The following is a 71,887-nucleotide window of genomic DNA, read 5'->3' as shown; positions in this document are numbered from 1 at the left end:
TTTAGCACCTTGCAGGACGAAGCCCTCTGTGGATGGATTTTCAGAGATACTGAGCACACAGACTACCCAAAGAAGTTGATGGAGTGTGCAGGTGCTGAGCATCTCTGAAAAATCATTTACCTAAATTGGGTTTAGGTGCTGGACTCAAGACACCCAAGTTTCAAAATTGTTACACTGTGGTTTGCACAGAAACACACATGAATTATTCAGACAGCCAGGCCCCACCCATATGGTTTAACAGTTAGCAATGTTTTGTCACTTTTGTTATATCCAAACGATCACAGGAAAAGGAAATTTCATCTGACCTTATTAAAAGAGGAGGAATACTTGTCTTTAGGGTTTTATTTCAGCTTTTAAAGCTCTACTTCCCATTACTGACACACAAAGATGATGTGTGATTTGTAACTAGAAGTTTGGATGTTTACTGAGGCCCCGGTCCTATGTACATTGACATCAATGGCAAAACTCTCGCTGATTCCCAGGATGCAGGATCAGGTGCTCTATGGACTTCAAAATCAACCCTGGAATTTTGTAGGCACCTATTATTGTTGCATAAGCAGGATACGTCGTCCGGCAGATATGGATAACTGGCCACATTTTCTGAAGTGACCACTGAGTATAGATGCCCTGAGTCTCTAGGCACCAAACTTGAGACACCCAGGGTCTGATTTTCAGAAGGGCTGAGCACCTGCAGCTCCCACTGAAGAGCTAAAGGTGGAAACCCAAAAATGTAGTGCATGAAATCACAAGCCGCTTTTGAAAAAATAGGCGTTAGCCTCCCAGAAAAGGAAAATACAGCTTGTTACATGCAGTCTGACCCTGCGGCAGAGCTTGATTCACTGCCACCAATCGGCCCCGAGACATAGATCACACCCACGCCGTGAGGAACTCTCAGGGGAGGCTTCCACTCGTTTTGCGCCACCTGAGCTGTGCAAAGCAGGCAGAGAGCCCACCCTGCCACGTGGAGGGTGCGTTTGGATTTGTAAGATTTGACGGCTGCACAGCGTGCTGCCTCATTTCAATGCTGTGTGTCTGTCACAGTGGATTGGACAAGAATTTTTTTTTTAAAACAAAGCATTCAGGCAGAACATCCTCCCTCTCCCCTCCCACCCAAACCCCCAGAAAGCTTGTCGTACTCTGAATCAGCCATGAAGTTCCACAGTGGAGGGAGAGCTCATTATCCTGGGACTTTCTGTGCCTACTGACAAGGGGACTTTCTTCCACGTACAGTACTCTGCAGAGCAAGCAACATGTTCCTGGAATTGACAGCTCTTGCTCAAAAAATTGCCCTTGTATGGGCTGCTCTTCTCAGCCCAGGCTCCCCAGAGATCTACCAAAAAAAAAGAACAAACTAGACCACCACATCCTGGCTAATATAAATAAGTGGTGAGAATTTAGTGATTGTGCAAATAGCCAAGTTGACCTGATGGCTGATTTTTCTGATGTGGAATAAATCAGAGTCAAATTAGGGTGCAGAGTTAAGATCCCTGATTTTGAGTGGCTTTTTGTCCATTGTCATACCTTCAATGTGGTCTCAACCCCAGTACTTTTACTTGTAAGCAAATGACCATAGTGCTTCTCAAGAACCAAAATCTGCCCCTCTTACACAATGGAGCTAATTGCACAGCAAGCTATTGAGTCTGAGTAAGAATAGCAGACATGTCCATAGGCAACAAACACAGGAAAAACGAAATTCTCCTTGCCTGGGACTGCTCAGGTGAGACTAGCAAGCAGGGTTTGGCCCACAGTCTCTTGAAACTAAAGAGAATACTTTCAATTACGCAAAGATCACAGCTAAGATGGTTGTTTCCCAAATACGCCTGCAAGATGAATAGCGGCTTGAAATACAGTTCATATAGTCATTTCCTGCAACTTCCTCCAAATAGAACTTCTTCTTTCTTTGACATTTGTAGCACTGAATGGCTAGAAAATGATTGTTCTCCACTGCTGACATGGTAGAACCCACAAAATTTCACTTCTATCCTACCAAATTTAAAGATACAGGGCCACGTACTCAGCTGGTGTAAACCAGCACTGAAATCAATGGGGCCATGCCAGCTTACATACAACCCACAACAGTATTGACAGCTGATAGCAAGGAGTGAGGTGAGGAGCCTAAGGGAGGATAAGTTGAACACACCCTCCATTTAGTTGTGGATGTGAATGACACACCTGTGCCTTTGGGAGGACAGACATTTGCTCTCGCTTTTCAGGAAAGCATTATTGAAAAGCCACAACTGAAAAGGATCATAGAGGGGAGTCCGAGATGAAACAGGTGCTTGCTGTCCCAAAGTTAAATCAGGAATGAACCAGTGCTATGATTTCTCTGGCTGCAGGTCCTCTGTCATGGGATGCACAGTAGATCCCTCACCGGTTGTCTTTAGGATACAGCACAAGTCCTACTGATTTCAACTGCCTTCTCCTTGAGGCCCAGCTCCGCCTCTCCAGCACAATGGTATTACCCACCCCCAGCATGAAGCATGAAGCTCCCTTATGCAAGCAGAAGTACCGCTTCTGTCTTCCACTTGGAGAGGGCAGCTAAACTCTTCACCTGTGGAAACTCCTTGGGAGTTCTATGGAATCAGCACATTTCCCAGGTGCCCGGCTCCCACCCCTTCCCCAGCTGGCCCCACCTGTTTAGTTGCTGCATTGGCCAGCTCCAAGCCCTCCTGTCGCCATAGTAGCTTCTGAAGGAAAGCAGGGAGGTTTGAGGTAGTGGGGAAGGAGTTACTGTGCTGGAGCAGCCCCGGAGAATGCTCTGTCTCCTGCATAAGGGAGCTCCATGCTGGGGGTGGGTAACACCATTGTGCTGGAGAGGCAGCCATCAAGGAGAAGGCAGTTGAAATCAGTAGGATTACGGGCAGCTCAGTCTACACTTTGTGCCAAGGGGATGGCAGGCTGGTCCTGCCAGTAATGAACCTGGCCCCCTGCCTCCTTAGGATTTCAGCAATGCCACTTCAAGGTTGCTTTATGTATTTCCTTTCTTACATTTACAGCATAAATGAAAGAGCCGGGGTGGGAGATAGAGAAGAAGCACTCTGGCAGCTCAGTTCACCAGGAGCAGAGCTCTGGTCCCACAGAGATGAGGGGCTCTGGACCCTCCTTCTTCTCCTGGGTTGAAGCTCCAGACCTGTGGTGCCGAGATGCTCCAAAGGGCAGAGATCCTCGGGCCAGCATTTCTCAGGGGGTCACAGTTGCTTAACTAAATTGCTTTACACTAGACTGATCTCAAGAGGGCACTTCAACAGAGGTGTGCTCTTATGATGTGCATCCTGGAGCCAAGAATCCCTGCTCCGAGGTGCAGCAGCTGCTATTTCAGACCAGTTGCTGTCCCTTCGGCCCCACACCCTGCCTGCAGGCTGGGGTGGGGAGTGGGTCCTGTCCCACCAGCTTCCCACAAAGCCTCCCACATGAAGCCCATTTACTTGGGCTCAGTGAGGTGTGTCCATTTCACTACATTTTTTTCTTTGTAACAAAGGAGCCCACTTTCCCTGAAAAACATTTAACCTTAGGGTGCACCAGGAATACACAGAAAATATGTTTGCCTTACTTTACAGTAGACTAAGAAGATACAATTGCTACTCAGTGTATAGCTACAAGTAAGTAAAGCTGTATTAATTTTAATGCCCTGCTTGGAGAACTGGTTGATCACTTATTTGCATTTTTCATTAAAAATAATACAGAAAACATTAAACAAATAAAAAGCAAAATTAAGCGTCCCAATCTGCTCGATAGGTGTCAGCCCTAACACTCGCCCATTGCCTGTTTAGAATTGCCAACCTACCTTCTTAACCAAGTAGCCTTCTCTTAGTCGCTGTGGTTCTCGCTCCATGTTCAAGCCAATTACTTTTTCAATACCGACAGCGCTGGCAGTTACAACTTGTTTGACAATAAAGGCTCTTGTGGGTTGTCCTTTCAACAGCTGTGTCGCTTTTTGTAAGTTCCTCTGCCTGTTAGTCACATGAAAACAAGCCTATTTCCTCTTACGGACAAAGATTAGAACAGGGAAATGCAGAAGTGTGTGTTTATTTATAGGTTTTCTTTGCAATACTGTAGAAAGCAGATCTATCAAAAGCCCAAATGCAGTAAAATGCTGCCAAGCAGAAAAAAATTCCTTTAAATTAAACACTGATCCAAAGAAATTTGACTGCATGTTCATATTCAAGTTGAGGGCGTATGACTCTACTACAACAATGAACTAGACAGTGTACCATGTCACTGTTTAATGTTGGGCAAAAGGATCCTACGAACAACTTTCCCTGTTATTAGCTCTGTTATAGTGCTGATTCATTGGGTTTTACCAAGACTGACTTACAGTAAGTTTGTATCTGTACATTTTTGGCAGTAAGCACAACTTGTCTAGTTTAATGAGAAAGCACCCTCTCCTGATGTCAGAAGCGATCTGATTTTTAAAATAAGTAGTTGTTATTGTTGATGGAAGAGGGCTATAATTTGCCTTTGGGATTGGTTATCACACACGTTTTTAAAGGCACACAGTTAAAAAAAAAAAAAAAGCACCACACACATTATCTGAAACTTCATTAGCGACTGTTACACCCGATGACTACACCTGACTAGGATTAGAAGAAACCATCATTTTCCTGTTCTTTGCATCATGCCCTTCATGGCACTTAGTGCATAGCCAGTTTCCCAATTTCCTATATTGAGTCAATTAGTCAGTTTTTCCGGATGTCCATCCGGTCTTTCACCAGCAACAGGGAAGAGAAAAACGTAAAAAAACGGGCAGGGAAGGGATTGTGAAGGCACAGTCGTTGAAAGCCCATGATGTGGGCAAATATAGTAGCTGAAAATACATTAACCTCATTTATTTTAAATTTCCTAGATTTCAAATGACAGCAATGTCCCTTCAGGTTTCAGTGAATGTAAGCGTAAGCAGTTGCACCACCCCCACAAAACACTTACTACAGCTGGAGTTAGCTGCTGCTGCCTTCTGCCCGACTTACACAATGTGACGGGACTTCTGGATCTGCATTTAGGCCCCAGCCCTGGTTCACCCCGATGGGTGCCTTCTGCCCTGAACCAAAGACCACCGCCATGGAATGCCCTTTCACTGAGAAGCACTGTAGTTTAGTGGGTTCTCTTCCTGCTCCATGAGCTTCGGCCAGTCACTTCTGCTCCTGGTGCCTTTGTTTCCCCCACCCACCCTTTGTCTATTTAAATTGTAAGCACTAAGGGCCAGGGCTCCACTTGCTTTTAAATACTAATTGAAATGGCCAATGAGTGGCCACTGAGTCTGTAGCTCTCCCCTGCTCCGTGCAATCAAAGGCTTACATATTGCCGAAGTCCCTTCTCAACACAGAGGAATTTCATCCAATACAAAGGCTTTGGCCTCTAGGGCTCTCTAGCTGGCTCAGATGTCACTCAAATTTTTACAAAGATCTGACTAAATTTGTGACACATGAACCTTGGGCCTTAGCTCGGTTACAGTTCGTAATAAGTAGCAGAAAGACTTGCTCTATTATGGCTCGAGACCTCTTGGAATGTTCTGTTCATATTGTTTTCACCCCTTTAATATGAATGGGTTAACAACTTCATAATAAATAGCTAATAATGCTTTAGCTTTCTATGGTACCTTCCATCCAAGGGTCTCAAAGTGCTGGGATATGTTTGTTAATAAAGGTGTTTAAAAACAGTCAGCAGGGAGAAACATAGTTTAGACAAGGTCCAGGTATAAAACCATTAAGTATTCTGGCAGTTTTGCTATAATGATTGGGTCTACAAATTTACTCTAATTTTGAGTTCAACTGTATAAAGTAAGTAAGTCCATAAGATGTCACAATAACTTATAACAACAAATGTTAATGGAAAAAAGTACAAAAAGAAGATAGAAAGACTGACTTAGTTCAAACAAAAAAGCCTCCTAAAACAATTCAGGGCAGGTCTACACTGATGCTCATGTGAATATAACTTATGTCACTCAGGGTGTGAAAAAGCCACCTCAAGTGATGCAAGTTACACCAAACTAAGTGCCGGTGTGGACAGCTCTATGTCGGCGGGAGATGCTCTCCCACCAGTATAGGTAACGCCTCTCACTGAGGTGGAGTAATTATGCTGACAGAAGAGCTCTCTCCAGTTGGCATAGAGCGTCTTCATCAGATGTGCTAGAGTGGCAATTGCACAGCTGTAATTCTTCTAGTGTAGACTAGCCCTCAGGGACTATTAAGATTATGCTTGGTAAATGAGAATAGTGTGGAACCATAAATTAGTGAACTAAAATTGCTGTATCGGAAACTACGCCCCATTTGGTGGAAAAAAATAATGAGGGGATGGGCTATTCCACCCGCCACTCCCTTCATGGGTCCTTATACAAAAAGACTTTGGAGAAAAAAATTGGCTACTAGAGCAAGCTTCACCCTCATGGCTACCACCCCACTGTTTCCTGAAATCCTATTCTGAAAAATGTCCTGCCCCACCTGGGCCAGAGAGAAGGAGCCAAATGACATCACCACCTCCAGTGACTAAAACCCAAACACCACCTGGGATTTGAGACTTTGTCTTTTTCTTCCTGTCCTTTTTCTCTCCTACCTTATTTTTTCTCTTTCCTATTTCTTTCTTTTTTCCTTTTGTCTAATAAGAGTCCAGCTTATCCATCCAAGACTTCACATTTTGCAACACAGCTGTAAGCCTGTGACTAGAAAAAGGCAGCTAAAAGCAATGCCATAAGCAGTCCAATGCTGGTATGAGTTTGTCAGCTCTTGGAGTGTGCCATGCCTGTGTTTCTCCAACAATGAGGTTGCAATTAACGGCTCACCTACACTTATAGCACTGCAGTGGCTCAGCTGCACCAGTGCAGCTACTCTGCTGTAGTGCTTAGTGAAGATGCTACCTGCACCAATGGGCGAGCTTCTCCCGGAGAGGCAGTAACTATGTCGATGAAAGAAGCCTTCCTGTTGACAGTGCTTCTGCACCAGGAGCTTGATTGGTATAACTGCATCATTGAGGGGTGGGGATTTTCCACACCCAGTGATGCAGTTATACCAACATGGTTGTAGTATAGACCAAGGCCTTGTCTACACTAGCACTTAATTCCAGCAAAATGTTTGTCATTCATAGGTGTGAAAAAAACCACCTCTCTGAGCAACATAAGTTTTGTCAGCATAAGCACTTCTGTGGACAGACACTCTTCCGCCTACATAGCTACTGCTGCTCATTTAGGTGGTTTTATTATGTCAGCAGGAGAGCTCTCTCCCATCGACATAATGCAGCTACATGAGTGCTTTTACAGAGGCACAGCTGTACCGATACAGCTGTGCCACTGTCAATTTTAAGTGTAGACCAGCCCTGACTCTTTGGGTTAACAACACAGAGAAAAGATGCATTTTCACTCCTTGCTGTTCTTTTCTCTCCCCTTTTGTGTGTTTGTCTTGTTTTTCAGGAAACAGGATTAGACTTTAACAACAGCAACAACAGCTCTACCCCATCTCTACTAACTTCTTTTTTTTTCTCCAAAAGAACAGTTATTACCATGTTTCATACCATCTAAAGTTATTACCATCAGCTGTTCGGCGGCACCCAATTTTTTTAAAATTCGGCGGTGCGGTTCCGCATCTTCATAGAACCCTTGAACTCAGCCCGCGGAACTCTGGGGTTCCGTGGAACACCATTTGAGAAACACTGATCTAAAGGACTGTTAAAAATCTAAAAAGGGATTTTTTTTTCCTTCTAAAGATTCTTTCCAGCTAAAGGGAAAGGGACCAAGGAGGTTGTTAACATTTAAGTCTCACTAAATATTTTACATTTGAAATTCTTTAATTGTTTGTCTATCTTTTCTGTGTCTTTAATAAAGAGGTTAAAATGATGTTTAATGGTGTGTTTGCCATAGTAATAAGCAAGCTAAAATCTCTGTGTATCAAACCTTGAATCTTATTTAACACTGTTTAATGTTGTACAGTAACTGAGTTATGTTAACACCTTTAAGCTGTTAGCCCCTTTATTCCATCCAAATTAATACAACAGTGTATGGTATATATTGATCAGAATCTTTGGTAAAGGTCCGGATGACTCCATTTCCCTTCTAAAGTTATTCATCTACCCAGCAGCCCAATATCCGGCATGCTGGTGTTACTCAAACATACACACTAGATGTTTTTCTTCTGTCTGATTTGATATTTTTCTTAGGCTGCGTTCCTGGGAAGGCTTTCACCCTTTGACTCATAGGGCTTGTCTACACTTACCTCTGAGATTCGGCAGCAGTCAACCGGAGTTACGCAAGCTATGCAAAAAACTGGCGTAACTCCCGTTGACTTCTCTGCTTCTCTTCTGCGTGCCATCTTCACTGCATTGTGCCGACATGAACCGCGTTACCATCGACACAGAGATACGCCACTTGAGAAGGTGGTCTTAGTACGTCGATTTCTGGATCGACTGAGTGGGTCTTCACTGACCGCTCAGTCGATCCAGAGAAATCCATCTGACAGCAGCAAATTTGCCGCCATCAGTGAAGACGTAGCCATGTAAACCCAAAAGGGATCTTACACCCAGCCTCAGCAGGTTGCAGGCTTCTTTATTTCTGCATTCTCTTTTCTTTTTTTTTTTTTTTTGGCCAAGTGATTTTGTTTTCCGCTTCAGGAAGGCACATCATTTCCTTCTCTTTTCAGGTTCACAAAAAGAGGACATGGCCGGAGAGGGACTGGGGAGGAGAGGGAGTTGGTGGGGGGAAGTACTGTTGGGGGATGCTGGAGGGGCATGTGTATTGGGAGGGGGCATTTGGGGGCACTGTAGGAGGTATTTGGGTGGCGCTGGAGGGGTGTGTGTGTATACTGGGAGGGTAGTTGAGAGGTGTTGGAGGGGGTACCTGTGGGCTCATTCTCAGAGTGGGGGGAGTCAGTGTCATTCCCTGTCACAGGGGCAGGGCAGCTGGCACAGGCCGGGGCCAGAATGCCATCCATCCATCAGTGCTTCCCTGCCTCTCCCCCTCCCCAGGCTGGGGTCTGGGGTGGACACGATCCAGCAGCTATGGCTGTAGCAGCGGAACCACTTGGGACACGGCCCCAGCTCTTTCTGAACTACAAGATGTGCTTGGCAAAAATCCCAGACATTTCTTTTCATCTGAAAAATCTGCCCAGACAGAGGGCAGGGGATCAAAAAAAAGAGGAAATGTCCAGGAAAACCCAGACGTAGGGTAACCCTCGTCACAGCCAAAGTCAACTCCAGTTCTGCCTCCTTCACTTTATTTATGGGAAGAGGCAAAAAACAGTGCCAGATTAAACCTTAATTCTTCAAAGAACCTGAATCCATGAGTTAAATCAATCAGTCTCTATACTGGATCGATCAGTAAGTGATCTAGAAGACTAAAGCAGAGAGGCTACCATTATAAGAGAGGACCACCTCCTAAGATCCTTACATGGGACCAGAGTCTTTGCACTTGGATCATATCCATCCCTAAAGGGAGCTGGTTCTCTCCCTGGCATCATCTCCCATTTTCCAAGGACACCTCAGCGGGCAATGTGTGGCGTCAGGATCTGGATCAAGACTTGCATTGAGCCAGGACGCAGTGGTACAGCATGCCTGTATCTATTCCCAAGCTGCCGTTTGCTGGTCCAGAATCTCAGCCTTCATTAGAAAACCCCAATAAGTCTCATTATGGTTGTAAAGAATACCTCGGAAATGTGCGTTGAGCATAACCAATGCAGCAGTGTCAGCCCGAACATAAACAACAGCTCTGAGAGGTGTGGCTTGCCCCATTCATATCAGCAAGATATTACTGACGATGCCAGTTTCATTGGCAACATTGTTAACTATTTCATTGTGTGAAAGCAGGTAGGTTCACAGATCTGCCCGGTCTATTGTCAGTGATTCCTCAGCACAGGTGGGAAGCACAGGTGGGCACAGCTTGGCAGAGTACCACCCTTAGACTTTTTTCCCAGTTTGACCCCTGCCCAGGATTCATGCAGGTGGAGAGGGTGGGAAATAGGGAGGCCATTGCTGAATGGGAACAGGCCAGGGCAGGACCGGTGTCAGGCAGAGAAACAGGAGCAGCAGACAAGAGAGCACCTGCCAGGGCAGCAGTCTTGGAGCCATACCGCCAAGAAGCAGGGATCAAGAGCTGGCATAGAGTCAGAAGGTTTCCTTCCCCCCACATGACTGTTTCCTGGAGCTCCTGGGGTTGGAGGAATGGAGCAACAGCTCAGAGCAATAAACACTTTCTCCCCACTGGAGCCACTTATGGGGAACTTGGAGAGAGGAATCTACCAACGGTTTCCTCCCTGCAAGCAGTCTTCTCACTGGTTCTCTCCTGCCACAGGACAGTTCAGCTGTTAGTGTCTACTCCCCTTGACTCAGGTTATGTCTACATTACAGTGGCTACGGCAGCAGAGCTACACCACTGCAACCGTGCCCCTAATACCATGTAGAGTAGATGCTTCCTTTATCAGCAGAAGGGGCTTTTCCATTGCTGTAGTTATCCACCTCCCGCAGAGGCAGAAGGTAGGTTGGCAGTAGAATCCTTCTCTTCACCTAGCTGTGTGGGGATTAGGTGGCCCTAAGTATGTCACTCGGGGTGTGAAATTTTCCCAGCCCTGAGCAATACAGCTAGGTAGATCTAATATGCAAGTGTAGACCAGGCCTCACAGTTTTAGGGAAGTCAGGAGTAAAGGCCCAGAAGGTTGCTATATTTGTAGAAACAATTCTTCCCCCCCAGACTGCTCCTGAGCTTAGTATTTGTTTATTGACATATGTAAAAGATTTGCAATGAACTGCAGAAGATTTTTGCAGTGGATTACAGCATTTATTTTCTGCTGTGACCTCTAAACCAAGCAATTTCAACCTCATTAATTGCTTAACGAGCCCTCAGAGCCATGGAGGGAGATGTGAACCACTAAGGAAACCCCGCCATCTTTACAGTTAGGGAGACTGTGAAATTAACCAATGTTTCTGGTAAGTCTAGGATTCAGACTTCCATTACTTAAAACAAGAAATATTTAATTGTTTAAGCATCAAATTACATTCCTCTAATTTTAGGAAGAAGTGATCAATTGCTTTCAATTTCTTTTCTCTGCACTGTATGTAGTTCACCCCCAGAAGATCAAATACTTTTCTTCTTCTAGTGTTATTTTCTAGGTTTGTGGGATCTAATTATCTCCCATCACTTAGGAAATAGCACTTCAAGCAAATTATTTTTCTACTGATGCGGGTGGGGGGAAGAAGTGGGCTGACTAATTAAACTGTTCATAGAGAACAGTATTGTCCCCAGCCCTAAGGTGGTCAGGTAGGGATGTAAGGGGAAGCTGTGTTAGGGCTGCCTGGATTGCAGCTCTGAGCATGTTGGGAAAAGCAGGGGCTGCAAACAGTGGAGAATAGAACAGTCGCAGCCATGACTCCACCCCCCTACATGCCAGGCAGCAGAGCCAATCTGGTACAAGGGGAAGTAAACTGCCGCATGAAAATGCTTCCGGAACTTTCACTGTTCTCCCCATCCCCACACCCAGTAATTGGGGAGCAGGTGAGGAACAGGACTTGGGGGTCACAAAGCTCCTCATCAGGTAGCTCAGCTGTGTCAATGCACAGGGTTGAAGCTACAGGCTCAGTCCAGCTCATACTGTGATCTTCTCCACCTGCAAAAGCAAACCTGCTAAAGGATAGCCACTGGAGAATTTAATCAGAAGACTATATTCCTAGTGCCACTTCAGGACTCAATCCTGCAAACACAAGAGCATGTGATTAACCATACTCAAATGAGCAGGTGTTTTCGGATGGGGTGCTGTCACAGGGTGAGCCTCCTTCAGCCAGTTGCTCTCTGCAAACAATCCTCAGATACTTCTGCATAGGATCACCACTGTGCACTTTATTTACAACGTGCTAGCCCATTCCTTGTCCCCCCACATCCTAAGGCTTTTACCTTCTCCCTAGGCACAGGAAAAGATCTCACCTCCTTGAGATCCTGGACTTCTCTGGCCCTCATCCTGTTTACATCCCTTTATGCCTTCTTTCTCCAATAAATCCCGGTCTATTGTTGCCTCCTTTTCTTTCCTACACTATCTTCTCCCAGGTCTTTGGGGTCTTGGCTTGTCTCCTGTCAAGTATATCCCATTTCTTCTTTCTCTAGGCCCCCTTGGCTTCTTGATCTATTCCTTGACACCTCATCCACTCTGCTCCTGCCATTTCTGGCCCTTTGGGTCTCCAGACATACCTTCTCTTCCCTAAAGGAACACAATCTCTGGTGATTTCTTTCTGCAGATTCCCAAGCAAATATTGCTGCTGGTGCTCTGCCAGCCTTGCCAGTTGCAATTGAACATACAACTGTGTCTCCCACTGCCTCTTTTGGTTCTCTAGGATCTGCAGCAGGAGTGCCTGGATCGCCTTTGGCTGCTTCTAACATAGTAGGTTGTTATCTCCACTCCCCAACCCTAGTGACCTTGGGGAGATGTTGTAACAGTTGCTTAAGTATAGAGTACATGATCTCACCAGTTCCTCAATCATCTGGCCTCAGCCACCCTATGGCCCAATCAGATGACGTAGGACCTTTGCCCCAAAATTGTGTCCCCCTCCAACCAGCTTGCCAATCAAAACTGCTGGCTGTCAGGATAACAAGTACTGTGTCTCTCATTGCTGAGTCTGCTGAAACTCTTGCACAATTTTTTGTAATTCCTGTCATTCCATTACCCAGCACACAAATTTCTCCATGCTGCCCAGTCCACCATGCTCTCGCATCAGTTCCTCTCTCCAGCCCTTCTTCTACACCAGCATTGAAATATACCAGGCAACCCCACCTCTGCTGCTGCTTCCCTGGGGTTCTTCCCCATAACTTCTGTAGGTTGACCCTTCTTTCCAGGCTAGGTTCCGAGGACTTATTATCCTCACGGGTTTCCTCTTACCTATCACGCTGTTCTTAGAGAGTCACTATAGCCTTCCTCTCTGCAGTCTTCTTCTGCTCTCAACTTCCTGGCTTTATACTAACCAGACTGCTTCTGCCCAGCTGGGCTTCATGATCAATTAAGTCTGGCTCTCTCTCTCGCTCTCTCACACACACATGCACACACACATGTGCTGCCAAGAATATTAAAGGGTCTCTCAGGGCCACATTAACCCCTACAGGGCCTGTTGAGGTACATACCCAACATGGGCTCCTACATTTCTGCCCACCACCCTACACCCTAGCATTAGAGTCTCTGCACGAGTGCATCATTCCCAAGAAAGCTGCATGTAATCTCTGATTTTGCACCAACAGTGCGGCCAACATTAACTCTTTCACTGCAGCCCACCACTGTGCCTGCCACATCATAAGTGCTATTGTACCTAGTCCATTCGGCAACACAGCTGGTGTGCTCTGTTAGATGCCTACAGCACTCAGGCAAATCAAACTACACTTTAGGGGCGTTACCAATCACAAGCTGTTTATTCAAATTACGGTAGGGACAGAAAAACTATGGCTAAATTGTTTGCCTGGGTGTTAAATAAAAGAAACAAACACTATTACCATTACACAGCAACCTCACTGTCTAAAAGCAGAAGTGAAAGGGCTCCAAAGAACGTACAGCATTAATCAGCATGGTGGCAGCTGCTATTCTCAGCACAACGGACGGCCTGCAGCATAGCACATAGTGCTATTTTTAGAAAGCATGAGATTCTGGCTTTGCTTTCACTGATTCCAATAAAAACAAAACGCCGTCCCAAACCAAGTATTTTTATCTTTTTAAAAAAAATTAGAGCTAAGAAAATGGTTATTACTGGTATTAGCCGCAACGCTGACTGTGGCCTGGGAATTTGCAGTAGTTTGAGTGGTAGGGCAGACAGTGTATAAATTATGTAGTTTCATTCTGACCCCCTGCATGATCGCTATTTTTATTTCTTGGTGATCAGCAGGATTGGTGCCAACAGGCACCGGGCTCTCCAGAAATACAGAACTATATGTGTGGTAATATTGAAATGTTCATGGTTGGCAGGGTGGGGTCAGCAAATCTGCAAGGGGAGTCAAGTGTCTGGAGATTACTGGAGTCCTTGACGCATCATGAGGTTAGGGAGAGGCCACGCTGACATGGCTATGTTGGGAGTGAGGACATGGCCCTCCAAATATGGAGATTTCAGAGTATTCACAGAAGCACAAGTGCTATCATATTATGGTCTCCCCCCTGTCTCTGGGCCAAACTCCCCACTCCAACAGTGCACAGAATGTGATCCCATGGGAGCTAGTACGGACCACATCCACATGTCACGTGAGTTTGCTGTGGGCTGATACTGTGTAGAGAGTCTCCTTTGGTCTTGCCCAGCCATGCCTCCCGCATAACCTGATCCACATATCCACACAGCATTCACCAGGAGGGCTTTTCTGGTTGCAGTGGGATGCCATGTAGGCTTCTCTTTCCCTTAAACAGTTCCCAGCCACTTTTGGTCATTATTTGCATGTATATTAGCCCACTATGCCTAAGAGAGGCCCAAAGGAGTGGTATTCATGAATACTGTGCCCTGAACTTTTGACTTGTCAGCCTGCCCAAGGCCTCTGCACTGGTGACAAGAACTGTAGATGCCTGTTTCTGCAGTTATTTTGCTTTGTTAAGAATTGTGGAGCAGGTTATTAATTAATGGGTGAGGGCCAGATTGTTGTCATAGATTACATTATTTTCTTGTTTATAACAAGAACATCCCTAACATTTGATATTTGGGTAAATCTTGTGAGTGAATGGGTGGCGGGGATGGTAACAGCCACATTAACGTCACAGAGAGCCTTGAAAACGGCAAAATGAAACTTTGACTTACAGATAAAGAGCGATCAGTAGACTGAGCAGAACCAGACGTGTGAACTCTCTGACAGCTTTACTTCCATAAAGGATTGCGAGGTTTCCAAGATAAAATAGATAGATTAGCATGATAATAAGGTAACTTTTAAATTCAGACTGCTCTAACATCACTGGTACTTTTCATTTTATTTTCAAAATGGAAAAATAAAAATGTTGGTTGTTAAACGTGCCCACTATATGGTGTTTTCTTAATACATTCCCATGATTTTTGCCATATTTCCTCAGGACTTTTCCTAAAAAAGAACAGGACAAAAAATCACAGCCTTAGCTACAGCTACAGAAGGATGCTCATTCATACAGAAATAGCATGAAAAACTGTCCTGGGGCTTAACTCATAGATCCGACCTATCATTTAGTAAGGAAACCAGTTCCAATCAATGCTGTCAGTTTCACACAATTTACCACAGAATGATATGGTCCAGTTCTAGAAAGAGTTATAATTGATTCCTGATGGCAGCTATTATTAGATACCCCATTTTGAGGTCACACTCTTTCTGGCTCTCTAACATACGGTTACTATATTTTTCCCCCTATTACATTTAATCCCACAAGAGTGTAACTCTCTACAACCAACATTTTCTGTAATCCTCAAAATGTCTGAGGTCCCATGCAGAGAGCTCCAAAAAGAGAGTGTTGTACGACAATGGGCAAATGAGAAACGTAACTGTTCTACATGGGTCTTTTTTCTGTACAGCTATAAAATATTGGTGTGGGTATATAGCAGAAGGTTTGGTTTTAATAACTAACTGAATTATTATACTGATGTAATCCCTCACCTGAAAAAAAACATGCATTTCATAATAGTTAGGATGGCATTTCTAAGGCTATATCTACACTGCCACAGGAAGTTGACTTTGTTTAATTTGACTTTCAGCAGCCGATTTTTAGAAATCGCAGCAGAGTGTTCACACTATGCTCTTTGCGCTGGTCTCTTGCATTCACACTGACCAGCCTTAATTTGAATTGGAAAGCAGTGCAATGTGGGTAGCTATCCCACAGTGCAACTAGCCATGGTGGCTTTTGGGATGAGTGTCATCGTCCCAAGATGCAGTGCTGCTTCCCCCACCCTTCTCACCACCCTCAAACAAACAGGAAAAGTATTTTTGTGCTGTTTTTTACTCCCCACGATCGCCATTGCTGCAGAGACATGGAGCCAGCTCAACTCTGCACTATAATTGTGAGCGTGACAAATACATTGCGGCTTATCATCGATTATTTTAGAAATAGAGCAAGAAGCCGAAGCAGAGACAACACCAATGCCACCGAGGCTGCCCTGCTAGAAGACATCGAGCAGAACAATTCCCGATTGCTGCAGGCTGTAACGTGTCATCTGCAGTCCATGGAGCACAGGTTCTAGTGTAAGGAAACAAGCACAGACTGGTGGGACTGCATCATTATGCAGCTTTGGGATGATGATCAGGGGCTGCAAAACTTCCGGATGCGAAAGGCAACGTTCCTCGAACTGTGCTCTGAGCTGGCACCGTCCCTGACGTGCATGAACACTCGCTTGAGACAAGCTCTGATGGTGGAGAAGAGAGTCACCATTGCAATCCCCGACTGTTACCGCTCGGTTGGGAATCAATTTGGAGTCAGTAAATGTACAGTGGGAGCTGCCGTGATTCAAGTGTGCAGTGCCATAAATAGACTTCTTCTATGAAGGCTAGTGACTTTGGGAAATGTGCATGACATAGTGGAGGGGTTTGCCACAGTGGGTTTCTCAAACTGTGGGGAGGGGGGCCATTGATGGGACGCACATCCCCATCTTAGCGCCAGCCCACCTAGCAACCAAGTACATAAACTGTAAGGGGTAATTTTCCATGGTCATGCAGGGGCTTGTGGATCACAGGGGTTGTTTCACAGACATCAATGTGGGGTGGTCTGGGAAGGTGCATGACGCTCCTGTATTTCATAACTCAGGGCTGTTCTCGAAGATGCAGGTGGGCATTTTCTTCCCTGTCCAAAAAATTGACATTGGGGGTGTGGAAATGCCCATAGTGATCCTGGGGGATCCTGCTTATCCCTTGCTCCCTTGGCTAATGAAGCCGTACACCGGGCACCTTGACAGTGACAAGGAGTGTTTTAATATGAGGTTAAGCAGTTGCAGAATGGTTGTAGAATGTACCTTTGGGCGTTTAAAGGGTAGATGGAGGAGTCTCCTCACTAGGCTGGACATGACTGAGAAGAACGTCCCTTCTGTGATATCTGCTTGCTGTGTTCTTCATAACGTGTGTGAAGCGAAGGGTGAGAGGTTCCCCCAGGGTTGGGCTGTGGAGGCAGAAAGACTCGCCGCCAGTTACGAGCAGCCAGATGCCAGCACTATGCTGAGAGCTAGCCGCGGAGCGCTTTGCATTAGGGAAGCTTTGAAAACCAGGTTCTGCAATGAGATGCAGGACTGATTTCTGTTCCTATATGTTGTTTGCCTTTGGTGAAGCCCCCCCCCCCTTGCCCCCGCTCCCCAGCCAATGATATCTGTGCCCACCAAATCCCTCCTGAACAAGATATGATTTAATAAAGAAATGTGTTGAAATTATGCAAAACTTTATTTCTGAACATTCAAGTCATGGGGGAAATGGGGGAGGGGGAGTGTTCATTCACTGTCTCAAGGGGTAGGTTGGTAGCTTGCTGGCCAGCTATCAGCGTGGCCACCACTGCTTTCTGCTCGGCTCCCCCAGGGTGGAGGCGAGTATGTACTGCAGCCTGGACAATCTCCTCCGAGTCCCCTTGGGGGCGGACTCTGTCCTCCGCTCCTCTTGAAGCTCCACAAACCGCCGGAGTATGTCTGCCTGGTCCCGCATGATTTGCAGCATTTCCTGCGTGGTACTGCAATCGTGCTCCATCATTTCTCAGCGACTCTCCCTGTCCATGTCCATATTCTGTGACAAGGTCAGCCTTCACACTCTGTGCTCTGTCTCTGTGGCTGCTGAAGTGTTCATGAGCTCCCCAAACATGTCATCTCGGCTTTTTTTTTTTCCTCTTCCTAATCTGAGGCAGTCTGTCCGCAGCATTTCTTAAGTGTCCATCCAGTGCAGAGAAGTCTACAGAATGAAAGAAAAATAACAAGGTAGCCACAGTTAGCATAGTGAAGAAAATAATACAAATGTAACAATTTAGGTAATGATCCCTGATAGAATGTAGACAATGATTCCCTGAAAAAGTGTAGCAAATGATTCCAGTGATACAATGTACACAATGATTCCATGATAAAATGTAGCAAATTATTCCCTTGATACAATGTAGCAAATGATTCACCCACCCTCCCCCGCTTGTATTTTAAACCCTTACGGAGAGGAACTACAGAAGGTGGGGTGGGGGTTGGGAAATCTCTGCTTGTATTTTAAATCCTTAGAGAGAGGAACTGTGCATGGCATGGTGGTGGTGGGGGAAAGTTCTGCTTGTATTTAAAACCCTTACAGAGAGGAACTGCGGATATTGGGGGGGGGGGGGACAGGGAGGCTATGCTTAAAACACAGATATGCTGGATGCAGCGGGGTACCAGCAGTGTTCTGCCATGATGCTGGCTACCTTGATTGCAGAGAAGAATCTTACTGTGGAGAGAGGAACAAGGCAGCCCTCCCCTGAAAAGTTTTTTGAGGGATAACAGATTACACACATTAAATTTTCCATGAGATATCAACTGATGATAAACGTAGCATTTCTCATCACATAAATCAACTGTTCCCTGGTTAAACACATGGTACAGTCACCAAAACACCTGAAATCCACTTCGAACCCCCCTCCCCTGCCCAATGAAAAAGGACAGACATTCTAATAAGAAAAAAAAAACTCAGCAGATGTGCCTTCCCCAGGATCATTAGTGCTGTCCTGTGTGCTGCTGGACTGCTCGGGAGTCAGGAATAAGTCCTGACTTTCTTGGAGAGCAGACACCCCGCTCTCCTGCACCCTGCTCTCCTCAGCTTCCTCCTCCTCCTCCTCATCCACGGAGTCCTCATTGTTGATCATGGACTGTGACCTAGCGGAGGCATTGATGCGGCAGGGAGGCACCGTGGTGGAATCCCCACCGAGAATTGCATGCACCTCATCACAGAACCAGCATTTTTTGGGCAAGGAGCCAGAGTGGCTGTTAGCTTCCCTGGCTTTCTGATACGACTGGCGCAGCTCCTTGATCTTCACGCGGCACTGCTGAGCATCCCTCTGGTGTCCCTTCTCCAGCATGCCCTGGGATATCTTCCCATAAATGTCCAGATTCCTTTTGCTGGCTCTGAGCTGAGCCAGAACAGACTCCTTACCCCACAGCCCGATGAGGTCTAAGACCTCCGGTCAACTCCATGCTGGAGCATGTTTGGGCTTTACAGTAGCCATGCAGAGAACAGTGACAAAGCTCTCTCCACACTGGCAGCACAGGAAATGAAAATTCAAATCTTCCCGGGGCTTGAGGGGAGGGGACTTTTCCTGCTAGCGTGACCATTGAGCAGCACAGCGCAACTGTCCAGAGTGGTCAAAACGGCGCATTGTGGGATACATTCCAGAGATCAATTAATTCGATTTAAGTTCCCTTGTGTCTACACTGACACTAAATTGATTTAACAAATTCGAATTAGGCCCTATGCCACTTGCAGAGGTGGTCTTATTAAGTCAATTTTACAGGCACCTTAATTCGAATTAACAGTGGTGCCAGTGTAGACACGGGTGTAATTAAGTCAACTTAAGTGACTTTAAGTTGACCTAAGTTGCCAGTGTAGACTAGGCCTAAGAGTATTTGGAGTTGGCTAAACTTTGCCCACTGAATGGGAGTTTTACACTGACTTCAAACAGGATGGAGTTAGGCCAGCAATGAGCACTTTTGAAAATCCCACACCCTTAAAGTGCTTTTCTCCCAAGACCTTCCTTTATATCCATAGGAATATCTGCGCCCCCTTACCACATCATACTTACAACAAAACACCATTCTCCCTTTTATTCCCTTGCTCTATAGTCCTCTGCTTGATTGTCCATTGCAAGATACTGTTGTTTCACTGTGTAACAACTTTCCCCTGCTGGAGTTCTTGCTGTCTGTGACAGTCATTTGGGATTACGGTGCTACTAGTGCAACTGAACGTAACAATAAGCACTGAGAAGTGTGAGTTGCACCATTCATCTCTTCTACATGGAAACTCCGAACACACACCTAGAACTGTACATGACATTATGTGATGCAGGCATGTACTGTATGGTGGTCACATGTGACTGTAAAATCTCTGCATCTGCTCAGGTGTTCAGCAATACTCTTTCTTGTTATACTCCAAGAACACTACAATGAAAACAATTTGCTAAATAAATTAGACACACAAAGGGATACAGTTTATTTGGTCTTCTGTTTGCCTTACTTGATGCTACATTGCACTGAAATGTGAGCAGCCTATCCTTAAAAATACAAAGAAAAGACATATTTTAGTGTAGAAAAAAATTGAATTAGCTGTAAAATTCTCACTGCTGTTACTTATGAGCTAGACCATTAATGTACTCTCTGTTTGAAGGACTGGACAGTTATGCAGATGCAAGAATATTTAGGGTCATAACGGTAAATGCTAACAAAAAATTCGGAAGGGATATAAAATCTTCTGCTTCAAGCAATCTAACTAACTATTCTAACTATTCTAATCTAACTAACATCTAACTAGGATGAGAACTTCACAGAGGCAGATTATGCATGTCTGCCTGTTTCTGGGTTTCTTGAATCTTTCTCAAGCATCTGATACTGGCCACTCTTGGAAGCAGGGTATTGGACTAGATAGACTATTGGCCTGAGCTGGTATGGCAGTTCCTAAGTTTCATGTGTTGACAGAACTTTAAAGTATGTATCTATACACACACACACACCTTTCCAAAAGAAATGTTTAGCTAAATCTTGGAGCCATTGACGTCAATGAGCATTTGCCATTGACCTCAATGGAGCAAGAAGTTGGCCCTTTGCACAGAAGTGGGAGTGTACTGGATTACACAATTATTTCCTAAATTCTTGAAGCATGCATAGTGTGGAAAGTGGCAGACAAGTTGTTATGGGCGGTGCTCACTGACGACATTACCTAGTGGTTAGAGCACTAGATCTCTACTTTCCCCGTCCCCAGTGTCTCTCACTGGCCACTGTAATGCACTGCGGCAGTCTGGCTTTTGGTGGGTGTTGACTCAACCCTCCAGTCAGGTCACCAATTAGCCTTCTTTGTCTTTTGGTCCCTGCCTGTGTCCAGTCTCAGCTGCAGAGTTTTCAGAGTCTTTACCCTCCCCTGGCCATCTGGAAGGGAGGATTTTCATGTTTCTCGTAACAAGCGTGGTTGGTAGAAGAATTCAGATCTTCCCACTCCACCGGGCTCCGGCCCAGGGCTCTGTAAGAGGCAGCAATCACCAGCACCTAAGAGTGCCTTAAGGCTGCCTCCTTTGGACATTTCCTACCACGCACACCCCTGCCAATGTCTTACAGCTTGAGACAAAGTAGTAATGAAAAAGAGAGTAACTGAACCTTCGGCCCCTCAGGGCTCAGCAGGCAGGCTCTTGCTCCCTGCTAATAGCTTCTGAAGCACCCTTCTTCGGGAGCTCGTAGAGTAGATATCTCTCCCTGCCCTATCACAGCCCCTTGTAAGTTATCTGGCTCCCTTTTAAGCTCCACATCCAGCTGGGGCGTGCTCTGCAGGTGGAGATGGGCAGGGTCACCTGGTCCCAGAGTTGCTCCCTAACCCCTTCAGTTCCAGTGTGATGTTAACTGTTACCTAGCAGCTCTGTGTTCTTGGGGAACCAGGGCGCAAAACCCCAACTCTCTCTCTCTGGCTCACCTGAATTACCCCCCCACCAGCCCATGCTTGAACCAGAAACCAAAGGCTACTTGAACCAGAAACCAAAGGCTGCTTGAACCAGAAACCAAAGGCATTTCAATATGAAAAGGCAAGGGACACAACTGAAACCCTCCCATCAAAGGTGAGACAACTCCCCATGCCTCATACAAGAGACACAATTGGAACCCTCCCATCAAGGGTGAGACAACTCCCCATGCCTCATAAGCATCTCAGTTAGCACATGAATGAAGAACAGAAGCCTCATCTACATCGAAGATGGAACACGCACTGAACTCTGGGATTGCTGAAGCAGGGAAGCACTGCATTTTGGGAAATCTCTGCTCTCGATGTAACTGAACTCACACCTGTACACACCCAGCTCTGCAGTTATCAGACCATTCTAGTTATTGGTATGCAAAACACTGAAACCTGGTTGCATTGTGAGCCCTCTCTCAAGAAAAGACGCCCTTCCAGGAATGATCAGCTCCTTTTGTCCAGACATTGTTTATCCATAAACAAACCTGGCATCTACAAATCCCCTATCAAAGCTCAAACTTCTGTTCTGATGCTTGGATCCAAACTCTGCATCAGTTCCACCGTAACCTGTCTTCTCTTCCTGACTGATCGTGTTGGGGGCTCTGCCAGACTCAAAGCCCTCCAGCCCTGAACTGACAAGCCTCTTCCTGGGAACCTCTGAACTGCATGGAGTGGTGAGATCAACCCCCACCCCTTCTTCCCCCAACACAACTTCTCTCTCTCTCTCTCCCTCTCTTAGTCCAGGTATAACTTTCTACTTTTGTAATCAAACCTGGGATAGCTTTCTCCAATACCCCCAACTGTAATTGTGTAGTACTGTAAGTGTTTGATTGTTTGTTTTTCTCTCCTGGTATGGTATTACTATTAGTATTGTAAGTTTTATATACCTAGCAATAAAATAACTGTTATAATCAAGCTGGTTGCCACTTTCTCTCTCTCTCTCTCTCAAACTTTATTTTCTTCCTTTGTGTCCTTGGTCCCTATCTTGCTCTGTAGTAACGCTTCTCTTACCTAAGCCAAAGATCTTGGGAGTGCCCAAAAATCCTATGGGGTTTGCTCATCAAGGGGGTTACTGCTAGAACAATTGTGGTGTAAAGGGGCATATGAAGGGGACAGCCAGGAAGTGCTACTCTGCCTAGCCTACGGAGTCCAGGGGCAAATGAGGGTGCAGCTCAAGTGCTGTGACCCAGCCTGATTGAATCCAAGGGGCAATTAAGGGGAGTAGCCAAAAAGGTGCTGTTTGGACCCAGCCTGCTCTATTCTGGTGTGTTGCACAGGGGCATATAAGGGTAGCCACTGAGAGTGTGGTGTCACCCAGCCTGCTGAGTTCAGGGACATATAAGGGGTCAGCTGAGAGTGCTGATAGCCCAGTCTGCTCAGACGCACTAAGTTGAGCTGAACTGTGTATATGTGTGTGTATCTGTGGGGGGTTTATTTGAATCCGGTGCTGGAGGAACCCAGCCCTGAAAACCTTAGGTCCTGCAGGATAACTCCATTGGGAGGGGGCTTGTAGCCCTATAAGCACACAAGTAACACAAGCAGTACATTAGTAGAATCACACCCCCTAGAATTACACCCCCCCCTTCCAGGAAGGTAACCCTAATAAATGAGCATACCCCAAGGTGAAGGGCAAATCTGGTAACATAACACACCCCGCCACACAAGCATGCATCCCACCATCAAGCATCTCGTCTTCCCTCTGCCTGCATTCTGCTTTGAGCCAGTGGCCCTACTGACTGATTGGCTTGGTGTGCTTGCTCAGATGGGATGCTGGAGTGCAAGTCAGCAAGACCCTCTTGACCTGGTACTCCAGCTTAGTGCAAGCCTCGTATAGTGCCTTATTGCCAGCCCACCTGCCTACGGCGCTTTAAAAATGTGAGACAAGGCAGAGCAGCGGAGGCTTTCCTTTATAATGGCTCAGCTACACACCAGTGGTGTCAGAGGCCTCCCACACTATAGTCAGGTGAAAGTTCTCCCACAGCTCACTGGGATGTCCAGTGGTGGCTGGCGACTTTTTTTGACAGGTGAGGCTCAAACCACAAAACAGTTATTTCCACTGCCCATTGTAAAACTGAATAGCTATTAATAGCTTAGCCTTATTCATTGTGAAGATGCAGCAGGCACCACTGCCACCTGGGCAGAGAGCAGAGCATGAGTTGGGCCTGGGCATGGAGCCCTGGGGGACGGTTAGGGGTAGGCCCCATCTCAACCCACTGTAGCTGGAGGTTAACTGTACAATCCTGCCATGGCCTCGCCAAACAGCAGTTACCACAGCAACACCTTTATCAAGTGACTCCTGGGCATGGTAAATTGCCATGGTAACAAGGCCACTTCTTGAGGCACCCTTGGATATACCAGAGGTGAGCCTCACACAGCACTACTACATTCTTCCAACTGTCCGGGGCTGCGTTTTGCCCCTGGAGAGAGAGCATGATGACATTTCTACCCTGACATGATCTGTCCTTCCATCTCTATGTGCTTGTCAATGAAGTAAAAAAGAATATGAAGCATGTACTGTGTGACTTTGGGAGGGTCCTGGTTCTGCCCAGCTTACCTGCTGATGAGCCCCCCTTCCAGAGCCCCTTGGGCGTCAGCTGGAAGGAACCCACATCCCATAGGAGGCTGGTCTGGAAGTCTCATGTAGGGTGGGGATGGGGACAACAGCGAATGCTGGTGCTGGCTTTCTGCAGGGAGTGGGGAATTCAGCTGTTGGAGTCCACGGTGTTGAATGGGTGCCAAGTGGATTGTTCCCAGGCCGGCTCGCACCCGATGCAAATTGCACATGCAGCCACATCTAGACAAGAGCTCCAGGCTCTGTCAAGCAGCTGGAGTTTCAACCGTTCCCCGGATCTGGAGAGGAAACGGAGCTACCCAAACACCTTGCGGGGCCGTGCTTGCAATCCCACTTTGTCTTCTTCCCAGTCTAACCAGACGCAAATCACGGCTCTGCTATAGGCCCATCCTCGGCGTCTTCGATCCGTTCTCACTCAGGAGAGCTTTTAGTGGAGGAAAGCCTAGGACCTCCGGGCCCAGGTCCAGAGGGGTTAACATGTCTAACTCGCTGCGTGGACATGGTGTGTGTGAAATCAACGGCGCCTGCTCAGGTGCAGACCTGCCCCGGGGAACTGTCCGCTCCCACGGTGCTGAAAGCAGGTCCCAGCTCCAGAGCCACCGAGCCCTTGATGCGCTGGTGCCCTAGTAACAACCTGGAGCGTGGAAACCCCCTAGGGCTCTAGTCCTAGGCCTCCTCTGGGACCCCCGACATTGTTAACTAAGCCAGGCACAAATCATGACCAAGGCTTTGTTGACTCTTGTACAAGCGGCCCCCCACCCCGGCACACACACACACACACACACCTAGTTTTAGCGGCGCACTCGAATTGTCTGTTCTGCCAGCAGATGGTTCACCAGGGACTCTTCACCGACCGAGGGGACACACCCACAGGACCGAGGCGTCTACCTGGGGGCGGGCTAGCTGTGGGAGCGGGATCACACGCCTGGCGTTCGCAGCTCCGAATCTCCCATCTGCCGAGGTAGCCAATGCTCAGCTGACTGCGCCGGAGTCGAACTCGCCCGGAAGCGCAGCTGGCACGGATCTAACACTCCGTTAAGGGTGTCGGGGTGGAACTAGATGTAAACGTCTCAGGGATGAAACGAGCTCCCCCTCCTTTGAAAATTAATCCGGTCCCTTAGCCCCCCCACCCATTCCTCCCTTTCTTTTTGTGGTGTGCAGCCTGGTACGTGGTGTCCGGGCTCGATTGTTCCCACCGGGGTAATGCACCGTCCTGCAGGGAGGCTGGAAATGCGTGCGCGTGCCATTCATCCGGATTATCTCCGGAGTCCTTGTAAACACCCAGGGAAACGGAGCACGGGCGCACTCCGGGTGTAGCTATCGTCTGCTCACCCGCTTTGCACGCAGCCTCCCCCTCGGCCTCTGACCAGCATTCCCAGGCATGGTTTGATTTGGATCTGGCTGTTTCCAGGAGACACCGTGATTTTCTTCCCCCCCCCCCCCCCTTGGATTCAAACCCTGCCCGGCTCTGAGCATCACCTAGGCGTCCGCACACACACACCCCCCCGGTTCGGGGAGGGCCTTTGTGCAGTAACTAACCCTGCGCTGCGATGCTCCCTTCGCCTCCCCATTTCCCCGCTGGTTGCACGCTCCCCCCGGGCCACTTCCCAGCCCTGCGCGCCCGGCCCCGCCCTGGCTCAGCACGGATTAGGGCGGCTGTAATCAGGGCCGGCTTCATTCCCTGCAAACCGGCTGCAAATGGCTCCGCGGCTCGCCGCGCCGGGATCCGGCCGGGCGGGGGTGGGGGTGGGGGGCGCCGCGGCGCAGACGCTCCCCCGGGATTAGAAAAATTCGTCAGCTGCTTTTGGGAAGGGCTGGGCCGGCTCGGGGCTGACGCGGCCCCTCCTGCTTCCTCCTCTCCCTCCCTCTGTCTCTCTCCCTCCATCCGTCTCTGGCTCCAGCCCTGAAAGCATGGGAGAGATCCCCCAGCTGGTGAAAATCAACGTCTCCCTCAAAATCCAGCCCAACGATGGGCCTGTCTATTTCAAGGTGGACGGGCAGCGGTTCGACCAGAACAGGACCATCAAATTACTGACCGGCGCTAAGTACAAGATCGAGATGGCGCTGAAGCCAGGGGTCGTACATGCCACGTAAGCGCACCCCACCGCGGGTTTGTGTCTGTTCCCCTGCCTCCCTTGCCCAGCCCTCCCCCGGCTATTTTTAGGCGCCTAATATTTTTTCCTGGCAGGCTGACAGCGCAGGATTTCCATTGTTTTCCTCTCTCTATACTTTGATGACCCTGTGTCTGGGTGGAGCTTTTCTGTCCCTGGTTGCTACATCAGCATCCTCCCTTTATAATGACAGTGCATCGCTGCAAAGCCTCCGTGTGTGTGTAATTACAGTGCATTGCTGCAAAGCCCGTGTGTGTGTGTGTGTGTGTTAAAAAAAATAAATCTTTGCGAACAGATGCATCGGAAGGAGAATTCCTACACCCCACTCTCCCCTCCTCCCATGGTGCAGCTTCTTCAAGATCAGCCCCAGCCCGATTAAGAAACGCCCCAAGCTTGCACCACTTCTCCTGGGTTGATTTTTCTAAGTGTTTGATCTGGAAAGAGAATGGGTGCTATTAGATCTGGACATAAGGTTCTACAGTCCTTCGGCCCACAAAGGGGGAAGGAAGAAGGGGTGTGTGGAGGGGGGTGAGGAAGAGGAGGCTGTGTCTGGCTGAAGATCCTCGAGCTGAAAAGCTCATTAAAAGGGTTAAAGCCCAGCTGCAATAAATCACACCTTCCCCTTTGAATTATACTGGTGTTTCTTCTCTGGGTTACTCCTTAGCCTGCAAAATCCACCATCAGCCAAAATGAATCAGCAGCACAATTTAAAAAAAAAATTTTTTTTCTTTAGAATGCCATAAAACAGGCCTCTGCAGAGGCAGCAAATTACAAACATTTCTGTTCTTTTCTGCATGGAATATAATCTGTGTAAAAACCCACGTGACCCCACTCCTCCCATGCTGTGTGTGTGCAGTTCATGGACACTCCACCTTCATGTTGACTTCATCAGCCTGGGTCAGAATAGCATATGCCCAGGGTTTGTTTGTAATTGTTTTGGGGATAAGGGCTGTTTCAAACTGAATAGTTAAAGGCTTCTGGCCTGGCTATTTCAGGACTATGGGTATCGGAGGAGTGAACGTCCCCCTGGAAGAGAACTCAAGAGATCCCCAGGTCGTTTCTTACACAGGAATCTACGATACAGAAGGAGTGCCTCACACTAAAAGCGGGCAAAGACAGCCTTTACAGGTCAACATACAGGTAACCATCTCTCTGGGCATGGCCAGCACTGCTGGACTCTATAGAGTGCATACAGAGGCAAGGGAGATAATGGAATCAAGAACTAAATGAGATCCATGGAGGGCGAGATATTCTGGCAACTGGGATATTCTGGTAAATGGAAAAACATGGAAAGGATTCATTGTTGTAAATCTCAGTCACTCTTTATTTTAAAGTGTAGACTTTAAGATGTTGCTTATAATATCCTTGCATGCTGTGAAAGAGGCCATTACAGAACTGCACACTGCAATCACTATTACTTTAGTGACAGCAGCAACTGTGACACTGAACCTGCAAGTCTCACTGAGAAGTACTGCAGAGGGAAGGGGGTCAGGTAAGGTCATCCATTGCTCAGTTCTCTGAGCCACTCCTGAGTTAGACAAAGTCACTCGTGATTTAGCAAAACATGTTTCAAATAGCACGCCACACCTTACTTCTGCGTGGACACTGGTATAACAAATACACTCATTTGTTTTTAAGGAAAATCCATTTTATTCCTCTAAGTAATTCTCACAGAGAGGACACAGCCCTGCACCTACTGAGGTTAATGGGAATCTTGCCCTGGGTTTAGGTTCTTAGGTTCCAGTGCTGAAAGCATTTATGCACTGGCTTAACTTTATGCACTGGCTTAACAGAAAAAGAGTAGGGGAATGGCATTACTCCCTCTGAAGCCAATGGAGCTACAAAAAAAGATATAAAATTAAGCCTGTGCTTATGTGACTGCAGGATGGAAGCTTTATTTTGCTATTCTGGGCCCAGTCCTGCTGCCCTTACATTTTGCGTATCTAAGGGCTGCAGGACCGGACTCATAGATGTAAGCAAATTGAATCAAAATAATGTAATCCTTAAGAGGCTTTATATTTCAGGTAATATACTACTAGTATCTAACATACAGAATTCTAGAGTTAATATTTTGCCAATCCTATAAGACAGTAGTTAAAGTTTGGCAAAGTTATGAGGAACTAAACATAGTGTGTAAGAATGGAAAATATTGGACAACCTTTATAATAAGTGGAGCTACCAGCCCCACCAATATTATCCAGGTGCAAGAACATAAAGAGTAAGGGAAGGAGTGCTACTCTGCATGTTATAATTGTTGCAACGCCAAATACAGTTGTGGGACATATTAAGTGAAACAATATTTACACTTCTAATAACCAGATGTGAAGAGTTTGCTATGTTCACATACTAAAATGTTATAGTCTCAGTCATGCAAATTGAAAATCAACATGAACAGCTGTAACTGAATGTGGTAGACCCTTCCATTTCAGACTTCATCTCAGGTTTTTTGGCTCAGACTGAAATTTGCTAAGAAAGTGGGGACAGGATGGGAGGTGATGTCATTTAAAGGTTTTAGGAAACCTTGAGGTCTGACCAGCCTAATTGCTAAATATTTTTGTTTACACTTCTATGGGGATCTGACAATACTCAGTAACTTCCTTCCCTGGCTAGTCACCAGTCCCAAAGTGGCCTTCCTCCTAGCCAATAATTTCCAGATGAAGAATTTGGGGCTGAAGACCATATACATGGCTTTAAAATTGTCTGAACAAGCTACTTCTGAATTGGTCAAAGCACTCCTTTCTCTGTGTGTGTTGTGAGAGGCAAAAGGCAACCCATAGATCTCCAGCAATATTGCCTTCTAGCTGTCATGTGTTATTGTGCATTTTTATTCACGTGAATAGGAAAAAATCCCACTGAGGCATGTTGGCACTTCTGTTCTATAATGTGTTTGGGGTAAAGCGGCACACTTTGAAGTTTCTAAACTATTAAGCAATTGCTAACAATTTTAGCTTGGCAATCAGAAGCTAACTTCATTCCTTAAGGATATCGTCTTACTACTACCATTAATACTAGTATGGGAGTGAGCATACCAATGATTTTGTTAAGCCTCTTAACACACCCAGCATGAACTAGATGTTTCCTGAAGCCTGAGCTAACTCAGACTCAACTGAGTGCTTATGCAGTAAGCAAAAATCCTTATGCTTTTCCCTCTAAAGAACCTGACTGAATGTTTATTAAATCTTTCATATGACTTTTTTGAGTTCACGCTGGTTTTAAAGGAAAACTGCAAAAGAATGTAAAATTTCCAGCCACTTGCTCAGATGTATGATAAGACTGAATCACTAACAGTTAGTTAAATGTGAAATAATGAAGAAGGGAGCAGGTATATTGTCAGCTTAATGTTGGAAGATCAGAGCTGCAGTAGATTTCCACAGGTCTCTTTTGAAAAAGTTCTGTATGGTTTCTAGATGTTTGTGTGGTAGATTCTTGTTGTTTCCTGTGTTCTGCTACAAAGATAGGGTGCCAGATCCTAAGCTGGAAGAAATTGTCATAGCTCTACGGTCACCAGCTGAGGATCTGGCCCAGAGTGTTAAATTTCTGCTCTTGCCTGGCCCTTTAGAGGCAGCTCTGACCTTCCTGTCCTGATGTATTCTCAGGGTTCATTTGTTGTTGCACTTATCATTACTATAGCAATCCCTATCCCCAGGGGTTACACACCTGTCATTTCATATCAATGACAATTAAAATGTTTTCAAAGTGTTTTTAAATATTGATTTGTGATTACCTGGCAAATCTGTTTATATACACACCACTAGTTTGATATACGTAGTCATCTAAATAGTAAAATCTTTCCACTATGTAAAATCTACAGCATTTGTGGTATCAAGGTACCCACTCAAGGAAATCACTTATCAGAGTGCTGAACTAAATTAAATAGATTCTGATTTCAATTTTCAAGTCTTCAAGTACTTTTTTTAGCAGTTACGCTTTTATTTTCCTGGGTAATTTCATTTACTCTGAACTGCTTGTACCATATTCATCACTGGAGCATACAATTGCTTGCTTAATGTGAGTACTTACCCATGGAAAGCAAATGCCAAACATAACTTTTGAATTCTGAGAATGTATTTTCTTTTCAAAAGTATAAGATTAATAGGTAAGATTTTTTTTTGTACAAGTTACAAATGAAAAGTCACTAAATTCCATAACTATGTGTAGCAGTCATGTTCTGCTGTGTCCCCTTAGAGAATGTGGAAAAAATGGGGCTTTCAAAGAAACAAACATCACTGGAAAAAGTATCTCCATTCTGCTAGCCACAAAGTTTTTATTCTTACAGTACTGCACATCTGTGAGCCCTGAATATTCAGCAGTTTATTTCTCCTGTAGACATATCTTAAAATAAACAGATGGGAGGCCCAGTTTTCAAACCTGGGCTTTTGAATGCTGATTTTGGTACTGAAATGAAGCAATAACAATATTTGTCCAAACGACAGCTTTAGAATCAAATCCTGAGGTACCAAGCACTTTGAAATCAATAGGATTTGAAATTAGTAAACAGCTACTCAACACCTCTCAGGATTTGGTCTTAAGAGCTCAGTCTTTCAAATGTGGGAAATCTAAATCTGTATTTAGGCTTCTAAGTATTCCATATAGGTATCTAAACATGGATTTAGGTGCTTAAATCAGAACTTGGTTGCTTAAAGATATGTAGATCTTTAAGAGATTTAGGTACTTAACTTTAGACACTCATCTGAAAACTTGTCTGTGTCCATTTGCCTACTTATATATGTGAGCCCAACTTAGATGTCTAGGTTTTAGAAATTGGCTTTCTTGTGTATAGCTTTAATTCCCTGCCCTTCTCCAGATCCCCAGCCTTTTCTTAGACTGTGGATAGTTTTCCTTCTCTTTCTGTTCTACAGCACAGAAGTCATGTTCTGATGCACATTAAGAAAGGGGAATACCCTGTAAGGCATTAATCCTAGAGTCCTTACTCAAGATAAACGTGCATTGAAGGGAGACAGTTTTGCCTGAATAAAGAATGTAGGACTGGGCTTCAAGTTATAAACTAGTCTTAAAATAGCATTTGAATGGGTAAAAGCCAGAAAATTCCTAGTAATTTATCAGCCAAGATAACATCCAGAACATGCAGAACATTATTTATTGAGCACAATATACCAAGTTTCAGCTGAGTGACTTCTTATACTCTTGTTGTGTATTTATGATAGCTGGCATAGAATCACAGGTTAGAAGGGACCTCAACGGTCATCTGGTCTAACCTCCTGTCAAGATGCAGGTCTAAACCAACCAGGATGAATGGCTATCCAGCCTCTTTTTGAAAACCTCTAAGGAAGGAGCTTCTACAACTTCGCTAGGCAGTTTGTTCCATTGTCCTACTGTTCTTATTGTTAGAAAGTTTTTCCCAAGATTTAATCTTAATCTGCTATGCTGTAATTTGAACCCAATGCTGCTTGTCCTGCCCTCTTAGGCAAGAGAGAACAACTTTTCTCCATCTTTCTTATGACAGTCTTTCAAGAATCTGAAGACCACTATAATGTTCCCCTGCAATCTCCTTTTTTCCAAACTAAACATATCCAGTTCCTTAAGCCTTTGCTGATATGGCTTTCATTCCAGCCCTTTGATTATCTTTGTCACTCACCTCTGGATCCTTTCCAGTTTCTCTACATCCTTTCTATATATTGGTGACCAAAAGTGGACACAGTACTCCAGCTGAGGCCTAACCAGTGCCAAGTAGAGTGGTGCTATCACCTCCTGTGGCTTGCATGCTGTGCCTCTGTTAATGCAACCCAAAACTGCATTTGCTTTAATAAGATAAGGCTTAGTTAGACCTTTGTATGACCAACCTTATTTCTGCATCTTCAGGATCGTAGGAAGGGATTTTTTTTATTTTAAGTGTTGTGCTGTTAGTTGACCACTCAAATTACTTGGAGACCTTTTGCCTAGTACCTGGACACCTTTGAGCTATTTTACCATGCTGCTATGTTTTTAGTAGGGTATCCATTAAGTAAGCTCTCAATGGCAGAGCAATGAAGACGGGAACTGGAACCCAGAGAACCGAGGCAATGATTTTGAGGTTTTCACCCACCATTTGACAATTTTGACAAAAATTTGAGAGTAACCCGTGGGAACTGTTGGCACCAGAAGCCCTCTCCTTGTTACTTTGAGGAGCAGAGAGTTTGTTCCATAGCGTGCTCTGCTTATGCCCGCACCATGGAAAAGGTCTATGGGAGGTCACTTGTTAACACACACCTTGGCAGGTCTGAGGATGCTCATACTGGAAGCCCAACACTCTGCGTGTTCAGGCAGTAATGGTTCTAATAGGAAGTGGTAATGGCAGCAAGTGGCTTCAAGAGAAAAACTGGTAGCCTCTCCTGGATGCCCAGGGATAGATCCCTGTTCCTTCTCCATTGCATTCCAAGATGCATGGGACTGGCCTCTATGGAAGGGCAAGTCCTCAAATCACCCAGAAGGAGACAGGGAGTTTCAGAGTGCAGGGGCCACTAAACAGTGCTCAGACCCCATAGGGAGAGGAGCTAAGGAATGCAATATAGACAAGTGGCTAGTCAGCTTACAGCTCCCCCCCCCCCCAACAAATAACCATTAAAAAAAACCTCATTGAGCCCAACTTCAGAGGGATTGAGGATAACTAACTACTGAACTCTATTAGCAAATAGATGGGTGATTGCATAACGAACTATGGTACATACCTGCAAAAGAGGAAAAGAAACTCCTAAGTTTCCTTTAGCTACCAGTACTAACCATGCAGTCCTGGAGAGGGCCTGGGGCGTAGATTTGGTGTAGTTCTGCTGCAGGGCGATATGAGTTTAGGGGAACTATGTAGAGATTGCTCAACCACCTGCCTGTGCTCAGGGATTGAGTTGGGGCAGTGCATGGCTAGAACATCCACAGACCATCCTGCCCTTCCCCTGGAATCCTACAGGGGGCATATTAAGATCATGGGAACTATTCAGGGTCTCTCTGCAGTGTGGGCTAGGGGTGGGGGGAAGGATTCTTTTCCCTGTACATCTCTCCAGTCCAGCTTTTCTATGCAGTTGCTATGAAGTCAATACCCCATCACTTATTTCCTGGCATATCCCATCTAATCCTATCAACAGTATTGCAACTGATTTTTCTCCAAGGAAGTTCACAAATCCCCATATTCTCTGCTCCCCCAAATACACCTGCAAACTCCGTTAGGGCATCACACAAGGCCCTCCGTCAGATTCACCATCCTCTTAGATGAGGATGCTGACGCTTTCTTCCACTTGCACTGTCACTCCTGGGTTGGTAAGAGGGGTCCCTTGAGCAGCAAGAGACAGTCCTTTTCCCAAGGGCTAAGCATGGTGCTTACATTGCGCACTCAGCCTCTACTGCTTTGGGTTACAAGAGGTCATAAGGCTTGGTAGCTGATGTGACCAGTCCATGCCTTGGGTAGCCACCTGAATATGCTAAGGTCAGGGCAGGCTATAAAGGGAGAGCAGATTCTCCCAACACTAGTGGGTTACACTGAAGTCAGACTTCCCAACCAGCCACAAACAGTGCTTCTGATACCCCACACTGGTTATCAAGAAGCCAAAATAAAAATATACACAGCCCCCTTTACTGCATTTCAGTCTCTGGCTCCCAATCAGCCACTAGGTCCAGTAAAGAGAGAAGTTATTTAAAACTCTGTGCTCTTTACCAAAAAGGTTTCTCCTGACCCGAAAGGGTCAGACACAGTACCAGATCAATATAAGTTTGTATCTTACCCAAAATACCATGCTGCCAGCCAATCCTTTAGTAACTAAAACTAAAGGTTTATTATAAAAAGAAAGAAACAAACTATAAGAGAAATGTTAAAGGATTAAAGCAATCAGACACATACAATTGATTTGAAGGTCCATATGTAACCCTTCTGCCAGACCGCGTCAGCAGCAGCAAGGGCCGGGTTCTATATCTAGGGGTCCCTCTCAATGATACAACACCAAACTGGCTCGAGCCCCCACCCAGTCACCTGGGAAATTACACACTATTCCCTGGGCGCCCCCAAAGGGCAATGCTTCCCCTCTCGCAAGCACAGAGTCTGAGTGTAGAAAGAAACCTTTTAATAGCAAAAGAGAGGTAACACAGCACTGGTTTGGGGAACAGTGCAAACAGAGTTCATGAACTCAATGAACCAAACCCCTCCCAGAGTACGGGGCGTGTCCTTCGCCTCTCCCTTCCTTCTTCCCCCTGTACTGACCAGCGTCGGTTGCAATGTCCATCTCGTGGGGGTGGCTCCACCCCCTATGCCGCTCCTGTCCGACACAGGCTTGACCAGGCCCCCTCTGCTGCCGTCTCCTACCGCCTTCAGGCCTCGCTGAGTCCCCAACCGCTGGCAGCGACCACGCCTGTTTCCCACCAACCGCTGGCTCCGACCGCACCTGGCTCCCGCTGACTGAACCGGGCTGGCACCGACTGTGCCGACCCCTCTGCCAATCGCTGACCCAGCTGGCATCAACTGTGCCAGCCTCTCCGCTGACTGCACCAGCACCTACTGTGCTGGCCTCTCCACCGACCGCATCAGGCTGGCACCGACTGTGCCAGCCTTTCACCAGAGTAGCCTGGTGCTCACTCAGCTCTGTTAGTTGTCAGGCAAGGTTTCCCAGATCCTCTACTGGTTCAGCTCTTAGTGATTTCAGCTCATGGGTAAATCTTCTGCTGACATACAGGCAATGTCCCTGCTTTCAAGAAACAAAAGACTCCAAGATGAGTCATTGATTCTATCTTTTAACAATGGGGAGAGAGAATCACTCCATGCCTGGGGGCAGCCCTTTACCAGAGCCAGTGTGCTCCCAACAGGAGACTGCTCCACCTCTCCCCCTCTCTCGTTTCCAGGCTGAAACATCTGTCTGCCACCCTTGTGGAGCTTTGTTTAGTTTAGGGTGCAGATTCTATCATAACAGACTAAGCACAATTTTGCTGACATCTGTTCATACAATTGAAGGACAACATTTCATTACCCCAGTAGTTAACACAAAAGTGGTTTGTAGCCCAAAACCGGCCCTTCTAACCATTTCCCATTATGCTCAGCACCTAGGTAAGTTATGCTAAATACTTAATTGTACTCATGCAGATACAAAGCCCCTGCAAATAAAGTGCCCCCCTTTCAGCTGCTGAGCAGGGAGAGTGTCACTGAGACACTCAGACCTGGCTTACACATATATATCAGGTTTCTAGTAGAATTGTGGAGTTTGCAGGCTTGTATAGTCCCTCTGGTATACATCCAGTACTTGGATGGGTCTCAGTCCTTTGTTTCACAGCTTTAGTTCAGTTGTAGATGAGTAGATCCAGACATAGGCTGAAGACTGGAGACCAAATGGATGTTGTGCAGCTGCCTTTTATGTCTTTTGGCCTTTGCCAGGCTGCTTGTGGAAATTTACAGGAATAAGATGGAGTCCAGGGTCACATGAGTGACTGGTGACTCATCCAGTATATCCCTGGCCTCTTCCCCTGTCCCATCATTCCTGCGAGTTTCCTTAATGGGCCATTAAGCAGGCACTTGTGCTATAGCCATCCTGTCTGGGGTTTCGCCCAGACACAGCACAATTTGAAATACAGATATATCAACCATATCCATAACTTCCATTACATGTATAACACATGAACATAAACATTATCATCTTACTTAGCACATTATAGCCTTTCTAATGGTACCTGACATGGCATATCTCACATGAATTATTATGATTCTGATGTATTGATGTCAAAAATATAATAAATGTCCCACCCAATCCAGCCAGCGTGACATGCCCAACACAAGATTGGTGTAGAAGGGAGTAATCAAAGCTCCTGAATACACCTCAAGGGCCCCCCTAATCCAGCCAGCATCACAGCTGAAACCATGTCCATTCCTTGGGAATGAATGCAGTCACTGGGGAGAGTGTGGGAGAGCTGCTACAGTAACTTCAGGTCCTCAGTAACTTTTTTCTGTGACTTCCTATAACGGTGCAGATATTAAGGCTACACCCACAACTGGAGCCTGACTTTCAAAAGAACTCAGCACCTCCCATTATGGTCATGACTAAATTCAAATTATCAGTGGGAGTTTCTGGGTGCAGAGTTCTTTTGAAAAGGTGTCCCTTACGCAGCAACAAGGTGAGTGAGGTAATAAATGTGTCCCCTAGACAGTGGTAGCTTACTAACTGCACTGCAGGCAGAAACAAAATAACCACCCTACTGGGAAATACGCTGTAATCGGTCAGGTGTAGACACTGAAGCTTCTGCTTCTTCTGGCCGGCTGAGAGAGTCACTCTGGAAAGGGATTTAGATGATGACTTTCCAGTGGTGAATACAGTATGTGGATGAGCAAAGGTCAGCTCCTGAGTATATGATTGCAATGAAAATAGTCACATGGAGAAGAGTAATTATTAAAATGAGCAATAGGAATATTTTAAAAGGAACAATAGAAGCACAGTAATATTTGTTCCATTGCAGTAGCATTGAATTTAGCAGTTAGACTCCTGCTAATAGAACATAGACCAATATAATGTGCTGTTGAGCCGAGAGCTGTTGTGTACAAACCCTCACCCCCTCATTTCAAAGACAAGATCCATGGTCCTGATGTCAGTTGCGCTAGTATAAATTTGCAGTAGCTCAGTTGAAGTCAGTGGATAATTCCACACATATACCAGTGCGATTAAAACCATAATCAATCCTTCTACCTCTCACATGAGTGTATTCTGCTGTTAAACTGGGGTCTTGCAATAAGTCGGAGCAGGGAAAAATGAGATGTTTCATACAATTGTAATTCCAAGTTATCGTTACTGTAGCCCCATTCATTTCTAAATAACCTGTTCAATGTAATGTTAGTTTATAAACAAACACCAAGTCCAATAAAACTTGAAATCTTCATTCCCGTTCATTGTAATGGAACTTAAACAATCACTCATACTTTGCTATCTCCTAAGCAACCACTAGAATATACTTTGCTATCTACTAGCTTCTGTCATTTGTCTCTAAATTATGATTCAATAGCACAGTACAATGAGCAGTGATTATAGAAAAATGTAACTGGGAGACTCTCTCACTCTCGTTTGGTATAAAAATGTGGAAAAGATGCCAAGGGACATATACAAATAGCATAGTAATAGTTTGCATAGTAGCAGCTTGCATTAATCAACAGACCGAACGGCACCGCAGATGGGAAAAATAAGGTAACACTCAAGACTGCAGGCAAAGCTAAAAGGAGGAAGTTCATACCTATTAATTCTGTGTGCATATCAAAGTGCACAGGTAAATCACTAACCTCAGATCTCATGGCAAGCACAGAATATTGTACAACACTGGAAAACCATCTCTCCTATGTTGGCGCTATGTGTTTCATAGACTATGCATATGGCAGAATCATCTGCTTTTAACACGTCACCAAGTGTTCCTGGATCATCAGATAGAACTTTATGAGCCTGATTCTCTGCTGCCTTGCCCACAGCAGTTAATTACACCTATGGAAAGTGGGTATAAAATGGTACCTGCTCAGAATGGCATCATTTTCACTCACCCTGCACATGTATCAATGATTGCCAGAGGGGCAAGACAGGGGAGAATCAGGCCCTGTATGTACTACTAATTATGCTTAGGCATTATTAAAGACTGCATGAAGGATACCATAGCAACCTTGAAAGATCTTTGATTTTGCTACTTTTGAATAACCCTTACATCAATCAGTGTTTCACACATGCAGTTTAGTTGGAGGGCATTGCATGGAGGAGGAGGAGGATGGAAAAAATGTGAGTTCCTTACTAACAACTTTATTCCCTGTTCTCCACAGTTTAGTGACATCGGCACTTTTGAGACAGTCTGGCAAGTCAAATTCTATGACTACCACAAACGAAATCATTGCCAATGGGGAATTGCCTTTGGTAGCATTGAGTATGAATGCAAACCCAATGAGACACGCAGTCTTATGTGGATCAACAAAGAGATGTTCCACTGAAGATGGGCGAAGTGGACACTGCTGGACAATCTTTAAAAAAAATCTACTTTTAAACCAGCACAAAGCCTTAACAAAGGCACACTGTACAGTTGTTTTGTCCCACGTGGTACAAAAACATGCTAAGTTATACATACAGTGGGTGCCCTTAAACCTTGACACTTGCTACTCACAGTTGTTAAACTTACGATGGCACTTGCAGTATTCTTCATCCTTGCAGTAGGGAATACTGCAGATACCTTGGTAAAGGTAAACACTGTGATGCCAACAAGATGTGGAAAATACCCACTATACAGTATCGCTAGATGTAATACCCTTGGTTAAATACCTTGCATTAGTAAGATTCAGATGCAACACCATATTAGTGATTTCTGTATTTATATTTGTGTTGTCCCTGAAACATGCTCCATTGTGCAGTTTGTCAATGTCTCGTCATGGTAGATGGCAGAAGTGCAAGTTTTGGATGTTTGAATATTTAGATAAATGGTGGCTACTACTGCACTGCTGAAATTGCATTTTCATATTGGGATGCTCCGACTTACTGAGCATACATCTTTTGTTAATGTCGTAAAATATGCTGTGACTTGTTTTGCTATTTTGTGAAATTTGGTAAAACGTCACTCTTTTGTTATGTTCCCCAGTTTCTGAAGTGATTTTTTTAAAAACCAGTAGATACCATGAAAACCATTAGCATAACAAAACATACAGAAAAGCAATAAATCTGCGGTCTTAAAGGCATAATTGCATATCAATTGATGTTGCTGATACATATCTTTAGAGCACATACACTGCTCTAACAAAGTATAATGGTCACACCTAATGTTCACTGAGGTCGTAGAGATTATCAGTTCCAGTGGCAGTTTCCATTTTTTAGAATAGGAATATTGCGCAAACCAATAGAATCTTTCAAAAGAAATGAATTTTTTTGGAGTGTAATCACTGTACTATACCAAAACCTCCAGACTTTCACATCAACCAGAAATATTCATCTCTGAAGAAAGGCCTAGATCTTGCAAATGCTCACACATGTGACAGCAACAGGACATTCAAGTTGTAAGTAAAGTGTATAAGTGCACACTTGTGCATGAGTGTTGCAGAATCATGATTTAAGGTGCTAAGCATGTAATTTCCAATGTTTACAGCTGAGAGGCAAAGGGAAACATATATTCAGATCTCTTCTTTCAGTAAATAAAGCAGGTAAATTACTATACTGTCTCATCTTCAATCTTTGCTGGGTTAAGTTCTCTCTCTGGCATATCAATTGTTCCCGTATCTCTTTGTGAATAATTTTTAAATCATGTCTGTAAATTGTAATCACAACTTTTGACCTTTGTAATAAAGGACTTGGAAACAATCTATATTTTTCTGGGCATGTGCTATATAATTGGCTTCTCTTTCTTTTGACTATAAAGTTGACTATAGGAAGATGAAGGCCAAGATTTTCAAAAATGACTAGTGATTTTAGGCACTCAACTTGAAACATCTTTATAAAGGGCCTGACTTAGAGGGTTGGTCTTAGCACTTTCTAAAAATCAGGCCCCTTTAAAGGGTCTCAAGTTGGGTGCTAAAAATCACTAGTCAGTACTGAGAAATTCTGACCCCACGTGCTGGAACCCAGACAGTTAAAACTGCTACTAATATGCATGGATACAGATTATATATGTAATTCAAAGACAGAATATGTCACCGTCACATTGTGTCATTAGCAAGGGTACAATCTAGACTGATGAACAGCTGTGTCCCCTCAATTCTTCAACCTGGGGTTCCTTTTACACTGCTTCACTGTGACAGCTAGCACTCCTGGTTTTCTCACACCCAGCCTCCAACATGTAAATTACTCTCAGTTCTACTGTATGAGTGATATGGCCAGCCACTCATGAATTACATTGCAGAGCAACACCATTGCTGGTGTCCCAGTCCCAGACTTTCCCTCAGAAATGTATGTCTTGTACTACTCAGCTCTCTCCTGGACAACACAAGCTCATATAAGGTCTGTCATTTTATTAATAGATAATGATATGCACAAATCTTGTTACCCCACATAGAGTTTCCCAAAAACTTCAATCCAAACAGACTGGGTTAGATAAAACAAATGCATTAACTACAAAAGATAGATTTTAAGTGACTACAGGTAATGAGGTATAACTGTCAGAAATGGTTGCAAAACAATAAAAGTGAAACGCAACTAATGTCTAACTGTGAATTCAAAGCAAAGGTCTCTCTCACCACAGCCTTCAGCAGTCTTACTGGCTACTTTCCTTTCACTAAGGCTCTCTCCCCCAGTCCAAAGCTGCTTCCGTTGTTCTTCAAGTGTTGTCGATGCCGGGGTAGACAGAAAAGGAGGAATCATGTGGGGCATCTGCTTTCCTTTCGTATACTTGTTTCACTTCTTAGAGAACCATCTCCAGCGGAGGTTCAGGAGCCATAAAGCCTGTGTGAACAGGAACTCCCAGCTGTTTCCTCATCAAGATGTAGGTTTTCACCCACATCCTTCTTTCCTGCCAAAGAATGGCCACTTAACCAGGTGGTTTGATTTTGTTGACAGCTGACTAAGGCATTGGCTAGCCTCCTGTCTCTGAAGCACTGGTTAGTGACTACTCTCCAGACTTGGGATATGCCTTAGTAATGTCATACAGTAGTATGTACACACAATGTTGCCACACATATTCTACCAGGACAATAATGATCAGCAAATTGAGATTTCAAATAATACCACACAAGGCACACGTTGTACAAGATTTATCAGAGTCCTGCAAAAGGGGTGAATGTAGGGATGCAGATTGTCACACGCATAATTTGGGCAAGCCTAGATTAAAGACAAATCAAAAAGGGAGATGGAAAACACTTTCTTCCAGTGAAGTTCTGTTAGGAAATTGGTAGTTATTAAGATGAGAACTCAGTAATACAGAGTCTGACTGCTGCACTATATTGGACTACTGATCTGTACCTCTACCCTTACTCAAGGCCTCATGTGTTCCATTGGTCTGCAGCAATGAAATTTAACACAGAATCTGCCTACCCAATGCCACAAAATTGTGCTACAAAGATCGAAGTTTTCATTTAGTTTTTAAAAATCTTTAGTCTTTTGGGTTGTGAAAAACACCCAAAAATCTGAGCTGAGTGTTCACTGATTTAGTGTCTTCCTGAGTTTGCAGAGAGTCCACAGCTCTGAGACTTGCTAAATGCTCTATTCATCTCGGTGAGTTAACCATGAAACTTGTATATCAGATGGCGATATCACTGTCTGCCTTTAAACAGAAGTCTCCAGCTAGCATGCCTCCCCCATAATCCTAAATTTCCATGCAGCGAAAGCCTTAACTGTCCCCTCCCCATGCTGCTAAAGACTCCATCTTAACCCCATCCCCTCCCCAAATTATTATTCGGTGCAATTATGTCAGTACAAAAATCTGCAATATACTGACCATCGGAAGTGTGAGAACAGCATGAAATGTATTTGATATACAAATTAACAGAGAAGCATGCAATAAACCCCTCTAATTTAAATTAAATCAACATCAAATTCTCAGCCTACCACTCCCCGTGGCACAGAATCCAAGGACTGGTCAGAGACTTTAGCTCCAGTTTGCCATGGAGTATGTTGCCCTTAGATAACCGGAAGTGCTCCCAACACAGAATCCTGAGTGCATGGCAGTAAAGTAGCCCTTTACCATCATATATTCTGGCTCAATACAGGGCTGCCCAACCCTGGGCATAGTCAACTACCACATGATGCACCAAGGGACAGGGAATGGCCTCCACTCACACTGCCAGAGAGTGGTATGAGCTGCTTTGAGAGTGGCAACCCATGCAAATAAACCTCCTGGTCCCTTCGGCAGCCCTCTGTGGTACTCATGTTCTCCCCATCTGCTTCTGGGGTACTGAAGGCTACCGAGGCCTTCGGACTGCAGTATCTCCCACAGACCTTCTCTGGGCAGACAGGCTGAAAGGGTTGGCTCTGGCTGGGAGTGTGCAGGTAGGTTTACTGTCCTCTACCTCTCTCTCTCTCTGTTGCTGCCATTTAAACATGGGGAAACTTGCCCTATCTCTGTCTAACAGAGGACTAGTTTATGACTGTAGAAATGAAGTGCCTGCTGTCCCTTTACGTCATCAGAGATCTAGGCCCAGAGCCTCAGCAGGTACAAATCAACACAGCTGCACTGACTGCAACTGGCGCAGAGGGCATACAGAATGACTCAAAGCCTAAGAAGGGAAAAATTTGCTGCTGGTGAAGAAGGTGCACAAATTCTTCAGCTTCCTTACCAAGGTTATGGATTTAGTTCATCCAAGACCATGTTGACAAAGGATCATAATTATGATTTGAGCCACTCTAAAATATGTCACTGTTGAGACAATTTGACTAAGTGTTTAAGGGAGCAAATAATGATGACTGGTTAATCATAAATTTATGCTTTAAAAAAAATCTTATTGCAGAATGAATGCTACATCACTGGCCCTTAGGTTGGCATTTAACCAAACAAACCAGTTTGTTTCTTCTATAATTTTCAGCCAAACCAATCCTGAATATTTTATGTGATTAAAAAATGTTTATTAAGCTTAAATATATATATATTTGCACACCTCTATTTCTTCACCTTCTCTCTGGAAATAGCAACACTGGTTAGAAAAGTCATTCACACAATATTCCTAACCCAGTGGAAGCCACAAAGCACCAAAAATCTTAGAACTTTTTCTTGAGAGATTTCCAGCTTGAATGTTTCAGATAAGAAAGGAATGAGTAAGTGTCCAGATGAACCTCTGAGTCTTTCAAATATTCACTGATTTCTCACTAGTCCTGATCATACTACTTAGCACTTTGAGATGGGTGGGTGGAAAGTACTACAGAAATGCAAAGTATTGTTCATTAGTATTGTGACCTTGATCCTTTATGGGTGCAGGCTTTTGACTCTTGGGAAGTCATGCTGTGGTATAGGTTTCGCAAGGGTCATGCATGGTTCCATGGGTAGAAGGAGCTTCAGAAGAAAGCAAGCTACATACACAATGGAAGTTTGCCCTTTGCTGTGGGATCTGGTTAGAGTCAATGGAGGAAGGGATTGACCTGCATGCTGTTTGACCATCACATTTCAGGACCGGAATGCATGTGCAATCATGTCAGTGATTTTTCTTTCAGTGGGAAGCCAACTTGCAGGGCCCTGGACATCTCTTACCTCTTGGCAAAGGAGCGACACTGGTATCAGAAGAAGAGGCAACAGTTGTAGAGTCTTCAGCCCCCAGTGTAATCTCATTACACCAGCTGAGGAACATATAGTCACACATCTTTAAGATGACTGAATGCAAAGCGAAGTTGAGTGATTCTGGAATCTCCCAGAATGGCAGAAAGACATCTTTCTAACAAAGACTGCTCCCCTGAAAGACATGAATATAAACAAGAGGCATCACTATATCCTTATTGTAACTAAAATGTTTGCTGTGCACAAGAGGCTCAAATTTTTACATGCAGGAAGAGGCTCATTGCATTTGATTAATGGCATTTGTGTGGCTTGTTGTGGAGTACAGTGAAATGCCTGCTATTGTGTACAGTTCAAAGCTAAGTGATTTTGATTTTCTAGAATCTCTGTAGAACTGTAATTAGGGAACAACATTAGTGTTGTAATTGCTCATGTCTCCCATTGAGGATTTCAAGGAGCATGACGGTTTTTAGAATCCTATCTTGGCCTTGATCTTGTGAACACTTATGCACATGGAATCATAGAAATGTAGGGCTGAAATGGATCTCAAGAGGTCATTTATTCCATCCGCCCACACTGAGGCTGGATCTAGACTATTCCTGACAGGTGTTTGTTTAATCTGTTCTTAAAAGTCTCCAATGACGGGGATTCCACAACCTCCCTTGGTAACCTATTTCAGTATTAACTATCTTTATAGTTAGAAAGGTTTTCTTAACAGCAAACCCTAAATCTCCCTTACAGCAGATTAAGCCGATTACTTCTTTTTCTACCTTCAGTGGACATAGAGAACAACTGATCACAGTCCTCTTTGTAATAGTCCTTAGCATATTTGAAAACTTATCAGTTAGTCAGTCTTCTTTCCTCAAGATTAAAATATACCCAGTTGTTTTAACCTTTCCTCAAGGCCAGGTTTTCTAAACCTTCTCTCATTTTTTGTTGCTCTCCTCTGGACTCTCTCCAATTTGTCCACCTCTTTTCTAAAATGTGGTGCTCAGAACTGAATGTACTACTCCAGCTGAGGCTTCACGAGTGCCAAGTACAGCACGACAATTACCTTCCATGTCTTATATGCAACATTCTTTTTAATACATCCCAGAATGAAATTAGCCTTTTTAGCAGCTACCTCACATTGTTGACTCATGTTCAATTTGTGATCCACTTTAGCCCCCCGATCCTTTTCTGCAGTATACTGCCTAGCCAATTATTCCTCATTTTGTATTTGTGCGTTTGATTTTTCTTTCTTAAGTGTAGTACCTTGCACTTGTCTTTACTGAATTTCATCTTGCTGATTTAAGACAAATTCTCCAATTGTATCAAGATTGTTTTGAATTTTAATCCTGTCCTCCAAAGTGCTTGCAACTCCTCCCAGCTTGGTGTCATCTGCAAACTTTATAAGGACACTCTCCACTCCATTATCCAAGTCATTCATGAAAACATTGACTAGTACCGAACCAAAAGCGGACCACCATGGGGCCCCACTATAGAAGGAAATTAGGTTGGTTTGAATGATTTGCTGGACTTGAAATCAATGGGGCTACTCATAGGGGCAGATCCTTTGCTGGTATAAATTGCCATAGCTCCATAGACTTCAGAGTCTTAACTTGAAATCAGTGGAGCTATAGCCATTTATATCTGCTCATGTGGAGGATGTATGTGATGTTCCATTAATATGGCTAAGTGAATAATTCCATTAATTCAATGAGCTCACTCCAGATTCCGCACCTTGGTCGGTAGAGGGTTTTGAAAACACTAGGGTCAAATTTTCAAAAAGTGCTCAGCCCCTCCCCTGGAGGCTGGATTTTCTGGAGAGCTCTGCCTTTATTTAGGCCCTTAAAGTGAAGAGGCCAGGTTTGCAAACATGCTCAGCAACCCCCTGCTGTTCTTCTGTCACTCTCAATGGGAGATGAACACATCTGAAAATCTGATCTCAATGGGAGGTTAAGGGTACTGAACTCTTAAAAATCTGGATCTAAACTGACAAGAAACTAGACTAGAAAATAAAGGAAAAGAAAGAGATGGCAAAAATGCCTCTCAAACATTAATGCAGATACCATTGTTAAAGCAGTTGGGAGATAAACAACTCCACACAGGGCTTGAGTAAGAAGGATTAACTCCAGGCTAGTGACCTTTTACAGAGCATTTATGTGATGAAATCAAGACAGTTTCAGGGAAGTACATGAGATCTACGCTCTTTGAATCAGACTCTAGGAAAGAATTTATAGTTGCTCTCTTCCTGGATATAATGTAGAAAAAATATTGTGGGAAGAGGGTTTTCCAATTAAGTTTAATTTACACATTAGAGCATTTTTTACGTTGCAGAATCAAAGCAGTCAGATGAAGGCAGGTACTATGTTTTCTGAACCAGTGCAGATGGCAAGAGCAACATTTGAGGATAGCAGCATCATTACCACTTTGGTCTGAGTAACACGTCACCAGAGAAGAATCAGAGAGTCTGGTTCACCAGCTGCTTAAAAAACCCAGCTGATTCTAGAGTCTTTTAGCCGTTCACAATTTCTGATCCAGCGTTCTAACGTGACGTTAAAAGGAAGCGTGCCAACCGTTTTACTGGAGGGGTAAGATTTAACTAAGCACGGCACTGATGAAAAAAGCATATAGCAATTGAAAGGAAAATGAACCTCAACAGGGATTAGAATAAATGGAATTATTTCAGATTTATCAAATTAGCATAAATGTATGTAGGCCCTAGTTCAGCAAAGCATTTCAGCATGTGCTTGAGGTGATGCACATGAGTAGTCTTCTAAACTTCAGTGAGGCTTAAAGTTAAGCCCAGGCTGAAGCGCTTTGCTGAACTGGATATTTAGTGTCTTGAATAAAAATCTAATTTTGAAGTCCTTTTGTTTCTTTAGAGGGTAAGATCTTCAGGGCAGGAACTGTCTCTTACTGTACAGCACCCAGCACAATGGAACCCCAATCTAAATGGAACCTCCAGGCATTACTGCGCAAGTAGTATTGGGGATACATAAAATGAACCAATTGAGAATATCAAGAGAAGTACATGTACTAATTTATTTTAAAATATATAAGTTGATTCATTGTCAAATAGAAGAATCTGCATACCCCCCGCCAAAATAGTTCCAACAAGCCTCCCCTAAAATTTGCCCTCAGGCAAGTCTGTGTAACTATATTATATTACAGGTGGGGCTAGTAGCATCTCCGGTGTAAAGTTATTCCATTATTTGAGCCTGTTTTCAGTTGTTTATAACTTGCCAAACTTTAACTATTTGGGTTGAAATTTTCCATACTAGCTGCCTGCCTCAGGCTGAGTTTGTTTAGGCTTTTATGAAAATGTCAGCCAAAACAGTTCAGTCATTTCCAAGAATGTGGGTAGGAAAAATACAACATTTTAGCCACATTAAAAAATTCTGGCAAGCTTTTCTTTGACGTGAGCCAGTGCCCTGATGCTTTGGAGCAGGGACTTGAAATTTGAGTGGAAGTGGCCTTTGTGTCACAAATGTGCATTTTGCTGCCCCTATGAAAATCCACCAAAATTTGGAAAAATTATAAGTAGGATTGGTTAATTATATATATATATAATTTAATATATATTTAATTATAATATATATTATATATTACATATATAATTTCAACAGATAATATCAATGTTTATTTTTAAGCATTTTTTAATATTTATCAGTTTAAATTTTCACAGTTGCAGGAAATTATGAAGAGGGGATCAGACAATAATTATCCATGATAATTGTTAATAATGATTTAACAAATTATGCCAAACCAACCTAATATCCTTCTCTGACAGGGTAACAAGCCTTGTGGATAGGGGAAAGCAGTAGATATGATATATCTTGACTTTAGTAAGACTTCTCACGTGACCTTCTCATAAACAAACTAAGAAAATATAACATAGGCAAACCTACTATAAGGTGGGTGCACAACTGGTTGGAAAACTGTAGGCAGAATAATTATCAATGGTTCACAGCCAGGTTGGAAGGGCAGACCAAATGGGGTCCTCCAGGGATCTGCCCTGGATTCTGTTCTATTCAATTTCTTCATAAATTATTTGCATAATGGCATAAAGAGTACATTTATAAAGTTTGAGGATGATACCAAGCTGGGAGGTATTGCAAGCACTTTAGAGGACAGGATTAGAATTCAAAATGATTTTGACAAACTGGAGAAACGTCTGAAATAAATAGGATGTAATTCAATAAGGACAAATGCAAAGTACTATGCTTAGGAAGGAATATTCAACTGCATAAATACAAAATGGGAAATGACTGCCTAGGAAGTACAGCAGAAAAGGAAGTGGGGGTTACAGTGGATCACAAACTAAAAATAAGTAAAAAATGTAATACTGTTGCAAAAAAAGCAAACACCATTCTAGGATGTATTAGCAGGAGTGTTATACACAAGACAACAGAAGTACTGTAGGGTAAGCCCATCCCGTCCCCTTCCAGTGGGGAGGTTTGGGGGGAAAAGGGGGAATAGGGCATCCCCGCAAGCGCATTCTACCAGACTGGTCCCATCCCAACCATATGTCTCAAGAGTCCAAGTCAGGGTGACCACCTTCGGGCCAGAGCTGCGCGGCCTAGCGGCCAGAGCCAATATCACTGCCCAGGAGTGCAAGACAGTATGCAGTCTGTAGCCCTGGCCCTCAGGCCAGGCGGGGTAAGTAAGCAGTCTATAGTGATGGCAGAGGTTGGTACACCTCTGCAGTCTGAGGCTCAGGTAGGAGGCTGCTGTTACCCCATGGGAGAGAAAGAGGGTAGGGGGATGCAGGCCCACCTGACTCCTCAGCATCCCATCCCAGGGCCCTGTCTGTGACTGGAGTGCTCACCACCCTGGTCAGTGGGGATCCCACCACAACATGCTGACCTATCTTGGGCAGGAGATATCACTCACTCCATCTCCCTGGGCGATTTCCTACCATGCCTCCAGATGCCATCATCCAGGTCTCATCAGGGCTTTCAGGTTCCCTGGCACTGGTAATTCCCTGGATGCCTGACTCTGGGAAGTCATCTGTGGGCAGTGGGTCTCTGTTTGTGTCTCCGGTTCCCTGAGCTGGGGCTGAAGTGGCTCCCTGCTTCAAGCCTCCACCAAGTGTCCTTCCTCCTCAGTAGTCAGTCTGGAATGAGCTGGAGCATTGCCCAGCATATTGCCCAGCATGGAGCATGCCCAGCACAGCCTAGGGGGCAGGATTTCCACCGCCCACAGTGTGGGTTTAACTCTTTCAGTGCGGGGTAAACCCACCCTGTCACAAGAAGTAATTCTTCCATTCTATTCAGCACTGATAAGGCTTCAACTGGAATATTGTGTCCAGTTCCAGGCACCCCACTTTGGGAAAGATATGGACAAACTGGAGAAAGTCCACAGAAGACGAAGAAAAATTAACAACATCTAGAAAACATGGCCTATGAGGAAAAATTGAAAAAACTGGGTTTGTTTAATCTGGAGAAGAGACGACTGATGGGGAACATGATAACAGTCTTCAAATATGTAAAACGATGTTATAAGGGAGGACGGTAGTAAATTGCTCTCCTTAACCACTGCAGACAGGACGAGAAGTAATGGGATTAAATTGCAGCAAGGAAGATTTAGATTAGACATTAGGAAAAACTTTCTAACTGTCAGGGTAGTTAAGCACTGGAGCAAATTACCTAGGGAGGTTGTGGAATCTCTGTCACTGGAGGTTTTTAAGAATAGGTTGGGCAAACACCTGTCAGAGATGGTCTAGATAATACTTAGTCCTTTCCTCATTGCAAAGGACTGAACTGGAAGACCTACCGAGGTCTCTTACTGCCCCCTACCTTTCTATGATTTAATGACAGTAGATGTTGAGATTCAAAACACAAATTGTCAACATCACATGTTAAAATACACAAGAGTAAATATCCTTGAATCAAATTCTAATAAGTTCTCAAGCAACATTTTTCTTACTTTGCCTATCTGTAAATTTTGATTAATATCGAGGAAAAAATTTTTGTCAGTTTGTGTGTGCATGGTGAAATCAACTTTCACCAACATTTACAGATAAAAAAAAAATCTCTCTTCCAAGCCTAATTAAAAGCAATTAAAAGCAATAAAAAATCAGGTCCCCATTCATTGTACAACATGCAAACCTCCATTTTGCAATAAGGAAGGTATTTTGTAATCTAATTCATCCACAGCACACAGGTTATACCACCTTACCTGTTTACCTAAAGGCATTAGAGGAGGTATGTTGATTCTATGGTCTTGAAGAGATGGACATTTTCCTTCAGCACACCCACTGTTGTCAGATAGCATGTATCTCTTTCATCTAGTACTATCTCTTGCAGAGCCTTGGATGCTCTTCTCTACTTTCCAGGCTTCTTCAAATCACATTTTTTAGTGTCTCGGATGTGTATTAGAATTGTAAATAACAAACATACCCATAGTTCCAGAGGAAGATGAGTCAGCGGTCTTTGTAATACTCATCTAAAGTCTTTGTTTAGTCTGTCAGTCTTTGGTTGATCTGGAAACTGCCAGCATGGGTGAAAATCACAATGGGGTTCTTCCGACATGGCCATTTCTCCATCAGGAACCACACTCAGTCCTCCAACTCACTTACACAAAATAAAACTGTAAGCTAATCAAGCTATTTACTTCTCCAGCCTGAGAAGACAGATTCATTATTTCTATTTGTAAGCACCATGTGGTGTTGTAAGGACAATGGACACCTTGTAATAACCTAGACAGACAAGTTAATAACCAAGATGCCATGTTTCTGTCAGGTGGTTACATTTCTGGTCACAACTTTAGACTAGGGTTGAAATGGTGAGTTAGTGGCACAAAGTGCTAAGATCAGTTCTTGGGGTGGTCCAATCCTGTTCAGTGCAGAAACTGAAGTAAAAGGGGCCACAAAGGTGATGTAATGACAAGCGCTACTTCAGCCCCCAACACAGATAAGAACAGTGTCAGGGTTGCTTCCCAATCACCAGAAGGGATCATTGTGACAGGCGAGAATAACCAGAAAACAACAGCTCCCATTTTTACCTTGCTGCATCCCAATACCAGACAGAGACCTGTTATGCCAGCACTTTGCTGTGCAAAAGCTTCCTCTGAGACAAGGAACTTCCGCACTAGCTTTATGGCCCCTTTGTGCTGCTGTAGAGATGATAGTGCAACAGAGACACAGGCCCTCTGTCCCAATACCCATGAGCTGGCCAGCCTTCCTCCATCAGACATCTCTCATGTAAAATCTTTCTTCCAACTGCGAGCTGATGGAAAAACTAGAATCATCATGAAAGAGATGCACGGGGGAAATCTGTGTGTATTTGGAAATGCAGAAGTGCTTAGTTATCTAACTAGGTATTCCATGTCTCTAACAGAGAAGTGAAAACAGAATGAGTCAAAAAAAAAAAAAAAAAGAAGAAAAAAAATTGACAAAATCTCTACAAGGTTAGGTCAGTTTTATGCCACTGCAACTCCTCTGATTTCCCTGCCATAAAACTGGTGTGACTGCCTGGAGAATCAGGCCCTCAGTCTCTATTGCAGGGGGCACAAGTGGGCAGAGAGAACTTCTTCATCAGTCAGACCTGAGAACAGCTTCCGCTTGTGTGTTATTTGTGTACAGAGCCTCTGCAGGAGTTTGCTACAGCCAAAAAAAAAAAAAAAAAAAAAAAAAAAAAATTTTTTTAACAGCTGTTTAAGGCTCCTGGCACACATTAAAGCAGGGGTAGTCACTAGGCAGACCACGGGCCAAATCCAGACCAACAGATGCTTTTGAACGGACTGCAAAACCTTTGTATTTACTTATTATCACTATTGTTATTGCGTTGTGAAAAAATGTTTCTCTGGAGTCTGGACCTTGATTACACCTTGACCAAAAAATTCGGACCATGACAAAAAATAATTGACCGCCTCTGCATTAAAATAATGTTACCGGTACTTTATTACATGTCAAATTACTGATACAACAAATGGCTAATCCTGGAATTCCCTTTGGCCCAATAATCTACAAATCAGGGATCTTCCCAGAAATTCCCTTAGTGAATCAACAGAGCTTGATGCTTCCACCTGATTAGGGCAGCCAAAATGGTTGACTGGCTCTCTTGAACAATACTGTACAATTGGCCCACTGATTCCCACCCACACACTCACACACACCCTGAAAAAACCAGGATGTTAGACTTTGTGGACTGAATGACAACTCCTAGGGGTCTAGGGGATCAAAATATTGCCCTATTATGAAAAAATATACTCTGGGCTGAAATTACAAGTGCTTTATTGTTGCAGGGCCCCTCATAGCCAGAATTTGTTGATGGAGATTCAGAGTTCTGATCCATCAAACTTACTGATGGACCCCTAATTTGTAGGAAGCTTCTTGGGATTAAGAAGAAAACCCAGAGACCGTCTTCCATCTGCTTAAAGTCGAGTCACCACTCTCCAGGGCCCAGTTCCTGGGTTAAGAATAATTACAACTGTGATGCCCCACTGCCCCCTAGAGGTAGGTTTTGGATCAGTGGACCTGCAGAATCACCTTTCCTGGCCCACCCCAAATGGCATTGCCACACTACCATATTTGTACAGCCCCCCCCAGGGGAGACCTTGTATGGGTCCTGACATAGAGGCCTTTTATGAGTCCTCCACACATGGGCAAATCTCAGCCTTATAGTTCTAATCATCCCACATTAAGGGTTTTATATACCGACTGTGAGAGGCTGAACTGGAGCCATTTTTTCCCATGATCGTGGCAGATATCACCAACTCCCTTTACCCCAAATAGCAAGAAGCAGCCTGGGAGCAGCACATTGTAATTGCTATAGCTGCTCGATCAGTTCTGAGGGAAGCCCAGTTAGCAGGAAGAGACAATAACCTAGCCTGGAGGAGACGGCAGCAGGGATGAGCAGGCAAAGTCATATTTAAGATTAGAAGACGGACCAACCAGGGAACCTCGGGATAGTAACTGCAAGGTTAGATGTCATGCTACTGTTATGGGAGTGACTATGCTAGTGGCTGTGCTAAACTGCTGAGCATGTCAGCCGTGAACTAGGTTTTCTCAAGAGTCTGAGCTGAGTACTCATGCATTTAATAGTAACTACTGAATTATCTCTTTTGAGGACAGACCAAGCCCTCTGTGGAAAGAGGACAGAACTCACTACTTCTGCAGCATTCATCACCTTTAGTGCATAATAGTACTTTTCCACTCAGTATAGGTTTCCATGTGGTCAGAGTCATCCAAGGTACCTCCTAACTGTGAAACTCATCTGGATTTTCTCAGTGCCTTTCAACTGTCCTCACAGCAGCAGGGAAAGAATTACTTAGCACAAATTTTAACAAAATTAAAGATGTTTTTAAAATACACTTTTTAAGACTCGATTTCTATTTGTGACTTTAAGGACCTCTCTCTTCCTAAATACCAGATACAAGGCAGCAGAGCAGATGAAAGGAGCCTTGATGTGTGAAAAATGTGATTGTATTCTTTCCATTGATGTGTGAAAATTGTGAGACTGCACTCCCAAGATTTAACTCTATTATGGCAGAAAACTTACTACATGGAAAAGTTTTGAATTCATTTTGTTAATGGGACAGATCTCAAACCAGTTCATTTTAAAAGCGAACTCAGACTCCGATTCTCACACACTATTCAGGGCTTTCAAGGTATTTTTTTCTCCAGTGAAGCAAGGAAGTTGTTCTATATAAAGTAGGTTGATCTTTTAAGCTTCAGTAGGCACGATGCTTAAACTTTTAGCTTCACTGCTCTTGAGAGATATGTTTGAGAAGCCAAGAAAAGGTGCCAAATTCACCCTGGCATAATTCCGCTAAAAAGAATGGAGTCCAAGGATGAATTTGCCCTAACATGGCAAAAATATGGATTATGACAGTCCCTGTTAAAAGAAAACTCCAGTGACATAGACACAACAATTTTAAGACAAAGGCAATGTGAGCTACTGAAGAATGCCCTTGGGCTTCCTTATTTTTTAATTACAAAACCAAAAACAAACCACATACAAAACTTCCCTACAGTTTTTTCTCATCATCCTATTTAAAAAAAAAAGTTCTATGCATTTTTTTCTGGAGCCCACCAAACACAGGGTTTCATGCATCCCCTATTGGTACTGTAGCATCAGTTAACTAATAACTGGAGACAATTTACTTTTCTTAAATGGAAGAGTTTTTTTCTATTTCTCATGGTTCTGAACAAACCTATTTTCTTGTTTTTCAGAACTTTTTACAATTTCTTTTAATCAAAACTTACAAATTTTCATTGTACTGAAAACCATGCTCAATAGCTGTTCAGATAAAAATTTCAGTAAAATAACCCCAAAACTTTAAAGAATATTCTGGTTTTTTTGTTTTGTTTTTTAAGGAAAGGTTTTATTTAAAAGTTTTGAAAAATTTCAACCAGCTTTACTAACACACATTCTTCCAGAGCTGAGGTGCCATCAGTAACAGTATTGGTGCACAAACAAGGAAATAAACCAAGAATGATAGTGCATATTTGGCCTTTGGGCAGAGGGGATGAAACTCTAGCATATCCGCAACCGGTGGGGTGCGAAAAAGAGTAGTTGCCACCTACTGAGGCCTTTCTCCTAGATCCTTGGGTAGCTCGTGTTCTGTTTCTTTGCACTTGGAGAACCAGGCATGCAACATACCAGAAGAGAGTTCTTCCCATGCTCAAGTCCCGAGAGATTCATGCATTAACATGGGTGCTAGCTCTGTGATGTGGAACAATCTCTTGGGGAAGGAAAAGAATCTAGGGGCAGCAGCCATGAAAGCCCTGGAGGCTTTACATAAGACTTTTGCCACAAGTGAATCCCAGGGCAGTGATAGAAGTACCATCACTTAGGGTATTTAAAACACAACACACTAGAAAACACGAAGGAAACTTCTGCACCAGTAGGGGGATGAATTAGGTGGTTCTCTGTACTCTTTATTTTATAGGACTCTGAAACAAAGATCACAGCTATTTTCAAAAGTAATTTACAAGTACTTGTCTGCTTTTCTCATTGGTAAGTGACTGTAAGTTACTGAGTACTAATTTCCAAGCTAAGAAAGTGGCAATGGTTTCTCATCCTGTCACAGAGTAGCGAGACCAAGAGGAAATTACAGAAACATGGTCAAATCTTACACTCTTGTGCAAAAGTGGAAAAACAAGAACAACTTGTCAAAGAGTTGTGTTCACACCATGTGGCTTCCACACAATCCACTCAACAGCCAGAATGCAACCCAAATGGGGCAGCAACTAAACCTCCCAACGCTCCCTACGGTGGCAGACAGCACCATCCTTCACCTCTTCTTCTGCAAGGACTTACCCACTCCTTTTTAAAGTGTGGCACTGAAATAAGTTCAGCTACTTCATTTCCAGATGTCAGTGTCAGCAAGAGACACCTCTGAAGTCTGACTGTGAATTAACCTCAGAAGCCCCAGGTCAATGGCTGACTCAGCGGGGTCTGTAGCTAGGGACACCAGTAGGGTGGGTGCAGCAGGCTTAGGGGGCCTGAAAGAACAGGGCACGCCAACACATGGGCCTAGTGTTTTGGAGGTTTGTGCCCAGTTTTTAGAGTTCTGTGTGGGTATGTCTGCATTGCAATTAGACACCTGCAGCTGGCCCATTCCAGCTGACTCAGGCTCATGGAGTTCAGGCTAAGGGGCTGTTTAATTGTGGTGTAGATGTTCAGACTGTGGCTGGTGCTCAAGCCTGAACTTCTACACTGCCCCCTACACAGCCCCTTCGTCCAAGACCCGCAAGCCAGAGTCACCTGGCACAGGACAGCCACATGTTTTTAATTGTAGTATAGACATATCCATGGTCTGCATCACCACAAAAACCACCAATTCATTTTGCACAGGACAAATAGGCAGCGACACATTTCAGCTTTCCTGACTGGGCTGGATTTGAAATGGTACGTCTGCCTCTATTTCTGATGTGGAAAGGAGAAAATTAATTTAGTCCCTGCAGAGTCCCAGTACAGAATTAACCCTGAGGCCACGGAAGATCAGCATTCTGCACTGAGATCACACCTGTCAAATGTCCTTTCATTTTGCGGGACACCCTTCATTTTCAGACCCAAGGCTTCCTACATCCTACCCAAATGTGGGGGTCCCTTTTAATGCTGACAATTATTTGCCTCAGAAAAAGAACCATGAAAATGAGGTTATAGAAAGAGTTACTGACACTAAGGGATGAATCCCACAGCATGCATGAATAATTCATTCAGTCTGACTAATATCTCTCCTACATGAAGAATATTATTATGTGTGTCCCTCATTCTGAGTTTGTCACCCATGGCATCCCACATTCGGGCCTTGGCAGCTTGAGACACCCAAGAATACTCCTCCTGATCACCTCCTTCAGACACACACACACTCCAACCACAAGGTTCACTCCTGACTTGCTTCAATAAACCTTCATCTCCCTCCCATTACTAGAAGCAGAGTCCACCCTCACCTCCCTAAGCCTATAACAATCCCACTGCAGGCTGCAGGAGAGCAGCTCATGCTTTGTGGCTCGGCAAAGAGTGGCTCAGGGCTGCATGTCAGTTTCTTCCTGCCCCCTGCTTGGGTAAAGAGATAGGTTGTGAGGCCAGTAAGTTGCTGGTTAATAAGCTTTTTAATGGTGTTTGCCATGGTACTAAGCAGGCTCCAGTGTTTGTATAGCAAGCCCCAAGCTTTGTGGTGACAAATCTGAGGAACTGTCTCGGATGGGGGTGTCAATAGAAGAGGTTTTGGAACAAATTGATAAATTAAACAGTAATAAATCACCAGGACAAGATCGCCTTTTTTTTTTGTTCTGGGTTCACCAGCCAGAGCACAGAGCTAGCCAAAGCACAGGAGATCCCCATGACTATCTACATAGTAGCAATTTTTGAGACCCTTGCTAGTGTCTAGCATGAAGGTTTTGATGTACATTGATTTGTGCTGATCTAATTTACATACCGTCCTCCTTCCTTCCTCCTCCTCTGCCTAAGCAGCAGAAGTTCATGTGAAAAGAGGAAACAAAAAGTCATTAGTGGTGGTAAATAAACTGTTTCAAAAACAACAGATGTGTCAACTCCTAGGGAGTGAAGTGACTGGAGATTCCCCAGCCCAAAAGAGCCCTGGGGTGACAAGTCAGCTTCTTTAGGGGTTAACTTGAACAAGCACCAGGCTGTGAATGCATAACTGGATGTGTCCATAGGGAGAGCAGAGGATGAAACCTAAGGTTTCCTGGGAAGTCACAGCTGCTCCCTGATACTGCAGGTGAAAGCACATTTATCTCATCAGCCAAAAGAAGACGCTGAAGGAAATTCACCTAACAGGCAATTTCAACAATCTGGGGACTCTCCAATCAATACACTGTGTAGTGTTACAGGCAGTAACTAGGGCTGGTGTGGCGACCCTGGAAGTTCTACTTCTCATTAAACAGACAGAGGTGGAGGGATCCTGGATATGCCTTATAGAAAGGCAAGGTGTAAGTGGAGATAAACCACTGCAGGGCCAGAGCCAAAAGTGCTGGGACCTCTTGTTCCTACTGAAAAAGGAAAATGGCATCTATGAAAATCTGTTCTTTCAGAAGAAAGGAAACTCATTAGTATGAAGGCCATGTAATGAAAGGGGAAATACGCACCAGGGCATCCCCTGGAGAAGTGTAGGGGCTTGGAGTGGTTCCTTGCTGCTGGCCACAGAAGGAGGCCGCTCTGTCTTGCTACACCACCTAGTGGCGGATAGCCAATTGGCTGGGGATTAGCACAGTACATGTCAGCAAAGAATCTAGGGCCCTGGCCCCTTGGGGTGGGGCAAGGCAATTGGCAGTCTTTAGCCCAGCTCTCTGGCTGGGCAGACAGCAAACACAGAGAGGCTGTCCAGCCTAAAGTGGGTAGGCTACCACCCCATCTAAAGGCCTCTCCACCCAGCCTAAGGGGAGGAGCTACCGAATCCAGGGCCCAAATGAGTACGGGGGACAACTAATGAAAAACAGGAATGGGAGTGAGCTCATAGGGTCAAAATCAGGGACTCAGAGGGGGACACCAAGCAGAGAACCCCAGAGAGCGCTCACTGCTCCTCAAAGGCATCCAGGGAGGCAGTGGATGTGGCCTAAAGGAACTCTACCTAGATACGTGAGCTAAGGGAGGAGCGGAAATAGGCCCCATAGTCACAGAGCTCCTCCCTGTCCAGCACCCTCCTCCTGTGATGGATGGCCACCTTAGCCAGTGCCAGGAGGAGGTTGACGAGGAGGTCTCGCGACTTCCTTGGGCCACGGAAGGGGTGAGCGTAGATCAGGAGGTGTGGGCAAAAGTGAAGCCAGAACCTAAAGAGAAGGTTCTAGAGGAGACGGAAAAGGGGCTGCAACCTGGCACACTCAAGGTAGATGTGTGCCAGGGTCTTTCTGATGCCGCGGAAGAGGCAGGTATTGGGAACGGAGTGATAACAACCACACAGGGAGCCTGGGTCACTGTGGGGAGCCCTGGACCCTCCCCCTGCCCTGGACGGTGTGCCCCGGGTGGAGAGGGGACATGGGCCAGGAGCTGCTCTCAGGCACCCCAGCCCTCTGCCCAGGGCAGGTAGAGGGTCTGGGGCTACCCAGAGTGGCCCAGGCTCCCTGGGTGGCTCTTACCACGGCCTGGCTCCAGCTTCTGGCCTGGCCATGGGGAGGAGCTTTGGGGGAAGTGGAGAAGCCACAGGGAGGGGCAGGGCCTTGTTGTTCCCTCACTTCTACCGAGGTTCCGGCACTCCTGCCAGGGACTCCAAAATGGCCCAGGGCCCCATGCGTTAATCCACCACTAGATACAAAGTGAGATACAGAAAACACACAGGTCACCTCAAGTAGGATTCAGGGAATCTGCGTTCTACACTCCTTGTCCTACTCTTCATTCAAATCCACCCTCGAGACTCACTTCTTCCATGAAGCTACTAACAAACAGCTAAGTAAGAAATGTTGGCAGTCACCAACTAGACAAAAGAACTGGAAGAATTCTAAGGCAGAACAGGTTTTTTATCTGGTTTGTGTCTGTTTAGCTTGGAAGCTCTTTGGGACAGGAACTTCCTGTGTTTTGTACAGGGCTGACCTCACTAGTGGTGCTTGGTACATTAATACTACTGTTATTATCTCTACTCCTACTAACAGATAACCTCTCTGAAGAAATTCTGAGACAAGAAACAGCCTAACATCCCTGAGTGAAAGGAAGATTGTGACCAAGTCTGTCTGATCAAGGGTGAGATCCATGAAGGGACTCAGGCATCACAACTCTGAGCATCACAGTGCCTAACTTTTAGGTGCCTAAGAAAATCACAGAAACAACACTGTGATCCACAAAGCCTGAGTTAGATGCTCGGACTCTTACACAATGAATGAAGAGAGATGGGCACCTTAGACTGCCATCCACAAAGCCAGCCTAAACTTGCCAACCACATGGATGTGCACTAAATCCTCCCCCTCGCTCTGAGATAGGCACCTAAGTCCAGGCTGCATGAAAGCACTGCTAGTGATCCACAAACTGGGGGAAGATAGTCATTGGGCCACCTAAGTCACAGGCAGGACCCCAAATCCAACAATGGTGGGGGAGAATACCTCACTTATCTTTAGCCTAATGGGTAGGGTACTCCCCAGGAGGTGGAAGACCTCTGGTTCAAGTTCCCCCTCCTTCTCAGACGGACAAGGGGTTTGAACAGGAATCAGCCATGTCTCAGATGAGTGGCTTAACCACTAGGTTATGGAATATTCTGATGTAGGTCTTGCTCAGTTGCACCTGCTGAAGTTCTTCCACTTTAATTAAACAACATAATATTTAAAAATGATTTGGGTCAGAAAAAGAGCAATAATGACTCTATAGCTCAGCAGTTAACGGCACTTACCTGAAAGGGTTCCTACCCTCCCCCAGCAATTTTGTGTGAACTCACCTTAGGGGCCTGATGCAGTAGGTAGCCTCTGAGCATGCCTACTGGATCAGGTCCCCCCATGCGACTTAGGCAGCCCATCTTCCCCAGTTTGTGAATTGCTCTGTGGCTTAGGTGAGAGACGGACGTCTAGACACCAGAGTGAGGCAGTAATGCATACGTTCAGGCAGGAGATTGGTGTCTGGGTGCCTATACTGAGGCTGCAGCACACATGCCCAGAGGAAAAAACTTAGGCGCTGAGTAAGTTTAGGGTTAGGGGGCAGCCAAGCAGGAATTTTGTGGATCGCAGTGGTGCTTAAAAACAGGACTTAAGTACCTTTGTGAATCCCACCCCCAAATGCCTATGCTGTGAACAACAGACATGAATACCCACACCACATGACCCTCCTGTAGCTTTGACTGACTGTGACCTCTTATTAATAAACCTTCTCCCTTACTGAAGCATGGGCAGTCTTTTGAATTACAGCCATCTACCGGGAGAGGCTCAGGTGCAGTAAAAAGCCAGCCTTGCCTTGTAAAAAAATGTGCTTACCAGTACTGCTGTTCTGTGGAGCCCCACTCACTGTGGTTGGTTGCTAGGGTAGAAAATAAAACACACATAAGAACATTAAAGACACTTTATAAAAGGTGGGAGGGGCTCAGGGACCCCTTTTCAAGGAGTTGCCTTAACCAAACCTGCTCCTGGAGGCAAATATGGATTTGTGCCCACAAATCTGCAAGATCATCACGTGAGAGCTAAATATTTGTTACCTTCTGGCAATAATTAGGTAGATTTTCCAGAACATCCCCAAAGGATTTTCACCAAAGAGAAAATGATCTGGGTGATGGCAGAAGATGAACCCTGAGTACAGCACAATCAGACACTATGTTATGGTCTAGTGTATATGGCAGAAGCAGGTAGGGATTCAGAGTAAAGATTCTTTGCAGGGGGACAGCTGGAAAAGGCCGTTATGAATGTGGGTGGCTACAGCTGAGAAGTTTGAGCACATGTTGACTTCAGCTGCTGCTGTTTTCCCTTCTTTCCGGTTCCTTTCCATTTACTATTGAACATGAGAGGATTGGTGGGGAGCTAGTGCCATTGGGATGTGATATCAACTATCTGATACCCATTGTGGGGTTTTTGCCTCTCTTGTAACTGCTCTCTGATCTCTGCCTGCATGTAAAACTCCAGTCCTACCCAGCCCATGAGCCAAGCCAGGGCACAGCCCTGCAATACCCCTGTCACAGGCTGGCCGGCCCACTCTTTAAGGCAAGCTGAGGTCAGCCTTGTCTATGACAGGGCAGTTATCCCCTACCTGAATGTGATGGAGAATTCATTATAATGACTGACCCAGCTGCAGGGGCTCAGAGAGATGACTACTTAGGCACTGCTGGGGATTCTATGAAGAAGGAGAGCAGAGTTCTCTGTCTGGAAAGGATCTAAGGAAGATGGGCTGGAGAGAACCCCAAGGAGTAAGTCAGGCTCCTGATGGGTGTCCTCAGATGGGGCTGGTAAGGAGACCCTTGAGGTAGCTGGAGTCCCCAGGAAAGGAGGCAATAGGGAAACCTGCTGGAAGAAAGCACCACAGGAAAAACTCTATAGGGCCCAGAGTAGAGAACTTCAATGTAACCCAAGCAGGGCAGAATAATTTGTTATTTACAATTGAACTTTGTTACACTGGAAATGGATGGCCTACCTTATACTTGTACTCACTTATCTTTTTGTAGTTAAACTTGCTTTATTTTTAATCTAAACTAATCCAGTCTTGTGTTTAAACTGAACTGTTTGGTGACACCAGCTAAAGTAGCAAACCCCTTGGTAGGGGTAACAGACCTTTAATATCTGAACTGTCCACGAAAGGGCAGGATGGTGCAGAACACACATTTTTTGGGAAATTGAGGATGGGGAGTGTGTTGGGTTCACCCTGCAAGTAGTAACCCAGGTTCATGGAAGCTAGAGCGTGTCAGGAATGTTACTGACAGGCTGCTGGGGTTAGAGTTGCCAGACAATGGTTGTAGTTATACACTTACACACATGGTGTGACCTGCATGTTGTTTAGCTGTTTGTGAGCAGCCCAGGTTGGCACCCAAGATTGCAGGGCAGGTAGTGACACAACCCTGCATTGTACACTAAAATGTGACACTAAGAAATGTCTTCTATTCTGTATATCCTTAATTTTGCTTTCAGTACATCTTTTTAAATGGAAAATGTCTGTTTTGGTGTTAGCCTGACAAGGCAAACAGAAAGATAAGATGACCAACATGGAGTAGGAAGACAGAAAAGAGCAAAGGACAGAACTAAACCTTGAAGGTTTGGAAGAGAATTGCACTGGATGTGAAATCAATGCAGGGCATGCATTGGCAGTATTACAGAAGAGGCGACAGGCTGACAAAGGTGTGACAGGAAAAGCACTCAGGATTATGTTATGTAAAGGAAATATACTTCCTATGGGTTTTAGCTACATGGGATAATTACCAGATTCAAGTGGAGAAAAATGTGTTTGGGGCTGAATAAGTTGAGAATAAGCATTCCAGAGATTCAGTGTACACTGGTCAGTTTAAATCTTCAGGGAACACGATGATACTTTAAAATAACTTTATTGCATTTCATATCAACAAAAAAGGTGCTTAGAAATATATAGTGATAAGCATGCAAACAAGTATGTGAGTATCAACTGCATAAACAATGTTATGTTATACTTCTGGCTGTTCTTCTCTCGAAGCCAACATTTCTCACTTACACGTGTATATAAGAGATACAAGTTGAATCAAGGCCATTTCTGGCCGAGTCACAATAAAGATCTAAAGCAGCCTTCCAGATGAGATAGTGTGTTAAATTTACTGTTACTCACAAGAGGAATTTTCAGAAACTTTGCCATCACCGCATGGGCAAGAAGCCTCAATTTAGTGCATTGAGCAGTTTTGCATTTCGAAAGTATTAGCATTATTTCCTCAGTGGCCATTGTCTGTCTTAAACCTTAATTGCCCTCCAAAGAGTCAAACTGATGGATTTTTGTAAATTCTTACAATTCAGGAGTTACTCCCCAAAGCCAATAGTCTCCAAAATTAATAGCTGGAAAGCAGTTAAAAAAATACTGTTATTCATAGATTTAGCATGATTTTAATTTTCTTGTTTGGAAGATTCTTCTGTAGGTCTAGGATCTCTTCTGTAACTGTCTCTACATGGCTTCAGAGTCCAGAGGTGTAAGAAGACTATAGAATTCCTTCTCTGCAGAAGTCTACTACTAATGACGATATTAAGAATATAAATTCTTTGAGGCAAAGACTATTTAATATGCATGTCATTCAGCATAATATTCTGGATGATTCAGATTAATTGTAATCTAAACAATAATAAAAAACCCAGGGGCAACCACCCAAAGTTACTGCCAAAGCACAAAAGCCTGTGTTTCTTGGTATATGACTGGAGAGTCAAGGGGATCATAGCCAGTCAGAGTGCAACGGCTTGCATAATTACTGTAGGGTGCTAAAGGAAAAATTGTATATTGGGTGTGAGGACCTGATTTGCATAGTCAATCACAGAGAATGGTATAAGTGAAACAAGAGCAAAGATATAGGTCTGTGAAACCATAGCATCCCTGCACTCTGATTGGCTAGGTGTTGTACTTCAATACTACACAGTCAACAGCAGAGTCAGTCAACAGCAAAGAGCTTTTCTTAATGCAGAGATCGGGTCATAAACAAAATCACCCGAAATACAATATTAAGCAATAATGACTGATAGGGAGGGCATTTCGTGACCTGCTGCTGCTGAACCAAACAATTCTCTGTTAATGTGACTAAAATTAGCCCTGCACTTTGCCAAGGAAAAAGCGCTTTGTTTACAGTCTTGGTCTCTCTGTAGCTTCTTAAGACTGTCATAGTAAAAGGGCTTCATCCTCTCCATTCCATTAGGATTATAATAGAATTTTATATTTAAAGGTGGACACTCAAGTCAGAACATTCTCTATGAAACAATCAACCTCAGCCTCAACCTGCCACTGTATCCTACCCACCATGCACCCCTCCACCCCCAACTAGAGCCCCTCTTACAACTTTTCTAACTCTACATATCAGCCAGTAAAAGGGCCATTCACTTTCATGAGGCCTGGAGAATTGAATTCTTCAGTCTGTTCTCCAACAGCAAAGTGGAGGAGTACTTGCAGGAAGCCACACTGGTTTTATATAGAAAAGAACGGAGTTCATAATAATGGACAGAATGTATACTTCAGTGGTGGGAGCTATAACAATATGATAGGCTAACATGAGAACTATCTAATCCATCTCTGTGTGGGAGTTTCTTTACATGAAAGGGACAGTATATGAGGTTTCAGAAGTTCAAACTATCCATAGTCTCAAACCATTGTTTCTAGACACTGGGAAGCATCTGATATGAGACAGACAACCCAGCAGTGAACTTGGTCATGAATGCGTGCTCACCTCCCTTGACAGGGTCATAGAGAGGACTCTAGTGGGGGAACAGATTGAAAGTTGCTCCAACTTTGTTCACTTCATGCCCTTCTTCTACTTTGCCTTTCCTCATCTGCCATGCTCAGACGGGAGAATGGCATAACCCCAAGACCTGCCTGCTTTGACCCCTGGGAAACACCAGCTATAGAACTGCATGTAAAAACTGAGATCTCTCCAAACACCTTCAGTTCTGAGAGTTGCACTGTCTTTAGTCAATATCCTCTCTCCTTCCTCAGTAAGTTTAGTTTCCCTCTTAAAAACCAAGGAGACTCAAACTCGCTCCTTTTTTCTAATTTCTGTTTTTGCTCCCTACTGGAGCAACAAGAACTAAAGCCTGCCCCCTCCAAAATTCTTCCCAAATGGTTGATTCTTTGGGGAACCCTGCAGTGGGTATTTAGAAATATAAATGTAGTACAATATAAATAGAAATATACAAATAAAGAATTAACTGAAATGTTAAAGTCTACTAAGGAGTAACCGGGCAAATAAGTTACCTGAATACAAATTCAGGAATATGCCAAAGTTTTGCTACCACTCTAGATTTCAATCTAGCTCCAGCTCAGTGTCTGTCTGCACTCTCCATAGAGAGGACAGACTGGGCCAAGAAAGTTGCAATAATTCAGAAACCATACTTCTGACCTCATATGAGCACACCTAAAGTCAGAAAGCTGCAATCTTATTGGCTGATTTTATGGATAGATCCTTTCAATCAGACAGCATTCCAGGGTATACAAGAACTAGGCCTGCAGAAAATGGCTAGCTATGAGGGCTTTGTTAGTTCCATCCTTAACCAGCTCTGCTCTTCTTACACTGAGATCTTAACTCGTTGGTGCGTTAGCTATTTGTTCCTTTATACACTTCCAGCTTGTTAACATGCTAGAAATGGATTGAGAGTCTAGTACATTTAAGGCTTTAGGCAACATCAAGGGCTGCTGGGAGCTGTCAACATAAAGTATCAAAATGCAAAGTTTGTAAGCGTGTCTGTACTCTGAAATCGCAAACAGAAAATGTCAAAAACACTCCTGTCTTCCACTTTTTGAGCCCCCTGCACTTCCCCCCTTTTTTTGGAAGGCTTCTTTGTTGCTAGAATTCTACATGTTTTCTCCTTTACTTTTGCAGGTAATGCTAACATCCTCCTTATCAGAATACCTGCTGAAGTAGGAAAGTGTTCTATAGATAGGCATCTGCACTGAAGGTGGTGGAACAAATTATCAGCTGAAGTCAATAGTCATGTCAATTTACACCAGTGTAGGTCCTGTCCTGGAGTGATTTGCTCAAAGAGGAAGTCAAGGATAAAGCTGGGTATTAAACCCATCTTTTGAGTCCCAGTTCAGTGCTTTAATCCCAAAGCCATCCTTTCTTCTCAAAAGGTAAAAAAATAAAATCAGAGGACGCCATGACAAATTTGCAAGCCAAATTCACATTCAGTTACATTTTAAAGACTGATCAGAACTAAAAGGCCCTTTGAGTATTCTTGAGACTGAGTCATACCTGAGCAAGAGTATTCTGACCCTGATGAGTCATCTGAGAGAAGATGGAAATGTTTAGTGTGATGATTATTAGAGATCCTTGTCTGGAAAAGCCTTCTGTAGTCTCTAGAATTCATCATCTCTAGTTGTCCTAAGTGTAGCAATGGTCTTCTAGAGGTACCTAGGAAAGGTTATAGAAATCCCTCTGTATGTGTCTTCTGCAGATGACTTCTATCAACAAAGATTAGATTGTATAGTCTTTGGGGCAGGGACTGTCTTATTTTAGATTTGTATAACACCTAACAAAGAGACACTAATCCTAATAATGAACTCACATCTGCTGTAATGCAAATAAATACTAACAGTAGTAATGAGAAATCAAGGGATAAACATGGAAAGTTGTCATCTAATTGGTAAACCATAAATCACTATCAAAACACCAGTGAAAAAACTGGTAGATAAAATTTATGATGACTTTGGTAACTAAAAAGTGGACAACATTTTGGGGAAAGGACATCAAAAGTAGCAAAAAGCAATAAACAAAAGTTAAAGTGTTAGTTTTAATGTATTTTATCGTGTCCTCTGGGCTAAATGAACTCAGAAGTAAAAGACTGAGGAATTTGGGAGTCCATGATATATTTATTACTGAGTTATGAAAATTCATAGACTCCGATTCCAAGCTCAGAAGGGACCACTGTGGTCATCCAGTCTGACTACCTGTGTGTAACAAGCCATAAAACTTCCCCAAAATAATTCCTAGAGCATCTCTTTAAAAAAATCCCACCTTGATTTTTAAAAGTGCCAGTGATGTAGAATCCAACTTACCCATTGGAACAATTTACCAAGGGTCATTTACCCTCACTATTAAAAATGGAGGCTTTCTTTTCAGTCTAAATTTGTCTGGCTCTAACTTCCAGCCATTAGACTGGTGTTCTATCTTTCTCTGCTAGATTGACAAGCCCTTTATCAAATATTTGTTCCCCACATCAGTAGTTATAGACTAATCAAGTCACCTTGTGACAAGGCACCCACCTCTTGTGAGCACTTCCTGCTGGCTGGGTGCAAACCTGCACTCTCTGCTCAGTGCCCCCTGTCGGCTGTTGCCCTTGTCAGACAGGCCTTCAGCGGCTCAGCTCTCTGGCTAACTCATACAGTTAATAGGCAGATGAACCCATTCGGGGGTAAAAGATCCAACAGGGCCCCATCTCTGGGCTCAGTCCAGAAAGGGCTGCGAACTGGCTTTAAGTCTGTCTCCCCTGGTACAGAGTAGTGCCCCCAGAGCTGTCTTCTAGGACACACTTTGCCTTTATCAGTTCTTATTGCCCCAGCTAAGTCACTCTTTCAAGTTCAGTCCTCTTTCAGGGTAACGCATGTCTAGCCCTCTGCAGGGTCCTCAGCCCCATCCCTGAGCCCTTTAAATTCTAGCCCTGTGCTTGGCCTTCTAAACAAAAACTTGTCCCCTTTTGGGGCTTTGGCCAATTTGCCAGTGGAGAGACCCGGCCCCCCCGACCCCCCCACACACACTACTACCCTTTCTTTAACAGCTGCTGCATTCCCTGAGCTGCTCCCCACTCTGTCTGATCACCTTCTTTGGGTTCTCCATCTTTTCCTTGATTGAGCAGGGTCTCTCCCAGGCCTTCCTGCCTGGAGAGTTTCTCAGTGTCTGTGCTGATTTCTCAGGGTCTTCACTCAGCTTTCTTTGGCTAGAGAGCTTCACATCTATCCCTGCCTGAGCAGGGTTTCTCTCCGGTCTCTTTACCGGTGGAGTCTGACAGCTTTCTAGTCCTTCTTTACCCTTCTGGTCCCAACCAACAACTGACAAGCTTCAGTCCCTCTCCTACCCTCCTGCAGCTCCTTTTAACTGAGCTTGCTGTGCTCTGATACGCTACAGGGAAGCAGCCTTTCTAGACAAGCTTGGAGGACTCATCTTCACTGATCCTTTCCTGGAGCAGGATGTGGTAGGACTGCAAGGCCTCCAGCATTGGGCCTCAAAGGGCCTATCACACCATGCCTTAACCTTTTCTTTTTTTAAGCTAAATAGATTTGAGTTCCTTGAGTCTATCACTAAAAGGCATATTTTCATATTTCTCATCTCTCATCTCAGTCCTCTCCAATCTATCAATATTCTTCTTTAATTGTGGATGCCAGAACTAGACACAGTATTCCAGCAGCTGTTGCACCAGTGCCAGATACAGAGGTAAAATGACGTCTCTACTGCTACTTAAGATTCCCGTTTATGAATCGCGTTAGATCTTTTGGCCACAGTGTCACATTGGGCGCTCATGTTCAGCTGATTATCCACCACAATCTCAAATCTTTTTCAGATGTGCTGCTTCCCAAAATAGGGTCCCCAACCCTGTATGTATGCCCTACATTATTTGTTTCTAGATGTATTCATTTATATTTAGCAGCTGTATTAAAACACATGCTGTTTGCCTGCGCCCAGCTTACCAACCTACCCAGATTGCTCTGTGTCAGTGACCTATCCTCTTCACTATTTACCACTCCCCCAATTTTTGTCATTTGTAAACTTTTATCCGTGATGATTTTATGATTTCTTCCAGATGATTGATAAAAATAGCAAATAGAGGAAAGCCAACAAGCAATTCTGGTGAAGCTCCACTATAAACATATCCCACTCAATGATTCCCCAGTTACAATTACATTCTAAGACCTATCTGTTAACCAGAAATTTTAGTCCATGAATGTGTGCCATGTTCATTTTACATAGTCTAGTTTTTTAACCAAAATGTCATGCAGTACTAATTCAACTGCCTTACTGAAGTCTAAATATATTACATCAACACTTACCTTTATCACCCAAATTTGTTGATCAAAAAATATCAAGTTAGTTTGTCAGGATCTATTTTCCATAAACCTATAGTGATTGGCATTAATTATATTACCCTCCTTTAATTCTTTATTAATTGAGTCCCATACAAACCACTCCTTTATCTTGCCCAGGAATTATGTCAGACTGACTGGCCCATACCATTTACTATTTTTAAAATACTGCCACAACATTCGCTTTCTTCCAGTCTTCTGGAACTTCCCCAGTGTTCCCAGACTTCTTGAAAATCAAGATTAATGGTCCAGTGAGATCCTTAGCCAGCTCTTTTAAAACTCTTGTTTGCAAATTATCTGGACCTGTTGATTTAAAAATGTCTAACATTAGTAGCTACTATTTAATGTCTTCCTCAGATACAAGTGGAATGGAAACAGGGTTATCATCATCATCATAATTCCCAAATATAGAACAAAAATATTTATTGAACACTTCTTCCTTTTCTGTATTAATAATTCTACCATTTCCATCTAGTAATGGACCGATACCATTGTTAGGATTCTTTTTGTTCCTAATATACTTAAATTCCTTCTTATTGTCCTTAACTCTGCTGGCCATAGATGTCTCCTTGTGTCCTTTTGCTTCCCTTATCAATTTTCTACAACTCCTACATTCTGATTTATATATATATTACTGTCAACTTCCCCTTTATATTTTGTTCTTTTTTTATTTTATTTTTATAGCTGCCTTCACTTCCCCCCAAAACAGTTATTTTTTAACCAATATAGCCTTCTTCCTCGATTGTGAGAGAGTGACTTTTTTGGGCATCTAGAAAAATGTTCTTAAACACATTCCCAATTATCATCCACATTTTTCTGATTGAATTCTTCCCCTCAGCTGATTTGGCTCATAATTGTGGGGTTGTTTTTTTGTTGTTGTTTGGTTTTTGGTTTTGTGAAATTGATCCTTTTAAAGCACCAAGTATATATATTACTGGTCGGGACATTATTCTGTTTGCACATCATAAGTGTGATCAAGTCATGATTGCTTGTACCTAAGCTGTCATTAATTTTAGTTCTGTAATCAGTTCTTCTTTATCTGTCAAGACAAGGTTTAATATATAATTCCCCTGTGTCGGATGCAACATTTTTTGAGTTAGGACATAATCATCTATAGAATTTAGAAATTCCAAGGATGTTTTAATACTGGTAGCATGAGACCTTCAGCATATGTCACTCAAATTGATGTCCCGCATCATCACACGTTTTTTCTTATATGTTATAGATAAGGGTGTAAGGAGCTAGTCATCCTATTCCCTAGCATGATTTGGTGATCTGTAGCTGACACCAGTTAATACTCCATTTTGTGCTTTACCTGATGGGTCATAGGACATTGATCCATAAGTATTCATGATAATTTTCTTCCAACTTATCAGTGATCTGGAAACTAGTAATGCCATTTTTTGACACAGAGTACGACTCCACCTTTCCTTTTGCCTACTCAATCCTTCTTAAATAGGAAATTAATCTTCAGAATTATATTTTAATTGTCATCTTAAGCACATTCGTTATCTTCTTTTTACACTATTTATTATATGGAAATGGGCTTTCACACTTGTAAAGGTTTGCAGGGAGAACTATAGAGAAACACACTACCTCCACCACAGGATGTGCTCCATGTAAAACTGAGATCTCCGCAAAGGCCTCCATTTCAGAGATCCTTGGTCTATATTTCTCCTTCCTCAATGAATTTAGTTTCCACCTTAAAGCAAGAAAGAGAATCTTAAATGAGCTCCTTTCATAGTTTCTGCTTTTCCTCCTTAAATGAAGTACAACTGAATCCAACCCCCTCCAAGGTTTTTCCCCAAATGGATGATCTTCAGACAAATCTTGCAGCTAGGAGTTACAAAATTTTAAACTGCCAATTAAATAGATAGGAACAACAAAAAATTAAATAAAAAGTTAACTTATTTTTATGGTTATTCTTGGATAGATTTTATCTAAATATAAAACACTGGAATATTCCAAAATTTTGCTATTGCTCTAGATTTCAATCTAACTCCAGTTCAGTGTGTCCTCTTTCAGTGCTGAATGCAGACAGACTGAGCCAACAAAATTGCAGTAATTCAGAAACCACACTTGTGACATCACACCTTGATATCATAAAAAGCTACAATTTCTTTGGTGGATTTTGTGGCTAGATCCCTGCAACGAGGCAGAAAAGTTTTTGCATGGCTTAGGGCCTTCAGGAAAATGTTTTATTACATTTCTTTGAAGATCTCACCTGCCACAGTCTGCTGTGCTTGCCCAAGTCCTTAACTCCCTCATGAGTTAGCAATTTGTTCCCTTGTGTATTACAAGCGTGTAGTCTTCCTGAGATGGAATATCAAGGGGTACTGGGAGGCATCTGGACAAACACTATCTGAAAACACTGCTAGGAACCACACTACTTCACCGTAAAGTTAGAGACCTACAAATTACATCTGGAGAGGAGAGGCACGTTCGTGTGAGGCCTCTGATCACACCAAAGACTGGATTTATTTTCTTTTGATTCACATCTGCAACTGAAAATTCATGAGGCTTGTGGTGTTCCTTATGCTAGATGCAAAAGTGAAAGTCAGTTTTTACTTGCAAATGCTTTCCCCAGAGCATAACATTTGGCACCATGCCAGCCTCTTTGCAGATCCAGTAAAACTGGATTTTGCACCAATTTTCAATAGGGTTGCAAATTAAACAAATATCTCCATAGCTAACTACATAACAGAGTTTGTGTATACTCTGACATGTTAACTAGAGAATTATGATTAAATTATTGTAACCCTGAACCCATTGTCTCCCCAGGAAATGAAAAATAGACTGTGTAATAGGAATAAGTATAATATGCTTAATTTAACAACTCTGTTATTCGGTTTATATCAACAGATTTAAATGTTAGGATAACAATGACTCTGGACAGTGTGACAAATTCATTCCTAATGGGCTTTAAAGGTCTCTTACAAGCATAACCAGTAGCTCTACCAGTTGAGCTCTTGTTGTCATGTCCTCATTTACAGCTAAAGTCACAGCAGCAGGAGCAGGATGATTCATGGCCAGAGATATCAGTGAATTCAAGCACATCTATGGATCTCAGCACCATTAACAAACATTGATTAAGCCTCATAACACCACTCTGAAGAAGGGAAGCTTTATATTCATTTGACATGATAGAAGAACTGCAGCAGAGAAAAATGCAGAGTCAAATTTTCACCATCGCCCTCCACTTGTGCACAGTCAAAATAACCTGTTTATTTTTACATGCTTACTTTTCAGCTTCTTAGTTTCAGCATGCTCAAAATCTCTAATGTGGGTGGGTTAGTTATTTGCATGAGCAAATTAAGCAATTATATGCCTAATGACCTAATTTTCTTGTTCATGTACAGTTTGCCCACCAACGCTAAAAAAGTTTGCTCCACTTCCATAGAGAAAGCATGCAAAAATTCAGATGCTTTCATGTAACTACACAAAAGCATAGGGTTCTTATTTGGGTACTTTTAAGAATTTGGTCCTGAGGGAGCCAAAGACCCACAGCAAGTCAGTGGCTGCGCCAGGTATTAAAATCCAGGAATCCTGCCTCCCAGTTTCTTGCTTTAAGTACTATAAATGTCATTGAACCACAGCAGATGTTATCTCTCTCTTCATCCGCCTCTCTCACCAGACTGATACTTTTTATTTCCTTTTTCAAGTCAGTAGAGACAGTAACAGGAATGAAACATATTCAACAAAGCAATGCACTTCAAGAAATTGTGCAGTAGTAGGCTACTGGTACTTGTCTTGGGTCAGTTATGAATTGAGCTACTGCATAGATCCTTCTCCTTTTTATGTCAGTGTAGTTAGTCTGATGCAAATTTCTGTAATACAGACAAAACCCTCATGTGACACGCATCCTACAGTTCCAGACTGCTTGCGACAATCAGGGTCCAGACATTCCAGAGGAAGAAAAGGGGGTCTGAACTCCAGAGAATAAGCAATTGAATCAACTGGTTGTATACAATATTACTGTATT

General features: G+C 44.0%; 2 protein-coding genes and 2 long non-coding RNA genes across 5 annotated transcripts in view; 2 read left to right on the top strand and 2 right to left on the bottom strand.

The window, feature by feature from the left end:
* PLEK (pleckstrin) overlaps positions 1–12,917 on the bottom strand; it is a 31,307-nt gene extending 18,390 nt beyond the window's left edge. Inside the window, exon 1 of one of the 2 annotated variants that reach the window (XM_067564658.1) lies at positions 12,834–12,917. Coding sequence is in view for 1 of the 2 variants with exons in the window: in XM_067564657.1 (XP_067420758.1) it covers positions 3,785–3,832 (48 nt within the window). In the remaining variant the exon portion in view is untranslated. Of the gene's footprint in view, positions 1–3,784; positions 3,944–12,833 lie in introns of those variants that run through there. The other variant, XM_067564657.1, reaches the window with a different exon arrangement.
* A 13,093-nt stretch (positions 12,918–26,010) lies between these two features.
* On the top strand, positions 26,011–39,500 carry CNRIP1 (cannabinoid receptor interacting protein 1). The gene is made up of 3 exons (XM_067565276.1): positions 26,011–26,215; positions 27,232–27,376; positions 37,983–39,500. The coding sequence occupies exons 1-3, from the start codon at positions 26,037–26,039 to the stop codon at positions 38,145–38,147; spliced, it is 489 nt and encodes a 162-aa protein (XP_067421377.1). The 5' UTR covers positions 26,011–26,036; the 3' UTR covers positions 38,148–39,500.
* Positions 39,501–42,668: 3,168 nt separating this feature from the next.
* Positions 42,669–60,058, bottom strand: LOC137164404 (uncharacterized). The gene is made up of 3 exons (XR_010923016.1): positions 59,894–60,058; positions 59,676–59,718; positions 42,669–43,508 (listed from the first exon to the last, which is right to left on the bottom strand). It is a non-coding gene; the product is annotated as an uncharacterized lncRNA (long non-coding RNA).
* A 219-nt stretch (positions 60,059–60,277) lies between these two features.
* On the top strand, positions 60,278–62,655 carry LOC137164069 (uncharacterized). Its single transcript, XR_010922918.1, has 3 exons — positions 60,278–60,595; positions 61,311–61,517; positions 62,264–62,655. It is a non-coding gene; the product is annotated as an uncharacterized lncRNA (long non-coding RNA).
* Positions 62,656–71,887: the final 9,232 nt, after the last annotated feature.

This window comes from Emydura macquarii, unplaced genomic scaffold (genome assembly GCF_026122565.2).
Source record: "Emydura macquarii macquarii isolate MOO-44397 ecotype Brisbane River unplaced genomic scaffold, CSIRO-AGI_Emac_v2 contig_2676, whole genome shotgun sequence".
Lineage (NCBI taxonomy): Eukaryota > Metazoa > Chordata > Testudines > Chelidae > Emydura > Emydura macquarii.
The sequence above is the reverse complement of the archived record's forward strand: the minus strand, read 5'-3'. Positions and strand labels throughout refer to the sequence as shown.

Bases quoted from the DNA above. Each gene is read 5' to 3' on its own strand.
- CNRIP1 (XM_067565276.1), top strand. From the start codon at position 26,037: ATGGGAGAGATCCCCCAGCTGGTGAAAATCAACGTCTCCCTCAAAATC. The intron at 26,216-27,231 runs GTAAGCGCACCC...TGGCTATTTCAG, and splicing joins CCAGGGGTCGTACATGCCAC to GACTATGGGTATCGGAGGAG. The intron at 27,377-37,982 runs GTAACCATCTCT...TGTTCTCCACAG, and splicing joins CTTTACAGGTCAACATACAG to TTTAGTGACATCGGCACTTT.